The 71,586-nt window shown below is 45.1% G+C and overlaps 2 protein-coding genes across 2 annotated transcripts; one reads left to right on the top strand and one right to left on the bottom strand.

Moving 5' to 3' along the window:
- Positions 1-37,756: 37,756 nt before the first annotated feature.
- On the top strand, positions 37,757-55,343 carry Zkscan2 (zinc finger with KRAB and SCAN domains 2). The gene is made up of 7 exons (XM_048332653.1): positions 37,757-38,942; positions 40,800-40,986; positions 43,433-43,524; positions 43,847-43,970; positions 46,393-47,073; positions 49,245-49,736; positions 53,118-55,343. Exons 1-7 carry the CDS (start codon positions 38,538-38,540, stop codon positions 54,035-54,037), a joined length of 2,901 nt encoding a protein of 966 aa, XP_048188610.1. The 5' UTR covers positions 37,757-38,537; the 3' UTR covers positions 54,038-55,343.
- A 4,128-nt stretch (positions 55,344-59,471) lies between these two features.
- Positions 59,472-65,172, bottom strand: Aqp8 (aquaporin 8). Its single transcript, XM_048332686.1, has 6 exons — positions 65,069-65,172; positions 64,687-64,934; positions 63,234-63,360; positions 61,260-61,474; positions 60,518-60,652; positions 59,472-60,007 (listed from the first exon to the last, which is right to left on the bottom strand). Exons 1-6 carry the CDS (start codon positions 65,078-65,080, stop codon positions 59,959-59,961), a joined length of 786 nt encoding a protein of 261 aa, XP_048188643.1. The 5' UTR covers positions 65,081-65,172; the 3' UTR covers positions 59,472-59,958.
- Between the last annotated feature and the right edge of the window lie 6,414 nt (positions 65,173-71,586).

The following is a 71,586-nucleotide window of genomic DNA, read 5'->3' as shown; positions in this document are numbered from 1 at the left end:
GACTACACACACGGCGACCACATGGAGAGGCAACACGGAGTCCTGAGTCCCTAAGTGAGTTATTTCAATAGGTACTAGTACTAAACATAGATGGGGAAATTGTGAGAATCTGTCTGTACCAGCAATTCAAGGTCAAACAAACACAATAAGAATTAATGAGGAGAGAATGCTCAATGAAAGCCCAGTAGGTACGTAATTGCTTCGAGAGGATTCATTTAGATTATACATGGGACTTTGGGGTAGGTCCAAGGACTTGTTTCTTGGCCGCAGCTTCATAAATCTGAAAGATGTTGCCTTCCAAGTTCAACATGTGCTATCAAGCAATAATATGTTCAAAAACCTCCTTTAAGTCCTACTCTTCTGGGGCCAACTTTATAGCCTAGAGTCTGAAATGGTGTTTTTCAATGCATTCTTTATTAAACTTGCTTCTTGACTTATGACCTGTCAACGAAGTGAGTTGTTGTCTCCTAAAACATAGATCCAGCTTTTCTAAGGCCCACACCTTGACTGGGCACTGCTTTAAGAAAGGTTTCTCCTTTGATAGATATGTTTTCTGCAGAAATTGACCATCCATTCTTTCAGTCTGTGTTCCTGTCAGGCCTGAAGCAGTTAGCCTTACTTAAACCTTTCATTATAATCAGCAGCCCTTAGCTTTCTATTCTCTGAAAGAGCTTTACCTCAATCACACATGCATTAGAACAATTGCCCTTTTTATCTATGGATCAAGTTATCTTTGGGGTGCCCTATGTAAATGAGAATACTTCAAGATGCTAATTTGTAATAAGCCAAAAGTTGATTGACAGTAATAACGAGACTACTATGAGTGGACTGTTGAGAAGGTTAAATGAATAGACTGAAGAAAAGTAAGGCTAGGAAAAAGCAGCAAATGGACCTGAAGCATCAACAGGGGGGAAAAAAAGCAAACTACAGGAGAAAGAGAAGACAGGCTGGTAATGGCTATGAGTAAGAGTAGTCCTACGAGGCTAGAAAAGAACAAAAACAGAACTAATTTTTTTGCTTATTTACTTTTTGTTACTGTCCTGACAGCTGTGTAACAGAGAACAATATAAAAGCAGAAGTCTCGAGGGTATAAAGCAAATTTGATTAGAGTCACTGATACAAGGAGGCTCCTGGAAAACTTGTATCTATGAGGAGAAAGCCAAGCAGTACAAAGAAAAAGAAAAGGAGAGCTGAATGCCAGCGGCTGTAATCATAATTACTCAGGAGGCTGAGATCCAGAGGATCATGGTTCAAAGCCAGCCTCGAGTAGAAAAGAAAAAAAAAATAACTCATGAAACTTTGTATCCCAAAGTGATCAGCAAAAAAGCTGAGCTAGAGGGGTGGCTCAAGGGGCAGAGCATCAACCAAACAAGTTTGAGGCTCTGAGTTAAAGAAGAAGTAAAACAAAGGGAGATGCTAACTAAAAGCCACACCGAAAATTCTGTCATGAGAATGATGGAAATTCCTAAGAAACATAATCTATTTCTGTGACAGTATTTTTTTTTGCTAATGATATAGTCACCATCCTATTAGAAGGATGGGAGGTAGGAAGAATAAAGCAGAGCCACCAGGCATTATTTTGGGATGTGAGTAGACCCTATCGACAGGTGATGCATTGAGTACATTACATCACCGTGCACTCTCTATGGCCACAAACATCCAGGCCCTGGAAATGAAGCAAATAATTTCATAATGAATGGGTTACATCTGTTATAAAAGTAAAGACAGAGTTATGTAAGAGCATGTAACACTGTGGGAAGGGGAAGGTGGAAGAAAGAGAGGAGGGGAGAAAATGTACATAACTATTCTTTATTCTTGAACAAAGATAAAGGAGTTATAGGGAGCTGAAAAGTATTTCTTCTAATGCTTCTCTATCTTTTCCAAATTGTGTTTTTGCTTTTTCTTAGAAGAAGAACAGAAAAGGCGATGAGTCAAGATCTACAGTATCTGAAAAGGACATTTTCACTAAATTGGTGATGCTATGAAAACACAATTACATATATCTTTTAAAAATCAATTTCATTTATTTTTTCATTATGTGGTACTGAGGAATTGAACCTAGGACTTCATACATGCTAGGTAAGCACTCGACCACTAAGCCACATTCCCAGCCCCACACCTATCTTCTTACTATTTGTATATGTCAGAGGATTTACAGCACAATAAAATGTTAATTAAAATAATGGCAAGAATTACATAATTCATGATGATGTCGTAGATAGAAGACTGTGTGTTCAATTCTCTATTTATCCATGGAATAAAATGTTATCAACTGCTTTCTTTATATCACATGCAAAGAAAAGAAACAGATAAGGAAAATTATTGTGATATTTTTTTAAATATCAAAGCATTTTAAACAACAGCTCCTCCAGAGAGCAGGAAAGGAGGGGGAACTTCTGTTCTGGCACTTTTCATTATAAAGGTCTTTGGTGCTGTTTCATTTTCCTTTTTAATTGGCATAGGACTTAGTGTCAAAATTTTACCAAGCATCTGCCCCACACCAAGTATTTTATACGCCTGATTGAATTTAAATCACTAAATAATAATGACAGAAACATGGCTCTCATGCTTACAATGTGCAGATAACTGTTCTAAGCATTTAATCTTTCCAACAAATTTATGAAGTACTTAGTCTTAATTGGCCCATGTAACAGATGAGGAAGCTGAGACACAGGAATGACTAGATCATGCAGCTGAGAGACCTGAGCCTGCAGCCTCTGGCTCTGTGATGCTTACTGACAAAGCCAAGGTGTCACTTTAACATGTCATCCTCAAAGAACAAGAATCACAAAGACTTAAAACTCAACTGTAAGCCAGATGAGATGGCGCACGTCTGTACTTCTAGATACTCCGAGGAGTCTGAGATCAAGAGAATCGTGGTTCAAGGCCAGCCCAGATCATGTTTTGAGACTCCATCTCAAACATTATAAAACTGGGCATGGTAGTGCACACCTGTCTTCCAAGCTATGTGGAGAATCACCCACGCAAAAAAAAAAAAAAGAAGAAGAAGAAGAAGAACCCCTACTTGAAAAATAATGAGGGAGAAAATGAGCTGAGACTGTGACTCAAGCAGTTGAGTAACTGCCTGGTATGCACAAAGCCCTGAGTTCAATCCTCAGTACAGAAAGAAAGAAAGAAAAAGAGAGGAAAGAAGAGAGGGAGGGAGGGAGGGAAGGAGGGAGGGAGGGAGGGAGGGAGGGAGGGAGGGAGGCAGGGAGGGAGGAAGGAAGGAAGGAAGGAAGGAAGGAAGGAAGGAAGGAAGGAAGGAAGGAAGGAAGGAAGGAAGGAAGGAAGGAAGGAAGGAAAGATCCTCCAACACTGAAAATAATCACACATAATCCAATAGATGCACTGAAGATGGTGGTAAGTAAACACGTGAAAAGAGCAAGATGAAAGGGGATTAATATCTTCCCACAAGATGTCCATGTGTGAAGACAGCATAGGTATCTCACTAAATTGTTGAACTACAGGGGTAGGGGAGGGAGTTGGGAAGAGAGAGAGCAATAGATAGAATGAGTCAGATTAAAATCTAATACATGCATGTGCAAAATACTATGGTAAAAGCCTTGGTACAATTAAAACAGACTACAAAAAAAACATGAAGAAAAGGAGAGTGAAATAAGCTATTTTAGGAGCTAGGGACTTACAAAGGGGGGAGAGGGAATGAAGAGGGTAAAGAGGGAATATAATTAACATATTTTATATGCACTACGAAAATGGAACACTGAAACCTGTTGACATTGTATTAAGAATAAAGAGGGAGGGGCTGGGGATATAGCCTAGTGGCAAGAGTGCCTGCCTCGGATACACGAGGCCCTAGGTTCGATTCCCCAGCACCACATATACAGAAAACGGCCAGAAGCGGCGCTGTGGCTCAAGTGGCAGAGTGCTAGCCTTGAGCGGGAAGAAGCCAGGGACAGTGCTCAGGCCCTGAGTCCAAGGCCCAGGACTGGCCAAAAAAAAAAAAAAAAAAAGAATAAAGAGGGAGAAATAAAAGAGTGATGGAGGAAGGGAGTTTGATGGGGTGACATTGTATGAAAATATCACAAATAAAATCTCCCTGGTGCAACTAATATACACTAATAAAAAGAAATCTTGAAGGAGGAGGAAAAGGAGGACAAGTAGCAACTACCAACAGGTGGTGGGTCCCAGTGGCTCCTGTCTGTCATCCTAGCTAATCAGGAGGCTGAAATCTGAGGATTGTGGTTCAAAGCCAGCCTGAGTAGGCAAATCTGAAAGACTTGTATCTCCAATTTACTACCAAAAGCCAAAGTGTAAGTGTGGCTCAAGTGGTAGAACACCAGTCTTGAATGAAAAAGCTAAAGGGCAGTGCCTGGCCCCTAAATTTAAGCTCTAGTACAAGCACACACACACACACACACACACACACACACACACACACACACACACACACACACACATACACACACACAATCAATCAATCAATCAACAGTCCTGGAGAGAGAAAATAGTGGTGACTTTCTAAGACAATAGGATGAAATAGGCATAGATGAATTTTAGAAGTATGATCAGCAGGATCAGATGGAAGAATACAGATGCTATTTGCTAAGATGGTAAAGCTCATGAGAAAATTTTCTTAGCAGAGGAAGAGGGGCTTTGCTGAGAAGTCAAGCTCCCCATGTTGGATGTATTAAGATTGGAATTCCAATCAAGCAAATGGCAATGCCAGGTAGGCTGCAGCCCACCTACAGCCAAAGGAGAGTCTGGGATGGAGGCCAAAAATGTAGTCATGCGCACATAGATCAATGACTCTAACTACATGAATTACCTAAGGAGCTGTGGGAAAGGGCTGATGCCCAGGCCCCGCCACCAAATCAAATAAACCAGACTTGGGACTTGGAATACAGGCATCAGGCCTTCTAAGGAACACTGGGAGACCAGAGAAAGGACAGTCCAGTGAAAGATGATTGAAAAGTGAGTGACCACTGAGATCCAAAAGGAGATGTAGCTCCTGGAAGCTGAAAGATCCTCCTACAGAAAGGAATTAAGATGACTGAGGGGAAGGGAGATATCATAAGAACCAAGTGAAAGGGTGCAGATGGAAGCACAAGTCAGTGGTCAGTTGATGACCAAATACTCAATGAAGGATTGTCATCATCCACAGGGAAAATCTTTCTCCTTCTGCTGGTACTGTACAACATTCCTAACCTGTGCCCACCAAAAAGGAACTTAGAGGGGGCTGGGAGGGAGGCGTACCCATTCAACCTCTTCCTCAAGGAGAAAGCAACGATCCTTACAGTTAGGAGGAGTAAGTGCCATGCTTGGTACATCTTCATCATTCTGGCCAGCAGCAGCACAGCTGCTTAGCACTTCCCATGCATCACACAGATCTAAGTACTCTGTATCTATTCATTGAGCATTCAGTGCATTAGTTACTGTTGTTTGCTTGACTGTTATTAATTCCTGGTGGTCTGGCTTCCCCAGGGGGCACTAAAGAAGGACTGAGATCTTAGAAGAAGCATTCAAATCATTCACAACTCTGTCTTTGTCTCTGTCTCTCTGTCTCTCTGACTCTCCTCTCCACCCCCCTCTCTTGTTACCTCCCTCCTTTCCTCTCTCAGAATCTACCTAGCTTCCTGAGTGGGTTTCTGAGAGCCTGTAAATCCCCTCATATTATAAGTGAAATTTTGTATTTATGACTATTTTTTTCCTGAAGAACCAGCCCGTGATTTTTATCAGGTTCTCAGAGAGGTCAATGTTCCAACAGAAGATTAAAATTCAAGGAAAAGTATTTTTACCGAGGATACACACAAGCTTTGATACAGTTTCCTCCGTCTATCATGCCTGGAGAGTCGGAGTTATTTCTTATCAGAAGAAAAAAATAAAAATAAAAGAGAGAAAGCTCCCACTAGCCCTGTGCCCTGGGAGGAAACGCTCTGCCTTAGGAAACGCAAACATCTCCATTGTTCCTGGCCCTCCAGGCCTCCCATCCATCATTCCAGGCAAGCTCTAGGCAGCAACCATCAGCTTCCCATCCTGCCATTCAAGACGCTCTCCATCAGATGTCTGGGGCTGGCTGGGCCCAGCTTGTAGGCGATCAGGAAGATTTTCCTAACCTAGATTTTGCAACATCAGAGTCCAATCCCCAGCAAAATCACAGAACATCGGGACAGACACATCAGAGGATGTCCAAACCCACACAGGTCCAGGCACTGCTATGGGGGCTCCCCAAGGGCCAGCAACCCTAGGCTCTAATTAGCTTCATCTGCAATCTAGATTTGTAGTCCCCCCCCAACACCCCGCAGGGATGCTCTGGGGAAAACAGTGCTGCAGGAGCCACCATTGTATACACCTGGGGTCAGCTAAGGACGAGCCAGTCAGTTCTGCCCATATGCCTGGTTGTTGCTTAGCTGTCAGCTTGTCTAAACTGTCTTCTGCCAGGTGACTGGGTGGCTTCAACTCTGCTTCAAGGGTCTCTCACTCTCCAGCCCACTCATCAATGGCAGAAGTCTCTGAGGCAGCAAGCATCAGTCTAAAAACCTATGTTCAGCCTCGATGTATATCACTTGTGCTGATAGGCCATTAGCCAAACCAAGTCCCAGGGCCCATCCAACAGCCAGGGCAAGGGGGCCGCTCTGGGAAACAAGGTATGGCAAACCACATGAGCTTCACAGCTTTAGCCTTTTAAATTCTCTGAGCATGCAAGATACTACTTTTTACCTTCCTGATTAGTAAAGATTGTGTGTGGGTGTGTGTGGGTGTCTGTGTATCTGTGTTGGTACTGGGACTTGAACTCCAGGCCTAGGTGCTATCCCTTAGCTGTTCTGTCCAAGGTTGGTACTCTACCACTTAAACCAAAGATCCGCTTCCAGCTTTTTGCTGGTTAATTGGAGATAAGAGTCTCATGGACTATATTGCCTAGCTTCAAACCTCAATCCATAGATCTCAGCTTCCTGAGTAGCTAGGACTACAAGCATGAGCCACCAGTGCTCAGTTAAAGATTATTTTGAATGTCATCCACAGCTCATGGCACAGAAAAGAAATCAGCATCTCTATGGTTTGAGTATCTCCCCAGGGCACATAAGTTGGGGGCTTAGTACCAGGTTTGGAGGCACTGCAAGGAGCTGTGCAACTTTAAGAGTTAGGGCCCAGGGGGAATTCTTGGGTTCTCATAAAAAGATGTTATGACAGCAGCAAAAATTCGTCCTCTCTCTTTCTCTCTCTCTCTCACTCTCTCTCTCTCTCTCTCTCACACACACACACACACACACACACACACACACACACACACACACACACACATTTCCTCCCTCCTACTTCCTCGTTCCCACTTCTTGTCTGGCAGTATGGTGCTTCTTACTCCCAGTCCTACTATGGTGTGATGTCACCTATGGTGTGATGTCATCACCCTCTAGGCTCCCAGAGGCTGAACCTATCCATTGGCCCTGCTCAATCTTGGACTCTGAACTGACAAAACTGTGAGCTAAATCAACCTTTGTTCTTCATAAGCTAGATGGCTTAGGAATTTTGTTGTAGTATAATAAAGATGATTCATATGGCACCTAAATATGCTGTTGGTGAAATTCATGATCTCTGTGTGTGTACGTGTGTGTGTGTGCATGCTGGTCCTGGGGCTTGAACTCAGGGCCTGGGTGCTGTCCCTGAGCTTCTTTTACTCAAGGCTTATGCTCTACCATTTGAGCAACAGCACTATTTCTGGCTTTTTCTCAGTAGTTTATTGGAGATAAAGAGTCTCACAGACTTTCCTACCAGGGCTGGCTTCTAACTGTGATCATCAGATCTCAGCCTCCTGAGTAGCAAGGATTACAGGAGTAATCCACCAATGCCCAGCAATTTAATGATCTTAAAGAGCAGTTCAATCTTATTTACTGTGGTATGTTGCCAAAATGGCCTGAAATTCTTCTGGTTCTTGTATGCAGTCCCTTTTACTATGTAATTAGCTGCTCGTGCCCCCAAGAGTCTGAGTTTATCACAGGACTGAGGCAAACTGTGTGATAGCCAAGGTGACACAGGCAGCATTAGCACTACTAGGGCATCTGGAGCTTCCTCTTGTGCTATTCTTGGAAGACGGAGGCCACTGTGGAAACAAGGCCAGCCATATAAAGGATAAGAGGCCCACATGAAAGAAAACCAAAGTCCTTCAGCCAGCATAGCCGATAACCATAGAGATCAGCCAAGTAAACCTAGACCAGATGTGCCACCCAGCAGAGTCCAATCCAAATTTTGCCAAATCCCAGAATTATGAGCTAATGTACTATACCAGTCCATTTCATTACCAACAAATAAAGGTCAACATCTTACATGAGTGGGGAGCTGTGATGTAGCCTCAGACCACAAATGTTTATTGCATCCCTACCATTAGCTGCTAGACTTCTTCTAGGCAGTGGTGATCTAGAATGGAGAAAATGCTGGAAACTGTTTCTACCCTCATGACATTTATGCTCTAGGGTAAGAGACTACTTGTCCAAATTATGGCGTGTAACCGGTAGTCTGAGCAAGAAAGATAAGCACTCTGGAGAAAGGTATGGTGCTATGTCCCTGGTGCCTTTGAAATGCAGGTAGGGAGCATGGACAGATTGGAATCTTCTATGAGAAAGTCAGACAGGGCCACTGTGAGAAAGAAGACATCAAAATCAAGACTGAAAGATGGGGAGGGGCTGAATATCACCTGACATCTGAGGAAACTCTTACAAGGTGAAAGAATCTCAAAGTTCCCAGGGGTGGATGGAACTGGCAGAGAGCGTAAAATTTAAAGTCAGAGAAACAAAGGGAAGGGTCAGATTGTAGGGGGTCTTGTGGCCCCTGTAAGGAATCTTCCATCATTCTTGTGCCATTCTAAGTGCTCACTCTGTGTGCACAAGCATCTGCACATGTGTTCTTTCAAAGGGGATCATTTAAAGTCAATACACAGATCAAATGCACCCAGTAATCCTATGTACGACTTTGGATTCCAATGCTGATGGAGGCCCTGGGCACTTAGGTGGATTTCATATCTTGGGTGTTGGAAATCACACTGCTGCAGGTGGCTCTGTCATAACCATGTCATTTCCTTTGGGTGAACACTCACTAGCTGGATTTCTGGATTGTATGGTAGTTTTACTTTTAATTTGCTGAGGAATCTCCACGCTGCTTTCCATGTTTATATTAATTTACATTAGACTGCCTTCTTCCCTATCTTGTAATAGAGTTAAAATAGCGCCTGGCCACTGCCTCCGCTAAGCCTGCCCGAGACTGCAGGAGAACTCTGCTATTTTTGGACACAGGCTGCTCTCTGCTGTTCATTTTTGGATTAGCAGCTACCAGGCAAGATTACGGTGCCAGTAGAAAGCAGGTGACCAGCTAGCCAGATGTATTTCTCACTGGGACATTTCACTGTCTCCAGAAACCTCAGGAGGACACGTGCCAAGCCTTCACACATTTACTTCCATCTGTGTTACTCTTTTGTAAATTTTTAAGGATCATTATTATTACAGCAGGCTCACAGTGAAATAGAGAGGAAGGTTCAGAGATTTCCCATAAACCCCCTCTCCAAACACATGCACAGTCATCAACACATCCACTGGGGTGGTGCAATTGTCACAACTGATAACCCACATTGAACCACCGTTATCAAGAGTCTATCACTTACATTAGGGTTCATACTTGGTTCATACCATGGGTTGAGCCAACATATCATGTCATACCTACCATTACAGTATCATTCAGAGTAATTCCCCACCATAAAAACACTCCATCTGCTGGCCACTCATGGCTCACGCCTGTAATCCTAGCTACTCAGGAGGCTGATATCTGTGAATCGAGGTTCAAAGCCAACCTGTGCGGGAAAGTCTATGAGACTCTTATCCCCAATTAATGACCAGAAAATGGGAAGTGGCGCTGTGGCTCAAGTGGTAGAGTGCTGGCCTTGAGCTGAAGAGCTCAGGAACAGTGCCCAGGCCCAGAGTTCAAGCCCCATGACCGACAAAAAAAAAACAAACAAAAAAACTCCATGTTCCATCCCAACCCACCCTACTTCCAACCCCTGGAAACCACCACTACAAGTCCAGGAGTTACTTTGAAGGAAGACTGCTTTGAAGTTGTGCACCATATTGGAGCACTGAGTAAAATGCTCCATTGCTTCCTATGTCAGTCTGCTTCTTTCTGCTGCTGTAACAGAACACCTGAGATCACCAGCTCACAGGAGGAAAGGCTTGCTGTGGCTCACCATCCAAGGTTTCAGTCCATGGTAGCTTGACTTGCTGTTCTGGGGCTGGTGGAGAGGCAGCATGTCACAGATGGAGCATGTGGTAGAAGGAGCAGGCCACCACACATCCAGGAAGCAGAGAGAGGTAAAAGAGGGCCCAGATTCCCAATATCCCCTTCAAAGACACCTCCCCTCAGTGACCTGATGCCTTGACGCTGGGCTTGAGGTACACCTTTCTCACAGGGGTGCTGGTAGACCCTCTGCTACTCCCTTATAAAACCCTCCCATAAGACCTATACGTGTCTGACACCTATAATCCTAGCTACTCAAGAGGCTGAGATCTGGACAGTCACAGTTCAAAGCTAGCCCAGGAAGAAAAGTCTGCTAGACTCCATTTCCAAAATAACCAGCAAAACACTGGGCTAGAAGTGTGGCTCAAGTGGTAAAATGCCACTGGTAGAAACATGATGCTGAGTTCAAACCTCAGTAAAGCATCTCTTCTGTCACAAATGTTCAGGGAAGTGTGTTTCCTTTTTCAGGAGATGTGTAGAAATAACAAGTTCTGTTTTAACTCTATCACAAGATAGGAAAGAAGAGTGCAATCTAATGAAAATTAATATAATTAATATAAACATAGAAAGCAGTGTGGAGATTCCTCAGCAAACTAAAAGCAGAACTAACATATAATCCAGAAATCCAGCTAGTGAGTTTGCACCCAAAGGAAATGACATGATTATGACAGAGCCATCTATAGCAGTGCTGTTTCCAACACCCAAGATACGAAATCCACCTAAGTGCCCATCAGCACACACAGGTGTGACACATATACAAAATAGAGTACTATTCTGCCCTTAAAAAGAATGAAATACTGTCATTTGGGACAACATGGTTGAATCTAGAGGACATTCTATGAAGCCAAGTAAGCCAGGCATAGAGAGACAAACACTGGATGACCCCACTCATATTGGGAGTCCAAATCATCTGATCTCATAGAAACACCGAATAAAATAGTGATTAGCAATGGGAGAGAGAGAGAGAGAGAGAGAGAGAGAGAGAGAGAGAGAGAGAGAGAAACAGAGAGACAGAGACAGAGAGAAAGAGAGAGAGAGAACGATTGGAAACTGAGTATAAATTACATTTGGACATGGGGAATAAGTTTTGGTGTTCTATAACAAAGTAACTATAGTTAACAGTACTATGCTCTATGTTTCAAAATAATTAGAAGAATGTTGCTTGCTCTCACCATACACACACACACACACACACACACACACACACACACACATACATACATGTTCTGAGGTGAGAGACAGATGGCAAATGATCATGTAATTGACTTCATTGTGTTGTGCTGGGCTTGAACTCAGGGCCTCACACTCTGACTAAGCTTTTTTGCTCAAGGATGGTACTCTAACACTTGAGCTACATCTCAGCTTCCGGCTTTTTGCTGGTTACTTGGAGACGAGGGTCTTCCAGATTTGTCTGCCCAGACAGGCTTCACGCTGAGCTCCTCAGATTCAGCCTCCTGATCACAGGAATGAGTGTGTCATTAGTGTCCAGCTTGACTTCAGCATTTTTGGTTGAACAGTATTCCATTGTGTATATATAATTAATATCCTGATTTGATCATTACACAATATAAACATGTGTTAAAATGTCACACTTACACAATACATTGTACATTGAACAAAAGAAGCTTAAAAAATGTAGACAGGGGGCTGGGGATATAGCCTAGTGGCAAGAGTGCCTGCCTCGGATACACGAGGCCCTAGGTTCGATTCCCCAGCACCACATATACAGAAAAAACGGCCAGAAGCGGCGCTGTGGCTCACGTGGCAGAGTGCTGGCCTTGAGCGGGAAGAAGCCAGGGACAGTGCTCAGGCCCTGAGTCCAAGGCCCAGGACTGGCCAAAAAAAAAAAAAATGTAGACAGGGGCTGGGGATATGGCCTAGTGGCAAGAGTGCCTGCCTCATATACATGAGGCCCTGGGTTCGATTCCCCAGCACCACATATACAGAAAATGGCCAGAAGGGGCGCTGTGGCTCAAGTGGCAGAGTGCTAGCCTTGAGCAAGAAGAAGCCAGGGACAGTGCTCAGGCCCTGAGTCCAGTCCCCAGGACTGGCCAAAAAAAAAAAAAAAATGTAGACAATTCACAGGAAGAAACTAGACAGCTTAATATAACGTCCTTTGCCTTAGAAAGTCCAAAGTACCAAAACTTAACAACCTTATTTAAAAAATAAAATATCATCTGATAAATATGGTAAAAGCTATTCTAAAACTACAAATGACTAACTACCTACTTGAGAAATTGAGGAAAATTTCAGAAGATGAAATGGCTGTTTGGAAAGTGGAGAAGAAAAGACAAAACAGTTCCGTCCTGGCTAAAAGAAACCACCCCAAACTGTCACATCCCTCTTGGATGTTTAGACAACAGGGTGGAAGAGGGCACAAAGAGGGAAGACATGGAGGCTGGAGAAGAGGAAGCAATGAAGAAGTACTGTGTGTGTGTGTGTGTGTGTGTGTGTACATGTGCAAAATACATATATAACAGATACACACACACACACTCGGGGAGCCACATTATTGTGAAACTAGCTGTCAAATAAGAGAAAAAAAACAGCTGGGGTGTAATTCAGTGGTAGAACCCTTACCTAGGACTGTAAGGCTCTGGGTTCCATCCCCAGTATTGTAAAAGAAGAAAGGAAGAGGAGAAGTATGAAGGAGGAAGTGAAGGAAGAGGAGGAGGAGAAAAACAAAGAGGATGGAAGAAGGAGGAAGAGGAAGAGAAAAGGGTGAGAAAGAAGAAAAACATTTTCCTGGTGCCAGCTGCTCATGCCTGTAATCCCAGCTACTCAGGAGGCTGAGATCTAAGGACTGAGGTTCAAAGCCAGCACAGGCAGTAAAGTCCATGAGACTCTTATTTCCAATTAACCACCAGAAACCTGGAAATGAAGCTATGGTTCAAAGTGGTAGAGTGCTAGCCTTGAGTGGAAAAAGCTCAGGGACAGTGCCCAGGCCCTGAGTTCAAGCCCCACAACTGACCAAAAAGAAGATAAAAATCTCCAATACAAGAGGAGGATTTTTTTTTATCATGATGGCAAAGGTATAATCTAAATGAAGAATTAACCATTGCAGTTGTGTATATACAAACCTTCAACACACAATGGCAAAAAAAGAAAACAAGAAGTACATAAACACAGCAGTAGTGCACAGCCATTTTATTTTCTCATCTCCTGAGAGATCAGGGAGATAAATGTGAGTAAGCATACAAAGGATATATAAATAAAGCAATTAATGAAGTTGAGATCACACATGTAAAGATTCCATCCAGAAATGTTTGCTGAGCACCTACCATCCACCTGCCATTACTGGAGAAGGATCACTGCCTCACAGAAGTGAATAAGATAAATAGATCTGAGGCTTTGGGGTTTACATTACAGACTGTGACCCTCGGACTAAAATAGTATCTGCGGGGTTCTCCTATGTAAAGCCTGCCCCGTTCCCTCTTGTAAATATATGTTTATATTTCTTTTCCTTGGGAGATCCTCTGAGATTATGGAAATGTACTGCTTCTTATCATATATTTACTTACCAGCATCAACTATCATTGATGGTTCTTGCCTGAAACAGTGGTTACTATGGTGATGCCAAGTGGCAGTTTTCTAATTCCTTCATGGCTTCTGCAGTTAGTAATTAGAATTCTACCTCAAGCACAATGTCCCCCTCCTTCCCACTTGTTTCTCTTAAGCCACAGATCTACTGAAATCTGTATGGATTTGGGGATTCTTGGCTTGTTCTAGAGATTATAACTCAATACTATCATTATTTATTCTGATGGTAGCCAATGGCATGGGGGGAAGGCAGGGGCTATCCAGCTCTGGAATGGCTGATATTATGCCATCATGAAGCATTTCCTGTCTTTTAAGGAAGAGATTTTCCAGATTCACAGTGCCCTCCCTACCCTAGCTCTGCAACCACTCATTTCTCCAAGAAATCCTGACTCCTTCCATTGGGCAGGTGGTATTTAGACACAAGAGATGATAAACTAGGTGTTTTCATGGTTGAAGGGATGTCATTGCTTGCGAGCCATTGCAGAGGACAGAGCAAGAGACAGAATGAAAGGCATAGAGTGAAAGAGAGACAGGGAGAACACACATCTACACATACATTTATTTGTTTATGTCCTCCACTGTCTTCCTATCCCCAGGCTAGTCCAACATCCTTGCCTTTGCACTGAACTTTTCCTTTCTTCACATTTTCCTCTTTTTAGCAGTGAGAACCTTGTCTCTCATTATCCTCCAATATATTTTATTATACAATATATAGTTTCAGAATTGTTCATTTTTTAAGAAAACATTTTGAAGAGCTCAGTTTCTTTAAAGGTCATAGACTAGTCATTTTGATTGAGAGAGAGCAAAGCAAACCAGGTACTGGTGGCTAACGACTGTAATCCTAGTTACTCAGGAGGCTGAGGATCATAGTTCAAAGCCAGTCTGGACAGGAAAGTCTGTGAGACTCTTATTTCCAACCAACTAGCAAAAAGCTGAGAGTAGAGCTGTGGCTCAAGTGGTACAGTGCCAACCTTGAGAGAAAAAGGCAAGTGAAAGGCTGGGAATATGGCCTAGTGGCAAGAGCGCTTGCCTCCTACACATGAAGCTCTTGGTTTGATTCCCCAGCACCACATATATGGAAAACGGCCAGAGGGGGCGCTGTGGCTCAGGTGGCAGCGTGCTAGCCTTGAGTGGGAAGAAGCCAGGGATGGTGCTCAGGCCCTGAGTCCAAGGCCCAGGACTGGCCTAAAAAGAAAAGAAAAAGGCAAGTGAAAGCACCTTAGCTCTGAGTTCAAGCCCCATTAATGGCATAAAAACGAGAGGATAGAGGAAGAAAAGTATAGCTTGACATCGGCATAGAGGAAGGGTTCCACAGGTACCAAAACATAGCTTTTCAATAAGCAAGCAAGAAAAAACGCTGTGCCCAGATCACAAATACAAAAGGCAAATTGTGAATCTCTCAACTGAATGCTGGTTTAACCAACACAAAATGCTAACTTCAAAACTAGTTTATTTTACAAATTTGAAAACACTGGGTAAATTGTCTTCTGTGTGCTTCTACACATATCCTCCATATTTCTTAATGTTTTCCTCATAATTTTTTTTTATTTTCCTTTTCTCTCCTGCCTTTTTTCTTGTTCATGTTGGGACAAACCAACATAGATTTTCTTTTCAGTGACTTAATCTGTCTTCAGTTCTTTATATCAGTGTGCACATTTTAAGGTCGCTAATGGTTCTTTTTCATGTAGCCAATAAAAATTTTAAATGTTTTTGTTATTTCCTATCTAATAATTCCTTTTTAAATGGTGCTAGCATTTAACTCAGGGACTCATGCATGCTGTCCGCATGCACTCTATCATTAAGCTACATGCCCAGTTCTCCCATAATTCTTAAAATATGTTATGCTTATTTTAAACTAGTTTTTTTCCAACTCTGTGGCTTTCCTGTTTCCATATGTATTAGTTTTGTTTGTATAGCATTTTAATAATATTACCTCAAAAAAACATGGTGACCCTTGAAGGTGTACTTATGTTTCAACCACTGAAAGAAAAAGCTAGAAGACCTAAGCCACAAAACATGTAAAGTTGGTGATCTGTGGAGAAAAAAAATCACTTCATGACACTTCTCAGCAACACTGACAGAGGAAATGGCCCACGTGAAAGCCTTATGAGATGCTGACTTCCAATGCCAGAGTTGTAACGCCAGCTTATTCTGTGGAGAAAAAACAATGCCCTCAGAGAAGAGCAGCAAGTTTGTGAAGACAAAACTGCAGTTAGATAATTGCAGTTACCTGAGGAAGCAGCATAAGTTATAGTCTGATACATTCCATAGGAATCACATGAATAGAAGCAATGCTAAGAAAAATAACTACTTAGGCTGGGAATGTAGCTTAGAGGTAGAGTGCTTGCCTAGCATCCATGAAGCTGTGGGTTCAATTCCTAAGTACCACATAAACAGAAAAATCTGGAAGTGGCACTATGGCTCAAGTGGTAGACTGCTAACCTTGAGCAAAAGAAGCTCAGGGACAGTGCCCAGGCCCTGAGTTCAAGCCCTAGGACTGGCAAAAAGAAAGAAAGAGAGACTATTTAGAAACTTTAAGGAAAAGAATTTTTCTTATCAAACTGCAGGAAATTAAGAAAATGCAATATTTACAATCACTAGAGAGTAAATCAAGGGGACAGATTATTCTTAACCTGAATAGAGATAATTGGAAGGATTAACACTACATAGACTGAGTTGGGATTATACAAAAACATACAAACCAGGTCTGGGGATGTGGCTTAGTGGTTGAGCGCCTGCCTAGCATGCATGAAGCCCTGGGTTCCTTAGTACTTTAGTACCACATAAGCAACAAAAGCCAGAAGTACTACTGGGGCTCAAGTGGTAGAGTGCTAGCCTTGAGCAAAAGAAGCCAGAGACAATGCTTAAGCACTGAATCCCAAGCCCCAGAATTGGCAAAAAAAAAAATAATAATAATAACATACAAACCAAATCCTTCACCCATCCTTACAATCTTTATTAACTAAGCTATCTTGTTCAAACTACTTTAATTTTCTTGGGATTTTTTTTTTTTTTGCTAGTCCTGGGTACTGGACTCAGGGCCTGAGCACTGTCCCTGGCTTCTTTTTGCTCAAGGCTAGTACTCTGCCACTTGAGCCACAGCACCACTTCTGGCCTTTTCTTTTTCTTTTTTTAATTTTTATTGTCAAACTGATGTACAGAGAGGTTACAGTTTCATACATTAGGCATTGGATACATTTCTTATACTGTTTGTTACCTCCTCCCTCATTCCCTCCTCCACCCTTCCCCTCTCCCTTTCCCCCCATGAGTTGTTCAGTTGATTTACACCAGTTTTGCAAGTATTGCTTTTGTAGTCGTTTGTCTTTCTACCCTGTGTCTCTTGATTTTGGTATTCCCTTTCAGTTTCCTAGTTCTAATACCAGTATACGCGGTTTCCAATGTACTCAGATAAGATACAGAGATAGTGCAGGTACAACCACAGGAAGGGGATACAAGAGGGTCATCAATAATGGAAGCTATGGTTGCACATCACATGTTGAAAGTGATTACAACAGTGATGTAACAGTCGTTTCCATAACATGGAGTTCATTTCACTTAGCATCATCTTATGTGTTCATAAGGGTATAGCTATTGGGCTCTTGTGATCCTCTGCTGTGCCTAGCCTAAACCTGTGCTAATTATTCCCTATGAGGAAGACCATAGAGTCTGTGTTTCTTTGGGTCGGGCTCACTTCACTTAGTATAATTTTTCCCAAGTCCTTCCATTTCCTTACGAATGGGGCAATGTCATTCTTTCTGACAGAAGCATAAAATTCCATTGTGTATATGTACCACATTTTCCTGATCCATTCATCTACTGAGGGGCATCTGGGTTGGTTCCATATTCTAGCTATGACAAATTGTGCTGTGATGAACATTGTTGTGCTAGTGGCCTTAGTGTGTTCTTGTTTGTGGTCGTTTGGGTAGATGCCCAAAAGTGAGGATGCTGGGTCATAGGGGAGCTCTATGTTTAGCCTTATGAGGAATCTCCATACCGCTTTCCAGAGTGGCTGAAACAGTTTATATTCCCACCAACAATGAAATAGGGTCCCTTTTTGCTGGCCTTTTCTATATATATGGAACTGAGGAATCGAACCCAGGGCTTCACTTATACCAGACAAGCACTCTTGCTACTAGGCCATATTCCCAGACTTCTCATGGGATTTTTTTTTTACTTTCATTTTCTGTGGATTTTTTAAAAATATTTTTTGTTGATCATGGGGCTTGAACCTTGGGCCTGGGTGCTGTCCCTGAGCTCTTCAGCTCAAAGCCAGTGCTCTACCACTTGAGCCACAGTGCCACTTCCTACTCTCATTTTCTTAGTCTATTATTTTTACAAAGTTGATCTTTATAATAATCTATTTATTAGAACTTAAATCTTAACTACAGTCCATAGTAATACAAGATTTCACGTTGGGGTTGTTTCAAAACTATTCTTCTTTTAACAAATCCTTTCTCTTAAAAAAAAGAATAAATTTTAAAAGTATGTTCACTACCATTTAATAGACAATCTCAACATATTGACAGTACCACAGAATGGATCTGATTGAGAGATCAAGCTGAGAAATCCCCAGAATAAATCACACAAAAAAAGAATGAAATGTCTAAGGAAAGATTCAGAGAAACAGCATAAACTTGAAGTTTCCACCACAGACCTATTAGCAGCTTCAGAAAAAGAGAAGAATGAAGGGAATCAAATAATGAAAGAAATAACTGGATGATTTTCTCTGAGACAAAGGAATAGAAATCTATAAATAGCTAAACTATGTGTCATATATAGTAAGATTTTTTTCTGACATTTAAAGATTAGGAAATTTGGCTTTTCATGCTCTCATTCTTTAAACAAGAAAGTAAAAAATAAAAGTATGGGACTGGGAATATGGCTGAGTGCTGGAATGCTTGCCTAGCAAGCATGAAACCCGGGGTTCAATTCCTCAGCACCACATAAACAGAAAAAGCTGGAAGTGGTGCTATGGCTCAAGAGGTAGAGTGCTAGCCTTGAGCAAAAAGGAGCCAGGGACAGTGCTCAGGCCCTGAGTTCAAGCCCCAGGACCGGCAAAAAAAATAAAATAATAAAAGTATAAGATCTGATGATACTGTAACCTCTCTGTACGTCAGTTTGATAATAAAAATTTGAAAAAAAAAAAGAAAAAAAAAGAAAAAAGTATAAGATCTGAGATACAATGTGTGTAACCTAGGAATATAAAGAAGAGAGACCTAGAGTATTTGGAACTCTATACATAAGCAGAAAGACAGGGCTGTGAGTCAGATGTGTTGAAAAGAAAAACAGAAGCATGAAAGTTAGACACTTGTATGCTTATTATAGAACTGTGCTCTATAGTTAAGAAATAGAATCAACCTAGAGAAGGGAAAGAAAAACAGGGCATAAGATATCACAAGAAATGTACACACTGCCCTACTATGTAACAGTATCCTTTTTGCACAACACCTTGTCAAAAAAATTTGTGTTCATTTAATAAATAAATTAAATTTAAAAAAAGAAATAGAATCAACTCAGGGGCCCATCAATGGATAAAGAAAACACAATATACATACAAACAAATTGAAATATTACTCAGCCACAAAGAAGAATAAAATACTGTCATTTACAGCATACGGGGTGGAAGTAGAGGACAAGGTATGAAGTGACAGACACAGAAAGACAAGTACAAAGGTGCTTTATTATGTGTGGAAGTTAAAAAATTATCAACCTGATTCAGGCACCAGGGACTTACGCCTGAAATCCCAGCTAGTCAGAAAGGTGAGATCTGGAAGATTGAGGTTCAAGGCCAGCCTGAACAGAAAAGTTCACTAGACTCCAAAACAGACAGCTACTGGCAATGTGGCTCAAGTGGTAGAGCACCAGCTTAGCAAGCATGAGGCTCTGAATTCGAACTCTAGTACAAATAAATAAATAAAGGCAGGCTGGGAATGTGGCTTAGTGGTAGAGTGCTTGCCTAGCATGCATAAAGCCTTGGGTTTGATTCCTCAGTCCCACATACACAGAAAAGGCCGGAAGTGGCGCTGTGGCTCAAGTGGAGAAGGAATGTATTGTGATGTTATTGCGACTAGAGCGCATACCTATTATATACGTGACAGTATCAAACATAAAGAAATGCTAAGGAGAGAGAAATGCTAATTACAAGGGCACACTAAATGTTTTGAAATATCACATTGAACCACATTAATATGTACAAGTAATTAATATTAATAAAAATAAAACTTAAAAGAAATACAGTCAATCTCACGTAAATCATGAAGAGATGCATCTTAGGTTAGGACAAAGATAAAAATAAAAGAAGGGTAACACAAAGTCCCAGAACAACAGCAACAAGAAAAAAAAAAGCTCTGTAATAAAGTTAGGCTCCAAATGTGAAACCAACTGAAGTGAGGGGTGACTTTGAGAGCAATTGATGGGAGTCTGAAAAAGGAAATTTAGCTCACTTTGATACCCCAAAACATTTAATTCTCTGCACACTGGCTTGGGAATGTAGATTAAATTTTATTCTCTACAAATCCCATCATATTTCTTGACTCTGCAAAGGAAGCTATTTGTATTACCATAATATTTTCTGTGGTGTTTATTCATTTTCAGTTTCCATTTTAAACCTATTAACATAATCTACATGTTATCAACACTGCAATGTATACAAGCTGGAAGCTAAGAGAACACAGGAACAATAAACAGCAAAAACACATAGAAGCCATCATTTCCCATTTTTCACAGGTCTAGAAACATCAAGAGAGATCACTTAAAGATAATGAACAAGAAATAAATGTTTCAAGTTCCTATTTAATGTTTAAGAATAATTGCTTGAAGAACCACAAATAACAGGATCACTATCAGAGCTTCAGGGCTGGGATTCAAACCAAAACATTCTCTAATCTTCTAAACAGAGCATCCATAAATTTGTTATATAGAGCACCAATTTAAAAAGTGAGAGTTTAATAGAAATATTATTTAAGTTGGGGGGCAACAAATAACCAGAACCATGAAAAAGAGAAATGGTTAAAAAGTGGGCTACTTGGAAGAGTTAAATGAGAGGATAGGAAGAATTTTACTTTTCGTGTTATGCCTTTCTATATTGCTTACTTTTTTTTTCCCTCTCCCAATGTTTGTGCTCTAATTTAGTAATGATTTTTTAATGTGTTAAAATATTAGAGCAACCACTAGAGAATAGAATAAGATCTGTAACTTCCAAAACCCCAATAAGAAAAAAAATGAAGCAAAGAAACTCGATCAATGCAACAATACGCAGGAGAATGGGAGGAAAGGATGGGGGACAAGGGAAGGGTGACGAATAGAGAACAGAAAATATAATGGAAAAAATATAGAACTCAAACAGATTAAGAAGTAAATCTACTGTACTGAAGAAGAGAAACATATTAAAAAAAACAGACTTACAAGAATTTAGCTATATTATATTACAAGGGTTTAGCTATATTATGTATATTCATGCTAATAGCAATAAAATTAACTTGTGAATTTAGCACGACCTTGAGAGAAAAAGAGACTGGAGAGAAGGATATGACAGAGAGAGAGAGAGAGAGAAAGACTTCACATCTGGATCTGCAGGGGCAGGGTGAGCTCAAAGCAGAGCTGGAACCCAGCCAGGTACCACAGAGAGCCCACCTGACTGAACAGAGCCAGGACCTTGATGGCCATTCCATTATAGGGTATTGTGGGCTGAATATAGAAACCAACCCACAAGGCTTAAAAGTCAGGGGTTGGAATGTCCCTGAGTTGTTTTGTGCAAGGTTAGTGCTCTACCACTTTGAACCACAGGCTCCATTCTGGTTTTTTGATGGTTAATTGGAGGTAAGTCTCACAGCCAGGCCCCCGTGGCTCATGACTATAGTCCTAGGTACTTAGGAGGCTGAGATCTGAGGATCACAGTTCCAAAGCCAGCCCAGGCAGCAAAGTTTGTGAGACTCTTATCTCCAATGAACCACCAGAAACAGAGATGGTGCTGTGGCTCAGAGACAGAGTGCTAACCTTGAGTGGAAAAAGCTCAGGGACAGCACCTAATCCCTGAGTCCAAGCTCCATAACCAACCCCCCAAAAAACAGTCTCACAGACTTTCCTGCCCAAGCTGGCTTTGAAGTGTAATCCTCAGATCTCAGCCTCTTGAGTAGTTGGGATTACAGGTGTGAGCCACCAGTGCCCAGCTAATTATTACAGCTTTTACCAGTACTAGGGTTTGAACTCAGGACCTCACACTTGCTTGGTTTGCTTGCTCAGACGGAGCTCTACCAATTAAGGCATGCCTCAGGACTGACATTTTGCTGGCTAACTAGAGTCTCTTAGAAGTTTTCTTTTTTTTTTTTTGCCAGTTGTGGGCCTTGGACTCAGGGCCTGAGCACTGTTCCTGGCTTCTTTTTGCTCAAGGCTAGCACTCTGCCACTTGAGCCACAGCGCCACTTCTGGCTGTTTACTGTATATGTGGTGCTGGGGAATTGAACCCAGGGCTTCATGTATAAGAGGCAAGCACTCTTGCCACTAGGACATATCCCCAGCCCAGTCTCTTAGAATTTTATGCCTCAGCTGGCTTCAAACCTTGATCCTCTAGGCTTCAGCATCCTGAGTAACTAGGATAATAGGTCTGAGCCCCCTGTGCCTAGCATTTCCCCCTCCGCCTTGTTCTTATGTTGAAGTCTTAACCCCCGAGTACCTCAAAATGGGACTGCATTTGGAGAAAAGTCTTCAAAGAGGAAATTTGGTTACAACGAGGCCACAGGTATGGCCTCAGGTATGTCCAGGGGAATACTGTATACCAGTCAACTCTCCATCACTGTGATAAAATACCTGTGATAACTAACTTGAAAGATTATCTTGGCTCAGAGTTTCAGAAGTTTCAGATTATGGTCCCTTGATTCCATTATTTTGGGGTCTCTGATGTGGCCAAGAAACAGAGAGGAAGGGGCAAGGGTTCCCATATCCCCTTCAAGGGCATGCCTCCAATGCCCTCACTTCCTCCCACTAGACCCCACCCCTAAAGGTTCCACCACGTCCCAACAGTGCCACAGTCTGGAAATCAAAGCTTTATTTACCCTGGAAGCTTTACCCATAATACCATGTGACAAGTCAGACCACCTTTACAAGTCAAGGAGGAAACCAACCCTGTCAAAACCTTGATCTTCAACACAGAGCCTCCAGCAGTGCAAGCAAATAAATTTAGTTAAGCCATGTGTTATGTGGCCATGTGTTATAGCTACAGCAGGCTAACACAGAGGGTCTTTATTAGAAAAGCAAGTGAAGGAGCAGCTCAAAAGGACAACAGGAAGTGCAATGTAGGGTCTCAACCAGTTTTACCTTAGCACAAACTCTAAGGGGGCTGTAGTGTGGGAAGTGTTTGAACAGTGGGCAGAGTATGAGAAATGGACTTGGAGTACAAACTCAAGGTACTGAGTTGAAAGTTGGAGCACATAGGAAAGTGTGACTACTGCAGCCTGACCCCATCTTTCTCTGGGATGGCCACAATTTATGGAGAAAATGATTATTAAATCACTGTTACCTTACTCTTTGACTTGGCAACCTCTGATTAGTGAAAGGAATGAGAACACGGGAAGCTGGATCTGCAGATTGGATTCCTAGCTGCCAGACAGCTCTCTGCCTTGTTTGCTTTTCTTATCCCTTGCTGTTGCTGAAAAAGATTGGGCCACTCAAAGAAATTAGGATAAGTAGAAAGAGCCAACAAAGTACGTCGATAATCTCCAATTACACGACAAAGACTTCAAACAAGGATAGGCAAATAGATCAATGAAACAGAATAGAGTGTAAGAGTCAATTCTGCGCACATATTCAGTCTGCCTAGTTCCAACAAATGTACCAAGTCAATGCAAAGGAGAAAGAGAAGATTTTTTTTAACAAAAGACTCTGCAACTCTACAATATCCATATAGGAAAGAAATATAAAAAGGAATTTCCCTCTCAGCAGGCACAGTAGCACATAACTGTAATCCCAGTGGTAGACTGAAGAAGGATAGTGAGTTTAAGGTCAACCCAGGCAACATAGCAAGCCCTAGCATAAACAAAATAAGATTAATTACATCACATCAAAAAATAATTACATCACACCATACACAAAATCACACCATACACAAAAAAATAATCTGAAATGAATGATAAGCCAAGCTACAAAAAACACTAAGCCCCATTATTATTAGAAAGAACAAAACTCTTGAATAGAAACTTCCTTCACCAATAGGTACATGAAAAGGTGTTTGATGGTGTTAGTCATCAGGGAAATGCAAAGGGCAGAGATTTCATTTGTCTGTTTGCTTGCTTGCTTTGTTTTAACCCTGCTGTCCAACTATGGAATATAAAAGACCTACTTAAAATAACTCCCAAAATATGTAAAATAACAGCTGTACAAAACAAGTGATTCTATTCACTTGTTTAAAGATGTAAATTGAGGGCTGAGGATATAGCCTAGTGGCAAGAATGCCTGCCTCGGATACACGAGGCCCTAGGTTCAATTCCCCAGTACCACATATACAGAAAACGGCCAGAAGCGGCGCTGTGGTTCAAGTGGCAGAGTGCTAGCCTTGAGCGGGAAGAGGTGCTCGGGCCCTGAGCCCAAGGCCCAGGACTGGCCAAAAAAAAAAAAAAAAAAGATGTAAATTGAGGGCTGGGGATATGGCCTAGTGGCAAGAGTGCTTGCCTCGTATACATGAAGCCCTGGGTTCAAGTCCCCAGCACCACATATACAGAAAACAGCCAGAAGTGGCACTGTGGCTCAAGTGGCAGAGTGCTAGCCTTGAGCAAAAAAAGAAGCCAGGGACAGTGCTCAAAAAAAAAACCCAAAACCATAAAGATGTAAATTGCAAGCTGGTGTACAATGGTTCACACCTGTAATCCCAGCCTTTCAGGAAGCAAAGATCAGGAGGCTCAAATTTTGAGGTCACTCCAGGCAAAAAAGGTAATAACAACCCCATTTCAACCCAATTTTTTAAAGCCTGGCATGGTGGTACACACCTGTCATTCTAGCTGTATGGGGAGGGTAAATAGGAAGATCATAGTCCAGGCCAGACCAGGCATAAATGTGACTGTATTTTTTTTTTTTTTTGGCCAGTACTGGAGCTTGGACTCAGGGCCTGAACAATGTCCCTGGTTTCTTTTTGCTCAAGGCTAGCACTCTGCCACTTGAGCCATAGTGCCATTTCTGGCCATTTTCCATATATGTGCTGCTGGGGAATTGAACCCAGGGCTTCATGTATATGAGGCAAGCATTCTTGCCACTAGGCCATATCTCCAGCCCCAATGTGACTGTATTTGAAAAATAAGGCATGCAAAATAAAATAAGGCCTAGCAAAATAAAAGCACAAAATAAAGCTCAAGACCCTGAGTTCAAACCCCAGTACCACCAAAAAGAGAAATAAACATTGGCATCACATTTTTTGGAGAGCAGTCAGAACTTAGTATCATTTTATATGCAATAAAATGTTACCCATAAATGGAAATATTAGGAATAACCTAAAGGAAAACTGACTCATGTGCACAAAGATTTATATACAAAAGGGTCCACTGCAAATTTATTTGGAAAAATCCCTCAAGTGCCCACAAGTGTGGAGAGCAATTAAATACTCTAGGGTCCATCCATTATGCATGTAAAAGATGCAGCTCTTAGGAAATGACCAGGTGGACTTTTATTTATTGGTATAGAGTAATGTCTGAGGTAAAGAGCTATTATCATTAGGTAAAAAGAAGGCAGTCACTTAACAATGTAAACAACCCTCTTTATGTTATTCAAGACTCAACTGCATATGCACACTTTCGTAAATAAAGGTAAGCAGTAAGTTCTTGGGAGGATTCGCATGAGAACTCAGCACTGTTAACTCAGTCTTGAGAAGCACAGAAGCCACATTTTGAGAGGTCGAATTGGGAGTCTTTATCAGAAAGCCAGCATCTACGAGTGGACCCTTGTCACAAAGACCTGAAGTCCCTCAAATACTCTTGACACTCTTAGAAAACTGGGTCATGACAGTAGTAAAGCAGAGAAAGGGCAGAAAAACAATACCAATAAACCAGATCAACTCCAACAGAGAGCTGAAGTGGACGCCATGGTGACCACAGGAGAGACAGGAGACACAAGGCATGGCATAATGGCACCTGAGCTGGTCCAGGCCTAAATAGGGTCAACATCAGGAGGCAGGGTCACAGGAAACTTGAGAGAGTCTCACAAATTTAAAGCACAGGCACAGGTTATGGGACAGGTCCCATAACCTATCATCCAGGTCCCCACCTCTACCTCTAGAACTCAGGCACGCCCATTACCCGGGGATGGAACTTCCCTGCCTCTACCATGAAGACAAGATGGAGCCAGTTAAACTCAATTTCATTTCATCTACCACATGGCCAAAATGGTACCAGTTAGACCCAGTCTCCTTATTTCAGCTCAAGGCAAGAGGAATTCCTTCCATGCTCTTTGTTCTATGTTCTTCAAATTGCTGATAACTGGAATGAATTCACTTGTTGCCTTTGTAATTAAAAGAACATAAAACTGGGGCTGGGAATATGGCCTAGTAGTAAAGTGCTCGCCTCATATATATGAAGCCCTGGGTTCGATTCCTCAGCATCACATATATAGAAAAAGCTGGAAGTGGCACTGTGGCTCAAGTGGTAGAGTGCTAGCCTTGAGCAAAAAGAAACCAGGGACAGTGCTCAGGCCCTGCGTTCAAGCCCCAGGACTGGCAAAAACAAAACAAATCAAAACAAAAGAACATAAAACTGCTTTCATAAGGTCACACCCCACACTCTTCCCAAAAGCCTATATACAACATTTCATAATTCCAACAAGATAGACACTTAGATTACCTGGGAAGGCAACACTTAAACAAAGGTAACTTAGTGGGTCTGAATGGCATAGTAAAGTCATCTAGGGAGCTTTTGGGTTGGGAGTTTGCTAATATTTTTTATTATCTTTAAGTAGTTATACAAAGGGGCTTCAAATCCACATCTATTTATGAGTACAAATCATCTTGGCCATCATTCTCCCTCATCTCTCCCAACCCCACCCATCCTCTCAAGTCACCTGGTTCCATTTTCTTTTATTATTATTATTATTATTATTATTATTATTATTATGTAGTTGTACAAAGAGGCTTTAACTCTTTAAGTCAAGTTATGAGTACAGTGCATCTAGCTCAGTGACATCTCTTCTATCATTCTACCCCATCTCTCCCAACCCACCCATCCCCTCAGCTTATCCAGTTCTGAAAGATGGATACTGGGTCTAACTGGTGCCATACTGGCATCTTGGTGGATGATAGGGGCTTTCCAAAAACTCTTAAGAGGTAAAATTCACTTCCCCACAACACCTACCCCCGGGGGTACCTAAAGTCCTAGAAGCAGGGGTGAGGACTTGGACATAGATTCCCAGACCTACCAGACATCTACCATGAACTCATGGGACTTCGAACTCTCCAGGACCCTGCCCCCAACCATGACCTACTTAGGCCCCTTGACCTCTGCCACCATTGTGCCATGCCTCCTGTCTCTTGGCTCTCCTCAGGTCACCATGGTGCCCCTGCTTCAACTCTCCATTAGAGCTGACTTGGTTTGTTGAGATTGTTTGTCTGCTCTTTATTGCTCTCATGGCTCAGTTTTCTAAAAGTATTGTCACTGGAGCTCAAAAGTTTTTGGGGACATGTGCCTGTTCACAGTCACCAACTTTCTAATAAATACTCCTGATTCAGCCTCTCAAAATGTGGCTTCTCCTCTACTACAAGGCCATCATAACAAAAACAGCATGGTATTAGTATAAAAACAGATCAGAAGACCAATGGATTAGAATTGAAGACCCAGAAATAAAACCGCACTCTTACAGCCAACTGATATTCAACAAAGGAGCTAAGGACATACAATGGAATAAACATAGCCTCTTCAACTACTGGTGCTGGGAGAACTGGGCAGCCATATGCAGAAAATTCAAAGTAGACCCAAGCCTATCACCACGCACCAAGATCAACTCAAAATGGATCAAGGACCTCAATATCAGACCTGAATCCTTGAAACTACTGAAGGACAGAGTAGGAAAGACGCTAGAACTTATAGGCACAGGAAGGAACTTCCTGAATAGAGTCCCAGGGGCACAACAAATAGGGGAAAGACTCGACAAATGGGACTACTACAAATTAAAAAGTTTCTGCACAGCTAAGGACATAGCCATCAAAATAGAAAGACAGCCAACGATATGGGAAAGGATATTTACCAGCACAGCAACAGACAAAGGCCTGATATCTGTCATCTACAGAGAACTCAAAAAACTAAGCCCCTCCAAGCCCAATAAACCTATTAGGAAATGGGCAAAGGAGCTAAAGAGAGACTTCACAGAAAAGATATAAAAATGGTAAAAAAAAAAAAAAAAAAAAAAAAAACACAGGAGGAAATGCTCAACATCCCTGGTGGTAAAGGAAATGCAAATAAAAACAACCCTGAGATACCACCTCACCCCAGTTAGAATGGCCTATACTCTGAACTCAGGAAACAACAAATGCTGGAGGGGCTGCGGGGAAAGAGGAACCCTTCTCCATTGTTGGTGGGAGTGCAAATTAGTACAACCACTTTGGAGAACAGTATGGAGGATTCTCAAAAAGCTCAATATAGACCTACCCTATGACCCGGCCATACCACTCCTAGGCATCTATCCTAAACAGCAAACCCCAAGATATCAAAAAGACATTTGTACTTCCATGTTTATCGCGGCACAATTCACAATAGCCAAAATATGGAAACAACCCAGATGCCCCTCCACAGATGAATGGATCCAAAAAATATGGTACTTATACACAATGGAATACTACATAGCAATTAGGAATAGTGAAATATTGTTATTCGCAGGGAGGTGGTCAGAACTCGAACAAATAATGTTGAGCGAGACAAGCCTAGAACACAGAAAACAAAGGGGCATGATCTCCCTGATATATGACTGTTAACAAAGGGAGACGGAGAGACAGTAGAGACCAAGTCTGTGAATACTGTATATGTTCTTGATACATTGTATATTGTATATATGTCTACCTGACCTAGAGAAGGGATAGAAAAACAGGACGTAAGATATCACAAGAAATGTACACACTGCCCTACTATGTAACTGTACCCTTTTTGCACAACACCTTGTAAAAAAATTTGTGTTCAATTAATAAACAAAAAAAATAAAAATGTGGCTTCTCTGTATCTTGAGATCAATTTCCCATACAACAGTTCCATGTTCACGTATGTAGTTTCTATATACAAGATTGTATTCACTCATCCTTTTCCTCTCCATTTGTCTGCTTTGTTTTAACAAAACATACAAATTTAAAAAAAATCTCCTTATTGGGTGGGCCCTCAACCTAAAAATACAGAATCAGAATCTCTAGGTGTTTTCTGAGTTGTATATTTTGTAAAAGATCCCAGTGTGGCTAACGTGTTGCCAAGGCTGGGAACCAATGGTTCCAGGTGGTTCTCCTTGTAAGGTCACATGGCTAGCAAATGGAATTCAAGTCCTGAAACCAGGTGAGTAATACAGATAAAAAGGTCTGTCACATGGTTCTGGAGGCTGGGAAATCCAAGACATGCTGCCCATCTGCTGGGCATCTGGGGAGGGCCTCCGGCTGCACCATGATGTGGCAGGGATGACCCAGAGCAAAGAAGCCAGCTCAGGTCCTCTTCCTCTCCTTACAAAGCCACTCATGGGGGCTCTACTCTTGTGACCCCATCTAATCCTAATAGGAGGCCTTACCTCCAATACCATTGGCTGAAGATTTGAGGAAGGGGGTTGTTGTTTTGTTTGGGGGGGGGTCTTCTTTTAAGAGTCATGCTGACTTTCCTACTCAGACTGGCTTCAAACCCGGATCCTTGGGTCTCAGCCACATAACATAGGTAGGATTACAGGCATAAGCCACTGGTACTCAGCTAAAGGTCATGTGTATTTTTTAAAGGTTGCTCTACGATGGTCTGTCAGGCAACTATTTCATGCATCCAGTCCAGGGCTGCTTTGTGTGTGGGGAAGGAAAAGGCAGATGCTGGCATTTATAAGCAATCAATACAGGGTGGCCCCCGCTGGCTTGCTGTGTGCTCAGGAGCCCCAATCACTCCCAGCACCCCATGTCTGACACTTCAATGGTTCTTGCCACATTTGCATCCTGAAGTGGAAACTCTAGTTGTATCCTAGTTTCCAAGATGCTAATTGCCACCTGCCGATTTCCTGTAAACACTGTACTTCACACATGTGATTAATCAGAGAGCTGTGGACTGTTCCGAGAATGTGTGTGTGTGTGTGTGTGTGTGTGTGATTACTGTGGCAGGTTTAAATCAACAGGCAGTGTTTGCTCACAACACTGCATTAGTGAAATGCCAGGGAAAACAAAATTAGGAATTACTATCAATAGCAACTCAAGTCAGCCTGACAACTCACTAGCTAAATTCTGAAGCCAAGCTACAAGGAGACATCATTGCTGAAAGAATACTGAATCACAGATGTTTGCGCTTCTTGAAGAAACTACAGCTCAGAACACTTTCAGAAGCTTCTGGCAAAGTATGTTCTCCTTTAGATTACTGATAAGCCTTGTGCCCAATCTTCGCCCTTCCATGAACTTCCTGGGTGCTGGTGGCTCACGCCTGTAATCCTAGCTACTCAGGAGGCTGAGATCTGAAAACCGAGGGTCAAAGCCAGCCTCAGCAGACAAATCCATGAGATTCTTATTTCCAGTTAACCAGCAAAAAATCCACAAGTTGAGATCTGGCTCACATAACAGAGTACTAGTTTGTTTACCTGTTTGTTTGCCAGTCCTGGGGCTTGAACTCAGGGCCTGGGCTCTGTCCCTTCCTTTGCCCAAGGCTAGCACTCTACCACTTGAGCCACAGTGCCACTTCTGGCTTTTTCTGTTTGTGTGGTGCTAAGGAATCAAACCCAGGGCTTCCTTCATGCATGCTAGACAAGCACTCTACTGCTAAGCCATATTCCCAGCCAGACAGTACTAGTTTTGAGGGGGAAAACTTAGGGACAGCTCCAAGACCCTAATATCAAGCCTCAGGACCAACACAACACACACACACACACACACACACACACACACACACACACACACACACACACACACACACACACTGAGATATTTATTGGCTCAAGAAGAAAAAAGCCATGGTTCTAGATTAGGGTGCAAATGGGTCAAATGACTTGAGAACTCCATGGCTCCTGTCCACATTTTGGTCCTGATCACTTCTGGGCCACATTCTCAGCCAGACTCTACTAATGACAAACTCACAGACTAGCCCACAGCTCCAGCAGGGACCACATCTTCTCAGCAACCAAAGAGAGTTAGGAAATGACATCCCCCGCCCCAAGCCTGTTCTCTCAACATCTAGGGTGAACAGGGTTAAGTGGTTATTTGCAGAGACCTACCCAAACTCCAGGTGTATCTATATAATCAGCCACATGCATGAAAACAGAGCTGGACCTCTGAGGCCCTCCCTGCAAACCAAGCAAGTCAACCTGGCCCACCATGGCATTTGGGGGTTCTAAGAGCAGGATCTGAACCCCAGGTTTGGAAATCAACCTTTCTTATAAGCTAATGTACTGACTAGCAAGGTAAAGAGAAATTTGCTCAATTTAGAAGGAGCTGGGTTATCCCTACAAGCACTGAAAAACATGTCAATGCTGGAACCTCAAACTTAAACCTAGTCACACAGTACCAAGGCCATCTTTTGTCACTGTTTCTAAGACTCCATTTCTCACAGAACATCCTCACCTTGGAGTCAGGGTCTTGAACATGACTACCTTGCTCTACTTAATCAGATAAATCCCTTTATTCCAACTCCCTGGGCAAGATCCTTCTCTCCACCCACCTTATTTCTACTGTCTCTGTTCCCCAACTTCTCTCCTGGTTATAGGGGTCTTTTATTAGCTACTAGATTAGTCTTCAAGAATTGATCAACATTAGCCATAAAGGGCTGGTGGTCTTTAGGTACCTTCTTCTAAAGAATTGAGTGCAATAAAGACAGATTTAAAAAGCCACACTAGCCAGGCACTGGTGGCTCATGCCTGTAATCCTAGCTACTCGGGAGGCTAAGATCTGAGGATCACAGTTCCAAGACAGCCCAGGCAGAAAAGTCAGTGTGACTATCTCCAGTTAACCACCAAAAAGCAGGAAGTGGAGCTGTGGCTCAAGTGGTAGAATGTCAGTCTTGAGTGAAAAAATCTAAGGGACAGTTTCAAGGCCCAGAGTTCAAGCCCCATGACTGACCAAAAAAGCCACATTCCCCTTCCATATTTGGCCTCACTACAGACTCAAAAAATAATGAAGCCAAAGATTTAAACCTCTGAAACCAGCAGCCAAAATAAACAGGTCTTCTTATTATGGTATTTATACCAGAGAAGTAAATCTGGTCCCAAAAGTGTGGTCAGCGCTGTGACTAAACATGACCTTATGGTTTGGGCCTATGAAACTGGCTGGCGAAAGAATTTAGAAGAGGTTAGAAGACAGAAAAGCTCTAAAATGCTGCAAACTATGTAATTCTGGTGGAAGCTTAGCAGTCTATTAGAAATGCTGACAGTTGACAAGGTTTCCAGGAGGGAATAAAGTCTTCCAGGAATTAGACTGGAGCCCATTTGTGTTCCATGTGGCAAATGACTTGCCTTTCTTTGCCCACGTCGGAAGACTCTGGAGCAGGGGCTAGCTTAAAGATGACATACTAATTAAGTGGATAGGAAACCTCCCATGGCAGCCCAGCAGTCTGTGGCACATACCTTCAATCTAGAGGTTTTATAGTGGAAATTTTTAGCCAGGTTTACAGTGAAAAGTAGGAGCAGAACAGATGGATTTGATAAGCTCCCCCCCCCAAAAAAAAAAGTGTATACAAAGGTGGGGCCAAAAAAAGTGTAGTTGCTAAAGACATTAGCCAGACTAAGAAGAAGTCACAGACAAAAAAAAAAAAGAAATTAAGTCATGTACTTTGCTCGAGGATCATAGGAAAGATACCCTGATGACATCTCAGGAGTGGGTCAGGCCCTGCCTATCAAGGTCTGAAAGGTGCAAAGGAGTAAAAACAGTTGGCTTTGCTTTGTGAAGACTGCTTTGTGCCCTGCTTCGGTGGGGCCACCAAGAAGCCCTTCCCCTAGCTCAGCCACCCAGGTGCTCAGAGACCACAGCAAGCTGTGGTACAAGGGGACTGGCCTCCCACTCAAGCTGGCAGGCAAGCTCGGGTCATTGCCCATGTGATTCTATTTTTGCAGGACACTCCAAGAGTTGTGGAGTCATGGAGACTTCCACAGGCCTGGGAGGCCAAGGCAATGTGTGATAGGGTCAGGACCCCTGAAGACAGCCCCAGACGACAATGCATAGTGCTGTGAGAGTGAAGCTGAGGAGGCGTGGACTGCAGGCTATCAGAAACATCTGCCAAAGGGAAGACCCAGGCAATGGCCAGAGCCAATCCTAAAGGCAGAGCGTGTATGCTACAACAAGCAAGGCCACAGGGAGAGGGCAGCCCAAGCCACTGAGTGCTCCTTCTTCTACACCATCATGTGCCCCGGATGCCGAACACGCATCTATAGCAGTTACTGTTTGCTGGATTTCATTCTTCTTGTGGTTCTTTCTCTTCTTTCTACGCCCCCATTCCTCCCTTCTGGAGGAATTTACTCTGTACAATATTTTTTTAACTGTGTCTTTTTTGTATTTGCTTTTTTAGGTTCTGGGGATCGAACCCAGGACATTGCACTTGCTAGGCAAGCTCTTTGCTACTGAGCTACATCCCAGCCCCTCCATACAATGAGATGTTGGAACTGTGTAAACTGGGCTTTATGTTTATAGGATCTCGCCGCTGAGATCTTCCTTCAGTCTCAGAGGAACTTTGCACTGGAAATTTTGAGTGATGCTGGAATGGTTAAGACTTTGGGGACTCTTGAGATGGACTAAGCACATTTTACATTACCAAGTAGCCGGGACGCTTTGCAGGCCAGAAGTAGAGTGTTATGTAACAGGCTGAATGCTTGATCCCTGCTTGCAGTGCTAAGGGAGGAGCAGGAAATTTAGGAGGTGGGCCTACCTTAAGTATGTGAGCCACAGTGGGTATGTTTTGGAGGCTCTATCTTGCTCTATCTTCTTAGTTTCTGTGTTTGTGTGCAGCTGTATGTCTGTCTGTTTCTAGCTCCCCACCAAGTCTTCCATGAGGTGAGCAGCCTCTGCCATGTGCTACCACCTCCCAAGATGTGCTGGGTAGGACATTTCACAAAGAAGATACATCAATAATTGCTGACTACTGGGGGCATAACGAGGATGGACAAGGCCCTGGGTTCAATCTCTAGCACCATTTATACCAAAAAGGAAGGAAGTGGGAAGGAGGCAGGGAAAGAGGCAGAGAAGGAGGGAGGGAGAGAAGAAAGAAGAAGAGGAGGGAAGGGAGGGAAAGATTGAGGGAAGGGAGGGGAAAGAGACAAGAAACAATGGAGCATTTTTCATTATTGTCTTGTTCAGTAGAGACAAAAATGGGATATTTAAGTTGTTGTGAATTATGTCTTTAGTTTTAAAAAGGTAATTTTTGTGAAAGATAGTTCAACTAGTTATATCTTAGTTTGAAATAACAATTGTATTTTAAAATATTAATACTTTGCCTGAAACAAATTTACATATGTCCAAACTTCTCACTTTCGCTTCTCTTAAAATCAAAAACAAAAACAGGGTATTATTGCTACATAGCCCATGTTGCTCCTGAACTTACAATCCTCCTGCTGTGGCTTCCCAAGTACTAGGCTTACATGTATTTACCGCCAAGGCCAGCTTCACTTTTCAATTACCAAATGGATTAGATTTTCAGGGCATTAAAGAAATAAGAGGCATGGTATTACTAGATTTTCTAGTTTGGAATTGGGGCCTTGGTTTTATTTTTAACTTGGCACAGGCATAAATGGCACTCCTTGCAACTGTTTGCTATCTATTTAACATCTTCTTTCATTCACATAACCCCACATTAAATCCCAAACACAAAACCACGTTACAGTACTTCAGGCTGGTGACCAGAGCTGGTGGGTCAGCACCATGGACAGAAGAATGCTACCCAATCTTCTCACCCTCAGACTGCTGTCAACTGACAGCTGTGGTAACAGATGTTCCTACAAAGAAACACTGGAGTGCATGTTCTTCCTGGGCCCATGGGGAAAGAGTGCCTCTGGGCTTGAATCAACTCAGAGGACAAGGGCCTTAAACGACTCCTCCAAGATGCCTCTGAGCTGCACGACCTGCTGTGCACAGACCTATGTCTGGATTCAATTCTTTGTTGATCTGCTTACTCTCTAGGTACAGACTTTCAAGCTGAACTAAACATAAACACCGAGCTAGCAAAATGAAGAGGACATCTGTTCTTTTTATCTGCCCAGAGCCTATGACCCTTGGTCTTTTGCAAACTATCCTTCAAGGCTGGCTGTTTAAATGATATTCGGTAACTGTTGATGTAATTGGAGTTTATGATGACAGTGAAGTTCTGTTCAAAACCAGAGTCACTGTCTTTCCATCTTACATGGATTCTACTACAAGTAATACAAAATGTCACTTGGGGTTTGCCGCTAAATAATCCAGGATCAGGGACGTGTGTAGAGGCATAGGGAAGGCAAAACTGGCCATGAGTGGCTAATTGTTAAGGCTGGAGGGCAGAAGCATGAGTGAACCTACTTGCTGATACTTGTAAAATTTAAAATACTCCTTTAAAAATACAGAGATGTGTATATGTGCTACTGAGAGGCCACCAAAACACAACAGTAGCTCCCAAAGATCTCATGATACAACACCTAAAACTAATGAAGAAAATTGTTCCAAGCAGAACCTCATTGAAGTGAGGAGTTTATAACTTCCTCCAAGGAGATTTGAGATTTCTGCAGACTTAAAAACTCCCACTTAAGCACTTAAAACCAGATGATGAAGTAAGAGGTTCAGATGTCCAGAGATGATCTTTTTTTATTTTTTCTTACTCTTTTTGGGGGGTGTCTCAGGAGAGCAATTTCTTTGCAGGAATTAAAGAAAAGGAAAGGGGAGGGAAAGACGAAAGGAGGTGAGGAAAGAAAGGAGATTTTGGCTATACTCAGTGCCTGGCTAGTGTAGTGTATACACACACACATACACACACATACACGAGGGATGTGCTAGAAGGGTGTGATATAGTCAGAAAGTCTGGTAAGATTTCCTTAAAGAAGGATTGCTAGGGATCCAAAGCAAAGACTAGCCCTCACAGAAATCCTGTAATACAGGTTACCTCCGTTTTAGAATTGAGTGTTGAGATTTCAGCAGGGTGATATGATGAATCAATGTTACAGCAAGGGATTCAGATAAAATAGGTCACTTTGTTGTTTTTTCAGGAGATAATATCCCAGCAGTTTGAGGACATTAGGAAGAGGGAGGGGTCACAAACCTGGAAACCAGCAGGGCTCAGGTAGGTTAACATGACCTGAGTGAAGCAGGCAGAGAACACCATTAAGAGAATGGTAATCAGTGAACTGGAGGCCACCTTTCCTGCTGAAGGAATCAGCCTTAGCTGAGCCACCTTAAGCCCCCTGAAGAGTCCCCAGGAAATAGGTACATCTTCCTTTTGTATCTTTCCATGCTCTCCTTTTGTACTCCTCATATTTTGGTTCCTCTTCATCCCAGAGGACTTGGAAAGTGTCTTGGTTCCCTTTACTCAGCTACCCGGTTTGTAATTGAACAGTGAGTGCTGTTTGTTACTGTTTTGGTTCTGACCTAGAACTTGAGTGCATTGACCCTGGAAGGCTCCCGCATCTTGTCTGCCACACCTGAGAAGCCTGGGGCATATCTTCCAAGTTGTCTATTTTTTCGTGTATCTGTGTTCCTACTGAGGCTTGAGCAAAGGGCTTGGGAACTGTTTCTTAGCCTCCCTGCTCAAGGCTTGAGCTCTACCACTTGAACCACAGCTCTACTTCTAGCTTTTAGGGTGGTTAATGCGAGATCAACTTTCCTGCCCGGGCTGGCTTTGAACCACTACACTCAGACTTTCTTGGTAATACTCAAGACTTACCATTATTTTGTGATACTGAAAACTCAGAAATGGCGCAAGGTCCTGGCTTTTTGCTCACCACTTATCACTACAACGGGCATGATAATAAATACCGTAGAAGTACTATTTTAAAAAGAAATACAAGAATCTCTGTGTGCATTACAGTGACGCACCCCCCTTGCCTATATTAGGTGACCCTCCCTCACCTCGCACCTGTGTGTACAACCTACTCAGAGCTTACTTGCACGCTAAAATGTGCACGTCGGGCGTTCAAACTACAGCTAAGAAATAAAAGTCTGCTGCTGCCAACAGGTTACTCACTCTCTAGAACAAGGGTTTCTGTAATGCACGCGGATGCACGCGAAGTGCCCGCGGGGATGGGGAGCTTTCTAGGTGTTCGGTCTTGCTGCACTTGCAGGAACCGCCGGGAGAGCGCAGTCTCTCCCCGAAGCCGCTTCCATCCCGGCCGAGCCCGGGAAAAGGCGGGCCGCCGCGATCCCTCCGCAGTGCACGCGAGGTGTGGAAAACACAAGGTGTCCCTCCGCCAGACCCAACGAGTCCCGCGTCCCGCTGCACGCCCCGCCCGGCCACCACTCAAGTACCGCGCAAAGGACTTTGCGCCGCCTCAGCGACGTCCCTCCCACTCCCCCGAAAGCCAGAGGCGGGGCTCCGACCCCTTTCGCGTGCTATGTCATCCTCTCTGGAGACTCGGTCTCTCGGGCGCTCCCAGCGTCCCTCCGCGGCAGAAAACGTCCATCCTCTCACCCTCTCATTCCTAAAGTCCCCGAGGCGAGACGCCGCGCGCTCTCGCGAGACTACACCACACAGACACACACACACACACACACACGCGCGCACACACACACACACACACACACCCCTTCCCCGCCCCCGTCTCGCCTGTGAGGAATCTTCGCACCAACCCCGCGCTGGGCGCTGAGCGCGGCGCGAAGGGCGCATGCGTGGACACTGCTTCCCAGCACCCCCCGCGCTCCCCGCGGGGCCTTGAGCCAGAAGCCGGTCGTCGCCCCCCACGTCGTGAGGCCCCGTTTCTGTGCCGCATCTGTTTAATCCCTCCGGGGAGGAGCCGCCGCTCGAGAGCCTTTGCCCGACGCGCAGAGGTTTCCTCGCGAGGACGGCCGGAAAAGCTCCGCGTCTGGTCTCGGGTACCGCCCGCACCCCCACACTGGACACCTGCCGCGGCCTGGGCGCGGCGCCCGGAACCGAGGGCCGGGCGGGCCTGCACATCCGGTCCCACCCACCCGGGGGCACTGCCTCGCGAGCCCGACAGACAGACCCGGGGTTCGGGGACACACACCCCTCCTGGCGCCGGGGCCCCGAGCCGAACAGAGGGCCGGGCGGGGCCTGCACGCCCGGCCCCACCCACCGGGGGTTTGCCTGGCGAGCCAGACCGACCCGGGGTTCGCGGACACACCCCCCTCCAGGCCGCCCCAACTCTGCCCATTCCTTCCCCAGTCCCTCTGCTGCTCGGTTTTCGACCTTGCACGGAAAGGGGATGCACCCCAGAAAACCATATTGCAGGGACATACCTTGTTTGGAGAAGAGGCCAGGTTTGAGGACTTTAGGGGTACACTTGTTATCGGGATCCTTGCGCAGGTTTGATTCATCGGCCTGACACACCTGGTGCCTGCTGACACCCCACCTCTACCTTCCCACACTTCCCATCAACATTAAATAGGGAGTCCCCCGAGGCTTCCTTGAGCCCTGGCTTTGAGCTAGACATAAGGTTGGCCCAACACACAAAGCACAGTCCAGAGCTGGAACATGACTGCAGCGCTGAGTCCTCAGATCGACGAGCCCCTAGAGATTGAGGGGTGCCTAATAATGAAAGTGGAAAAGGACCCCGAATGGGCATCGGAGCCCATTCTGGAAGGATCAGCTAGCACTGAGTGTGAGACCTTCCGCAAATGCTTCAGGCAATTCTGTTATGAGGATGTGAGGGGACCTCATGAAGCTTTTAGTAAACTCTGGGAACTTTGCTGCCGGTGGTTGAAGCCAGAAATGCGTTCCAAGGAGCAGATCCTTGAGTTGCTGGTGGTCGAACAGTTTCTCACCATTTTACCGGAGAAGATTCAGGCTTGGGCACAGAAGCAGTGTCCTGAGAGTGGAGAGGAGGCGGTGGCCCTGGTCATCCATTTGGAAAAAGAGACAGGAAGCCTGAGACCACAGGTGAGAAAGAATTTTACGACTTTTTATACTTCAGGAAAATGAAGGTGGGAAAGGCAGGTGGGTGGGGATGCATTGCAGGAACAAGTGGAAAGATGAATAATACTGATTTTTTTTAAGCCCTTAAGCAACCCACTTAAAAAAGCAGACTCGAATTTCCTATTGAATGGGAAAGGGAAAATGTGGCTTGAAAAATCTTGCAAATGAAAGTGTGGCACCTGTCATCATAACTACACAGGAGACTGTGAGGTGAAGGGTCTCTGTTCCAAGCCAGTCCTGGCAGACAAATCCCTGAGACTCTTATTTCCAATTAACCAGCCTAAACCCAAAAGTGGAGGTGTGGCTCAATGATAGAGTACTAGTCTGAAGCAAAAGTGACAGGCAAGAAAAAAACAAAGAACCTTGCATATGAAACTAAACATTGTTTACCTAAATACTTGTTTTAAGCCTTAGGATAATGTGTTCAGCAAAATTATATTAGAGAACAATATCATTGTACTTCACAGGATTAGACTCTGAATAGATTTTTTTTAAGGCTTCATCAGTTATCCCAGAATCCCCTTTAATCCTTTACTATCTGCAATGTCCTCTGAAGTGCTCTTGGTGCCTTGATCCTTGGTACTCTTGACTAGTACCTCTACCAGAACCTCATTTCCCAGTGGTTTTACAAGCTTGTCTAGTTGCCTTTCGGGACCCTCATTAACCTCAGGGAATCCTGCAGCCTTTGCCAGGTTTGCAGCTGCCCCTAGCTCAAGATTTTCACTCTGTAAAGAGCTATCAGCAGGATGCTGTGTTGGTTAGGAACAGAAAAAATCAATGAGCAGGTTAATTTTGTAAGTTTCCAGTTCCCCGGTGAATATATTTGTGTTCTGCTAACCCTCTCCTCTGTGAACCTAATAGACATGACCGTTCAGTATCTATTAAGAAAGAGGCCCTGAGCCTGGTACCAGTTGCTCACACCTGTAAAATCCTAGCTACTCAGGAGGCTAAAATTTAAGGATCGAGGTTCGAAGCCAGCCAGAAAGTCCTTGAGACTCATCTCCAACTAACAACCAAAAAGCCAGAAGTGGAACAGTGGCTGAAGTTGTAGAGCACAAGACTTAAGAGAAAAAAAAATTCAAGGATTGCACCCAGGCCAGGTTGTTTTGTTTTGTTTTTGCCAGTCCTGGGGCTTGATCTCAAGACCTGGGTGCTGTCCCTGAGCTTCTTTGGCTCAAGGCAAGAGCTCTACTACTTGAGCCACAGCACAACTTTCAGCTTTTTTCTGAGTAGTTTTCAGAGTTTTTTGGAGTCCCACAGACTTTCCTGCCAGGGCTGGCTTTGAACCGTAGTCATCAGATCTCATCCTCCTGAGTGGCTAGGATTACAGGCGTGAGCCATCGAGCCCTGTTTCCAGGCTGAATTTAAGCCCTAGTACTGGCTCAGGAGAAGACTAAGAAAGATGCTCTATACTTCACCCCTAACCGATTTCTCCCACCTTATTAGCAATAAAGAGTACTCTCCATGGAAGTAGAGGTGTGGTTCAAGTGGTAGAGTGCCAGCCTTCAGCAGAAAAAGCCAAGTGAGAATGCAAAACTCTGAGTTCAAGCACCAGTACCCTCCTCTCTCTGTGTCTCTGTGTGTGTCTCTGTGTGTGTCTCTGTCTCTCTCTGTCTGTGTCTCTCTCTCTCTCCTTTATTCCCTTGCCAGACTTCCAGACAGTACTGTAAGCCAACCATCTTCAGAGGCTCTACTGGGAATAGGGAAAACTTCATTCTTTCTCAAATCTTGTCCTCTTTTTATATCTTTCTTGGAGGAATTTAGCCTTGATTTGGATCTCTTTTTCACTCTTTCCATTATGGCTTTGTTTTCACTTCCCAGGTCAATGGTCCTCTGCACTCAGAGAAGCAAGCCCCACGTGGAACTGTGTGGGAGATAGCAGAATTCCAGCCAGAACAGGTAGAGCCCCAACCCAGAGTGGTGTCTCTGGAAGAAGCTAGAAACCTCCACTCAGGATACCAGGAACAGCTGGCCCGAAAGAGAGTGCATCAGCCCTTACCCAAGAATGGTGAGAAGACCTTAGAAGTACATTCAGTGCAGAAACCAAAGCAGATTTGTATCATGTCCTTAGCACTGTTATTCAGAGTTGTTTTTTTAAATCTCTGTTACCAGCTTAGAGAATTTTATTTCTCTACACGTCCATATGTTTTTGGCAGACTGCAGGCAACTTGAAAAACTAAAAATAGAAATAAGATATTTATGTCCCAAATTTGAGACACATTAAGAGGCATTCTAGAGAGATAAACAGTGGATCTTTAATGAGAAGGGACAGTGCTATATAAGTGCCCTAGACATGAGTGAAACAAATCAACCCAAGAAAATGACCCACCCTGACCTTCCCAGTCCATTGATGTTTCCTCTCCTAAGGTGTGGCTCCATAGAGGGGCAGATTCCACCCAGAGGGGCAAGCAGACTGCATTCAGGAGGGTCTGGCTTGTTTCACACAAACCAATCACCATCAGTCAAATTGCCAAAAAGGAGGGGGAAAAAGATGGGGAGGAGCAATACAACCAGACCATGTGGTGGATAACGGGTTTCCAGGTTGTGCTGCTCACTCTACTGAGTGGCCTTTACTTTCTCTTTACACGGGGAGGGGGATAGGAGAGGGGGGGAAGAAGGACAGAAACATCACTGGACCTACAGTTAGAAGACTCACCTACATCTTGTGTCTGGCCCCTACCTGTAGGATCTTGGACAAATAATATGAAGAGGAACATTATTGCATGGAGGCTGCAAAGGCAGAAAGAACTGGGTTCAAGACCCAGCTCTTCCTTAAAAAAAAAAGTGTGCCATTGTTCAGGTTATTTCTCAAACTTTATATTCCCTCGTCTATGAAAGGGAAATGACAAGGCTGATTTAACACAGGATTCTAAAGGGCCTTTTTCCCATAGTGCAAAAAAATATATTTTGTGTTTTTATTTTATTTTTTTGCCAGTCCTGGGGCTTGGACTCAGGGCCTGAGCACTGTCCCTAGCTTCCTTTCTGCTCAAAGATAGCACTCTACCACTTGCGCCACTTCTGGCTTTTTCTGTTTATGTGTTGCTGAGGGATCGAACCCAGGGCTTCATGCATGCAAGGCAAGCACTCTACCGCTAAGCCATATTCCCAGCCCCCAAAATATATTTTTTGGTGCTGATCCTAGGGCTTGAACTCAGGGTCTGGGTGCTGTCTCTGAGCTATTTTACTCAAAGCTAGCACACAGCTCCACCTCTGACCTTTTTGGATGGTTAATTGAACATGAGAGTATCACAGACTTTCCTTCCCAAGCTGGCTTCACACTGCAATCCTCAGATCTCAACCTCCTGAGTAACTAGGATTACACGTGTGAGCCACCAACACTCCACTGCAAAATTATTTTTAAACCTCAACTCTAATTTATGCAAGGTTTTGTCAAGAGGTAAGATCCACTGCCATACCCTACTTGTATGTCCCTCTCCAATTTCAATTTGTACATGATAGAGTACATTACACACATTGATGAATGTGTTCATTAATGTGGACACTCCTTTGATCTGCAGATTACATGGATCCAGTGACTAGATGATAAATTTAATCCAGTAAGTGCCTATTTGCCACCTAGCATAATAATACATTCTGAAAGTAGAAGTTTGTTTTGTTAAGGTGCTGACTGGAGTGTGGAAAGCAAAAGTCTGAGGGATTGGAAGGTAATGTCATTCTAAAGGAAGAGATTATTTCAGCTGTGTGGGAATATGTTTCCAAGGAGATGATTTGTTATGATTCTGTAGACAGCGGTAGAGCAATTTTTCCCCAGTACATTCCAGGGATAAAGTTAGACTACAGATATTGCTATATAAAATTCATATACAAGGTTAAGTTTTTTTTTTTAAGTTTACATGTAAGCTGTCTTCCTTCCACCTGTAGAAGGGTTTCTTTTCCCTGCAGTGTCTACTACTATGTATCTGTTTGCTAAGTTCCCAGGACAATTTTTATCCATACAGTCTTAACTTAGACTAAAAATCATCAACTGACCATTTGTACACCGAGTCACATTTACTTTATTTCACTTACAAGGAGTTTTCTTGTTGTTGTTGTTGTTTTGAAGTGGGAGATTGTTGTTTACTTTTATTTTTCAAGATTTGAGATTTTTTAAAAAGTCTGGATTTCTGACTTATCTTGAAAAATAAAATAAAATTGAAGCTACAACAGCTGAAGCTCATGGCCACAGCCCTTGGCTGTGCCCTTTCAATGGGATGTATGCACTCCAATCCCCATCCCCATCCCCAACCGCAGCCTAACCTCTCCCATCACACACTTTACCTGCTTACTCCCTGGAAGCACCAAGTTTGTGAACCCCAGATTGAGGGTAGTGTAGTTTTAGGCATTGCTCTAAACTCACTGAATAGGTGACCATTTTATATCTGTTTCATACACACTCCTTAACAGGAGAGGCTAAGTGAATTAAAGAATACTAATTGTTTCTTCTCTTTTTACAGCTCAGTCTTCCCCCTGGGTTCCTGCTTCTGCTAATGAGTGGAGCACTATAAATGAGGAGGTGACAACAACACATCTTCCTGTCAGGTCCCAGGTGAGTGGTAATTATCCTCCCTGGCCTTCCTTCCTAGAGTGTTCAGCCACAATTACTTCCTGTGCCTTTACTGCCTTCAAATTGTTATACTCCCTCCAAAAGATACCCACCACGTTTTTTTTTCTAGAAAAGATTGGACCAGTCCTATGAGTAATGAAATGCTTCTCTTATGCTATGACCCCTTATTACCTTTTTGACACACAATACACAGATGGCGCTTTAATTCTAATTCCTCAGAGCCCTCCTCTGCTTCATCCTTGATCTTGAACCTTTGAAGACCCAGCACTTACCTCGGTAGTCATTGGTGTTGGTGTTGTTACAGGAACCCCCAAGAGATACCCACACAAGAGGGGTTTCCTTCCGAAGGAGAGTACACCCAATTCCTGCTCACAGAGGCCTCTGCCAGGATGTCAGGAAGGAGAGTGCTGGGAACATGGTCTCCCTGGGTAAGAGTTCTTCCCTTTACAGGAATAAGTGATTTCCCCTGTATTCCTTCCTGCTGGCGATTAAGCATTCACAGGGAAATGTTAATGCTCAAAGGATCTCCATAGTTCTCTAGTACAATCACACATCTCACTTCCAATGAGGAAAACAACGTAGTAACTTAGGAATTGAAACATTGGAAACGAGTTAGTGGAAAAAATACTGTCAAGTTATGGGAAATATAATCTTATACACATTCACTCCATTAAAATGTTCCATGAAGTCACAAAATCTTTTTTTTGATTCATTGTTATCAATAAAAACCCGACTGCTTGAACAGAGCTACCTAATGTATAAATTGGGGCTTATTGGATGACTGGATGGAAATCTTAAAAATAATTAAAGAGAGCAATTAATTTAAATTCTAAAACCTCCATAGCATATTGTGAATCATTTAAATGGCACAAATTTACATGCACACATGACCACTACTATTTTTGAAAGATTTGCCTTATGTGCTTTAAGAGAAAGGAGGAGTCATAGGCCAAAATGTACTAATATCAATATGTAACTCACATAAAGTATGTATCTGATGCCACTAACCACAAGTTTATTACATTAATTAAATAAAACTTAAATGTTAGTTCCTCAGTGTCAGTAGCTATAGATCAGTACCCAGTAACTGCATTGACAGCACTGTTGCAGAACATTTTTAGAATCACAGAAAGTTCTGTTAGACATACATACACTAAATAAAGTAGAAATTATAAAATGAGCCATATAAAACTAAATGGACAAAGGTAAATTAACAGTGTCTATTTTTAGGAAGCAATTAAAGAAGTTTAAAGAAAAAAACAATTGTAAATGGTGTACTCTTGAAAAACAGCATGCCACCTTGAGGCAAGCTCCTGTTGTGCACACAAAACATGCTTCACACCATTGCCTTGGACCACACAGTATCAGGTCCTGGCAACATGTTAACTTAGCGTTCCTAGTAATAAAACCTGCCTCAAGTAGCAAGTAAAGAGACTCTGAGAACTCAGATTAGAATTCAGGTAGCTAGGTCACATGGAAGTTATATTGTTCATTTGTACCCAGAAATGGTGTAGCTGTCCTCATGGTGGGTCCTGGTTGTATTTTTAATTAGCGGGAACCTCTAGATAAATAATGCTGTTTCCCACAATAGCTGTACCAGTTTGTGTCCACACCAATCCTACAGTGTTGTTTTCCTCACTTCCTCTCCAGCACTTGTACTTTTTTGCTTTGATGCTAGTAGCCATTCTAACAGGTGTGAAGTGGAGCTCTTGGTGGATCCTGATTACTGAGGCTGTGAGTACCTTTCTTTGAATCTGTTAGCCATTGTATATCTTATCAGGTCTTCTGCCCTTTCTTAATCAAATTATTTTGGTTTTGGGTTGTATGATTCCTTCTGTAATTTAGATTTTAAAGTGTTATCAGATATATATTTTACTAATCTTATTTCCATTCTGTTGGTTCTCTCTTTGTTTGACTCTCCTTTGCTACACAGAAGTTTGTTAGTTTAATGTAGTCCAAGTTTATTTTTGCCTTTGTTGACTGTGCTTTGAATGGTATATCAAATAAACACACATACATATGGATTTTATGGTTTCCAGTTTTACATTTTTATGAGTAGTAAAGTAAAGGTCTAGTTTCACTCTCTTGAATGTGGATATTCAGTTTTCCCAGCAGCAGTTTTTTTGTTTTGTTTTGTTTTTTGTTTTTTTTTTTTTTTTGCCAGTCCTGGGCCTTGGACTCAGGGCCTGAGCACTGTCCCTGGCTTGTTCCCGCTCAAGGCTAGCACTCTGCCACTTGAGCCACAGCGCAACTTCTGGCCGTTTTCTGTATATGTGGTGCTGGGGAATCGAACCTAGGGCCTCCTGTATCTGAGGCAGGCACTCTTGCCACTAGGCTATATCCCCAGCCCCTCAGCAGCAGTTTTTTAATAGACTTTCCCTTATCAAAGGTGAGTTGACTGTAGATGGATGGATTTATTTATGTCCCTGTTTTGTGTTGGTACCAATTAGTATAACTTTATAATAGTTGGACAAAAAAAATCTTTACATCTCTCAGAGTCTTATGTGTGTTTGTTGAGGTAGACAAGGAGAGGATAGATATAGGGTACAGCAAAAATCACAAAGTATTTTGTAACAATTATATATCTGGAGCATACTCTGAACCTTACACAATGTCAGCTCCTAGTTGATAATCAATAGTAACATGTGCCTTACCCTTAAAGGTATTCCTGACAGAACTAGCAAGGAAAAGAAGTGGTGCATAAATCATGAAAGCAATACCACAGCATTGTAGATGGCATGTGGGCAAAGGCACGTGTGGTCATGGCTCAGGAAAGCTTTGGCATGAGAGGTGGGTCCCGCAGAAGACTGAGGCACACAGTAACAACACAAAATGTTTCTTTCTCTATAGGGGGTGCAGTGTCTTCATCTAACAAGACAGCCCAGTTGGAACAAAGAAAGGAGCCTTGGACTGTAGGCCTACATTCCTTGAATAAGAGGAGCATTCTGCAGAGCAGTTATGTCAAGGAAAAGGCAGTGCATGCTGTCCAGATCCCTGCCAGGAGTGTCGGGAAAGCATGGAGGGAGCAGCAGCAGTGGGGTTTAGAAGATGAAAAGATAGCAGGTGTGCACTGGAGCTATGAAGAAACTAAGACTTTCCTTGCAATTCTCAAGGAGTCTCGCTTTTATGAAACACTCCAGGCTTGTCCCCGAAATAGCCAGGTGTACGGTGCTGTGGCTGAGTGGTTGCGGGAATGTGGCTTCCTCCGAACACCAGAGCAGTGTCGGACCAAGTTCAAAAGTCTTCAGAAAAGCTATCGAAAAGTGAGGAATGGCCACGTGCTAGAACCCTGTGCCTTCTTTGAGGACATGGATGCCTTGCTGAACCCTGCAGCCCATGCGTCATCTGCTGACAAGCCAAAGCAGGTGATCTCCCTTCCCCGACTGAAGAGAATCGCTGTCTGCACTAGAGAACAGGTCAGTTTGGTGGAGGAGGAAGCTGCCGAAGAATCTGATGGTGATGAAATGGGCGTTGAATTTATCCGCAAATCTGAAGTTCGTGGTGCCCCTGTCTTGTTTCAAAACCTGAGTGGTAAGGATTGTCATGTGTTCCTGATCTGAAAACAGAGGTGTGGTCTTGGGGAAAAGGAGATGAGACACCACCAAGGAAGGGCTTGTCATAAACCCTGCAGCCTTCACTGCGGGATGACCTCATCACTGAAAGTACTCCTAGGTGTGTCTCCCTGGCCCCAGGAGCTCCAGGTGACCTGGAGGGTCTGCTTTCAGTTTAGAGCAGAGCATTGGATTCTGAACATTTGGAACCTTCTGGAAGGAAGACAAAGGAACTGAATGGTTCTGAGGCGCTAGTATTATTTGAGAGTTGGTATAAAGTGATCAGTTGTACTCGCTTATAATAAGTGAAAGATGTATGTTTATACCGCTTGGGATACCCAGTAAAAAAACAGGTTGAAAGAGTGAAAAAATGAAATGTAATTTTTTGTCGAGTATAAAAGAGAACTAGTAGAAATGAGAGAGAAAGAAACACAAAATAGGGCTGGGAATGTGGCTTAGTGGTAGAGTGCTTGCTTAGCGTACATGAAGCCCTGGATTCAATTCCTCAATACTACATAAACAGAAAAGGCCAGAAGTAGCACTGTGACTCAAATGGTAGAGTGCTAGCCTTGAGAAAAAAAAAAAAAAAAAAAGCTCAGGGACAGTGCCCAGGCCCTAAGTTCAAGCCCCAGGACTGGTGAAAGAAAGAAAGAAGGAAGGAGAGAGGGAGGGGAGGGGTCACATAGGAAAACAACAATACAAAAGTAGTACATCATTAATTACAAATAGGAATAAGATGGCCACACATGTGAAAATCATCTGCATGCTAGGCCCCAATGGTTTATGCCTGAAATCAAATTCTTAGAGGGCTCTGGGCAGAAAGGCCAGCATGAGCAGAAAAGTTCACTAGAATCCATCTCTAAAATAACCAGCAAAAAGTTAAGCTGGAGGCATGGTTCAGATAGAAGAGTGTCAGCCTAGCAAGCTTGAGTCCCTAATGTCAAACCTCAGTATCACCAAAAAACAACTCATCTACACATTTCTTACAAGAGATGCATTTTAAATATAGAAATGCAGATATATTAAAAGGCTACCCCTGTGCAAAAGAAAGCTAGCACTGAGAATTTGGGGACTGGATTACAGAATTAACCTGCCTAGCAAACTCTGACATAGAAGCACTGCCTAAGGACACCAGGTCTCTGTTTCCTCCTGTGTAATAAGTGACTAACTTGTGAGGGTCATTAGCTCGTCAGTGCTGAACGGAATATAGATGAAGGAGTTCTGAAAATGCTGAAATGCAACATTACCTGGCACTTCATGTTGTCAGCAATGTCTTCTCTCCTCCAATCATTAGAAAATGACAGCTTCTTAGAATGGAAAATAAATGGGTCTAGGAGAGCATGGATACACTCATGACTACACCTGCTCAGAACAGATAGATCTGCCACAAAGGTGGGAAGATTCCTTATGCAGATGTAGGTATGTACCCATCTGAGAGACCATAGACATTGGAGTGGGGCTATTGGGGGTGTCAGGGTGGAAGAGACTACCAAGTAACTACAGACAGAGGCTGGAAGTCACTGTTCCCATAATGCACAAAAGCACATAAAACAAATTACCACTCACCTGCTCTGAAGCGCATTGCTCTGCTCCCCACACTGAACACCTGCTGGTCATGCAGATAACATGCATTCAGGGCAAAGCATTCGGTAAGTGTTGAGGGTTCAGACCTTGTACTCTGCACAGGGTTTTGCTCCTCAGGAAGGACTGGGTAAAGAAGTGATAGGAACTCCTGTGAGGTGTTCTAGTCCTTTCCGAGCTATTTGGAAGAAACCCTGTGGACACCTGAGTCCTTTAGTTGGTCCCACAGCAGTGGGAAGTTTGGGTGAGCATACTGTAAACCTAGGTCAGTTCATCCATCCTAGTATAAAAGCCCTATTTGGATTTTGCCTTTATGGATTTGTTTAAGAACTAATGGCCATACAACTTTTGTCTACCAATCGAGAAACAGTGCCTCACTTTTGCTCTAGTTCTTTTGTCATTTTAATATAGATCCTCTCATTTCTTACAAAGAGTATTCGTCTGTGTATGTGTATTGTATCCCTTTTGCCACTGTGAATGGGATTTTTGCCCTTACATTTTGTAAGGGATATACTATAGAAGCACCAGGCTCCTGTTCTTACATCTTTGAACTGTATCTTTGAATGGCAGGTGTGCATTGGGGCTATGAAGAAACCAAGACCTTTCTTGACATCCTTCATGAGACTCGATTTTATGAAGCTCTTCAGGCCTGTCATCGGAAGAGCAAGTTGTATGGGGCCGTGGCAGAACAACTTCGAGAATGTGGCTTCCTCCGGACACCAGAACAGTGCCGAACCAAGTTTAAAAGCCTTCAGAAGAGCTACCGCAAGGTGAAGAGTGGCCATGTGCTAGAGACATGTGCGTTCTACAAGGAGATGGATGCCCTAATTAACTCTCGAGCCCCTGCCCCCTCCACCAACACTCCAGAAGAAATACCTCCACCCCCAAGACAAGAAAGGGTGCATATTGAGGTTGAACCCCAGGAATCTACAGGCTGGGAAGCTGAGGAGAGTTCACAGGAGGCAATAATAGACGATTGTGGAAGTGACAGGATGAGCGAGGACGAAACTGTACAAGAGCCAGAATTCCAGGGACCTCCAGGTCTACTGCAAAGCCCACATGGTAAGGTGTTTCAGATGGAAACGAGATGGTGTCTTGGGTCTTGTATGTTTATCCAGTCCCTGTGTTTGTGCCAGATGCTACTTGAGGGACAAGAAATAGCAATTTTGACTAAAACAAGCCTCTCCTCATGGTGCTTCCATTCAAAGGAGGAACTCATTCACATTGGGCCTTGGGGATCTCAGCCTTGGTTTTTGTCTCTATGGGCCAGGCAATGTTTTGCATCTCTTGGAAGTACTGTAGGGAGAAACGTGGATGAAGGAGTGGGTCAGTAAGCTCAAATCAGAAATATCTCACAGATAGGTGTGGTATGCATGAGAAAAAAGAAAGCAAAGACAAAATGAGAGATGGGATTCTGGCCCCGAGCTCCACCAGCAGACATATGCCGGCCGCTAACTGCTGGATGTCCCCGGGACATCTCACCAGCCACTCAGACTTTTAAATGTTGAACGAGTCACCATCTTCCTTCCTGCACCATGGCTTTTCTTGGTTCTCCATCCCACAGTTCATCCAAACTCATAACTTTACAGGTGATTTTAGTTCTGCCTCACCTGGCATTTCTGTTCAGGCAGATGACACCATCATCAGCCACCATAGAGCCACATCTTGCCTGTCCCCTCTTCAGTTGCCACAGCCACTACCTAGTTCTGCCTTTCTCTGTTTCTTGGCCAGACTGTTGTAAAGGTCATAAAAGTCTCCAGACCCATCAGTGCTCTAAAGCTTTGCTGTCATCCTTAATCTGAGCCCACCTTTTGCCGCAGGCCTTGCATATTGGCATTTTCTTTTTATACCCTATGCATATTTGAAACAGAACTATTTCCCACCTGTTGCTTCTTAAGCTCTCACATCAAAACCTTAGCTCACGGTCTTTCCTCCACCTTGAACATCCCTGACTGCATTTCCACAATCATATTGTCTCAGCTCCCTTCCTTTTATTTTATATGCCCTAAGACCTCCCAGTAAGTGGTGAGCTCGTGAAGGCCCTTTGTGTAGGCTCCGGATGCTCCACAGAAGAGAATGTATGAAGTAGTGCAGACAGATTTCTTGAAACAAGGAACTCTAATTTTCTTGAATTGGAGTATCCAAGGCATCCACCTCAGAGAAGGGGATTTGTACATTTGTTCTCTAGTAGTGTTTTTATCTGAAATTGATAGTACAAAGGTTAATTCCTAACCCTGGAAACAAAGTCTTTGTGAATCTTATTCTTTAGGTGACCTTCAGACCTACCATCAAATTATCAAATTTTCTCTGGGTCAACTACTGGGCTGTGACTTCCTCTGAAGCCCAGAACAATATCAGACCCAGGGACAAAGCCTTAAAGGACTTCTTTAGAAGCAGTGACATTGAATTGACTGCTAGCTTTCCTCTCTCCCATTGATGGCTACACCTTTCTCCCCATCTCATGCCATAGCCACCTCACCTGATGTGGAAGAGAATATTGAATGCCTGCTTGTAAGGCCAGGGCAGGTAGCACACACTCAACAGCAAGGGCTTGGGAATCAAACAGGACTGGTCTGGGCACAACTTACTCAGCTTATAAAACATGTATTAGCAGTATCCTGTATCTTCTAGATTGTGGGGGAATAGAGATGAGATGGGACTAGCTATGAGGAGAACACTGTTGAAGCTAAGAGGCTCCTGGGAGTCCATTTTATATGCATTATTCATACCATGCTTGGATTTCCCGTGATTAAATGGAAGTACAGAAATAAGTGGCCAAGATGGTGTCCAGACCAGAGTGTGATTCCAAAGCTTATCTCTTCACCATGCCATGTTCTCTGTCCAGAAGAACTCCAAAGAAAAGCTGGCTCCAGGATGTGTCTTGTGGTAAGTGTAGAATGTAGGTGAGAAAGGAAAAAAGTGTAAGTTGGTGTGGCCTGCAGGACAGCCAGAAAAACCAGCGACAAGAGCATATGAGAGTAAAGAAATACTCTTGGATAGGACACAATTGACTATTGGTGAATGTTTACATGAGGAATTTGGAATTGGTCATTAAAATGTACACTGAAGACTGATGCAGTATATTGATTATACTGTGCTGTATCTTAGTATAGATGTGAAAGAATGACAACAAAATGAACTGGAACTTCAGAGATATAAACCAAGTGCTTCCGTATTGATTATGATATAGAGAATAATGACTTGAATTATGGTTTAATTTTAAAATATTTCTCCTGGCTCCTCAAGGAGCTGAGAACCAAAGGCTTAAGGTTTGAAGCCATCATGGGCAAAAAAGTCTGTGAGACTGCAAAATTATGAGCAGAAAGAAAAGTCATGGTTCAAGGGATAGAACACCATCTGAGGAAGTAAGCCAAATGATCACAGGGTCCTTAATTCAAATCCCAGTATTGCCCTCCCTAAAAAAATGCATCTCTTAGCTTATTCAATCCTGTTACTGGCTGGTTTATAGAACTTTTTTTTTTTTTTTTTTGGTCAGTCATAAGGCTTGAACTCAAGGCCTGCACGCTGTCCCTGAGCTCTTTTTGCTCAAGGCTAGTGCTCTATCACTTTGAGCCACGGTGATTTTCTGGTGGTTAATTGGAAATAGGAGGCTCACAGACCTTCTTGCTGACTTTGAATAGCAATCCTCATATTTCAGCCTCTTGAGTAGCTAGGGAAACTTTTTTTTTTTTGGCCAGTCCTGGGCCTTGGACTCAGGGCCTGAGCACTGTCCCTGGCTTCTTCCCGCTCAAGGCTAGCACTCTGCCACTTGAGCCACAGCGCCGCTTCTGGCCGTTTTCTGTATATTGGTGCTAGGGAATCAAACCTAGGGCCTCGTGTATCCGAGGCAGGCACTCTTGCCACTAGGCTATATCCCCAGCCCTAGGGAAACTTTTTTGTAATTTATGTAATTTTGTTGTCCTTATTAAGGTGTACACAAAGGGATTAAGTCAGGTAATAATGAGTACAGTTGTTTTTGGAGAATGTAACCCCTTCCTTCACTTTCCTTATTTTCCCCCTCCCCTCCCTGCCCACAAGTTGTGGTTGATGGAACTTTTTTTTTTTTTTTTTTTTTGGCCAGTCCTGGGCCTTGGACTCAGGGCCTGAGCACTGTCCCTGGCTTCTTCCCGCTCAAGGCTAGCACTCTGCCACTTGAGCCACAGCGCCGCTTCTGGCCGTTTTCTGTATATGTGGTGCTGGGGAATCGAACCTAGGGCCTCGTGTATCCGAGGCAGGCACTCTTGCCACTAGGCTATATCCCCAGCCCTTGATGGAACTTTTGAAAAAGGAGATAGCATAATAAATCAGAAGAGGCACAGGATTCATAGCCCATGAAGTATAGAGGGTCCATAATGTGCCATGCCTTGCAGGCCAGGTTAATTGGTAATGCTAAAATATCATAAACAGTTGTGTGAATTTTTCTTGTCTCCCCCCACCTCCCAGATTTTGAAATTGTAAGTACGATCAAGGAGGACCCGGCTCATGTACTGTATAAAGACACAGATCCACGTCAGGCATTCCTAGAAAAGCCTAAAAGAACGGTTTCCCAGAGTGCTGATCCCAGCAAGTATGGAAAAAGAGAATGCATCTCAGGAAGACAGTGGGCAAACTTTCAAGCGGTGAGACAAGGGAAGCTGACAGCTCAGCCAAGAGACCTGGGGAGAGCTGTTGTGCATCCCAGGCCTTTCGTGGGGAAGAGACCCTCCAGACTCCTCAGGTATGGAGAGAGCTTTGGAAAGAATGCCCGGCTTGTGGGCCGGATGTCCCACCAGAAAGAGAACCCCTACAAGTGCGGTGTCTGCGGCAAGGGCTTCGGTAGGAGCCGGAGCCTGATGAGACACCAAAGAATCCACACGGGAGAGAAGCCTTTCAAATGCCTGGACTGTGGGAAAAGTTTTAATGACTCCTCAAATTTTGGAGCCCACCAGAGAGTGCACACGGGCGAGAAGCCGTACCGATGTGGAGAGTGTGGGAAGTGCTTCAGTCAGAGCTCGAGTCTGGTCATCCACCAGAGGACTCACACGGGCGAGAAGCCCTACCAGTGCGGGCAGTGCGGGAAGAGCTTCACCAACAGTTCACACTTCAGCGCCCACCGCAGAGTCCACACTGGGGAGAATCCCTACAAGTGCGGGGACTGTGAGAAAAGCTTCAGTAACTGCACCCGATTTCGAGAACACCGGCGAATCCACACAGGGGAGAAGCCCTATGGATGCGGCCAGTGTGGCAAGCGTTTCAGTAAGAGTTCCATCCTCACCAAGCACCGGGAGGTCCATGGGAGAGACAAGCTCCTGCCACACCCTGCCTCGCTCTACTCCCCAGAGATGCTGCCCAAGGGGAAGAGTGAAGAGTTCAGGAAAACTTGATGATGGGCTCTCCTCGTCTTCCTCTATGCCCTTTTAGTCATCTGACCCCAGCCTGGCTCTCCAAGCAAGGCAAAAAAAAAAAATGTAGTTGACAATGTAAATAATCTAGGCCTTCACCCTGTCTCACCTCCTCCTCTAAATCCATCTCCAGTGCATCACTTCTCCTCCACTCAAGTGGTAAGGAGAGATGGTCTCAGTGGAGACTAAAATGTGCAGTGTGCGGAGGCCAGCGACCTGCAAGGTCCTGTCCTGTGGGTGAGCGTTGATGTCCAGGAGATGAATGCCCAAAGGTTTGTGGTGCTGGCTGTCTACCACCGGAGATGCTAGGTGACACTTGACAAAGGATTGTCACCTTTGGGTAGAACTTTCTGGAATCAATCCAATCCAAATTCCCTCAGACCCATCTCTTTTTGGAAGATACTCACAAAAGAAAAGATTCTGTCACCTCCTTCAGGAGTCTGTGTGTTGAGAAGCTGATCCAAATATCTGGGGCTGACTTGGTCTGTCGTCACTGAAGTCACGTGATGAGGCCTCACCTTCCATGAGGGGAGCAGTTGATTGTCCATCCATCCTTCTCTGTACCTGAATGCTGTGCCTGCTGCCTCGCCAGCCTTCCAGTAATCCGGGCTCCTTCTGCTGTTTTACACAAGTCCCACACTTACCTCTGGATTCCTCTGGGTGCTCTTACCCGACTCCTCAGGACTGTCCTGTTCCACGTCGATAGCAGAGGATGCATGCTCATGGGGTCTTGTTAAAGTAGCATTTCAGACATGTTCAAGGTCTTCCCCAACTTCTCTTACCCAGAACATGACTGCTGTGTTGGCATATTTATACCTCCCACCCCACTGTGGTACTACACAATAGTGAAACCGTTAGTGGACTTCTCAGGCCTGGGTTAGATCAGAGAGGCGCCACGGTGCACACCAGCAGCTCCCAGAGGACTGGCTGTTAGAGAGGCCGGCCTCTGTGCAGCTTTGTTCACAGGATCCTGAACCCACCCGTAGAGCCCTGAGTAGCTATAGAACGTCATAGCTGATGCAGTGAAGGTGGAAATACTGATAGAAACTTTCAGTCCAGCACTCAGATTTTATTTTCTTCAGTTACTGTTTTGTCTGAAAAAAAAAAATCTCTTTGGAAATCCCCAGCAACTATGGGCAGAACAGTTCAGGTTGGGGAACAGACCATCCATCTGTGGCGTCACAGCTGAAAAGGGGAAAATCTGGTCTCCTGAAGCCAGTTGCTTCCCAGTGAGGCCTGTGGCACTGTACCCTAAGGCCCAGGTGGCCCAGGGTGGCTTTGCCACAGGGGGTGGCAAGTCACCAAGCTGCCTGGAACAATAGCCAGTGTTAGGGGTTTGCATCATTTCTTCTTTAGCTCTTCCCCTGCCCCCCCCCCCATGCTTTCTCCTTTAAAGATGTCTAGAGTTCGGATGTTTCAGCAAAGTCCCAAGAAAGGCGGGCCCCGCAGGGAGGCACCACTCACAGTGCCTGGGGTGGGGGGGCGGGGGGCTCGGAAAGCCCCTGGCACATGGCTATCCCAACAGCTGCCTTCCGCCTTTTCCAAGTCAGACAAGCGTGATGGCGTGCACTGTCACCACGCCTGGCGCGGGGTGGAGGGCACGGCGCCTGGCTGTACAGCGCCAGCTCCAGAGGAGGCTCGTGGACATCAGCCACCCGGGGGCACTGGCCGTGAACGGGAAGCTCGACGCGGACGTCTCCGTGGCCGCGCTCCAGCTGTGGCGGCATGTACCTCCCAGCATGGCAGCGGTGGTCACGCCAGTCCCACCCGGTCCCCCCTCTCTACCTCCCTCGTCTCCCGTGGCTCTCTCACGCTGCCTGTGCTCCTGGCCCGCGCCCAGGCCCCTGGCCGCTGTCCATGCTCTCCCAGTGGGTGGACCAGGTCCCCCGTGAGGACCTGGAAGCCCTGAACCCCCATCCTAGTCCAAGGCCGCTTCTTTCCCTGAATTTCACTTTTTTTTTGTTTGTTTTTTTGCTGAGACAAAGTGAAAATGAATAATGTGCTGAGTAACATCACATAACATTGCTTTTTTGAAGATTATAAGAAAGGAAAGAGGTGATTTGTTTTTCCCTATGTCCCAGCACCAGGGAATGATCTGATCCTAGGTTTGTTTGTTTTTTTTTTAAAAAAAAAAAAAAGGCTTTTAATCTCACAAGCACTGTGATCTGTAAAATGTATTGCTTTTCCTTCTTTGTTCTGACTGTTGGAAAGTTCAAGAAAACGCTCCACCTCAACTAGCTAACTAAACCTATACTTATTTCCATGCTTATTTTTGGTGGTACTGGGGTTTCAACTCAGGGCCTTTTGCTTGCTAGACAGGTACTCTACTACTTGACCCAAACCCCTGTTCTTTTTTTATTTTGTGTGGGGGGGGTATTTTGTTTTGCTTTGCTTTGCTTTTAGTTATTTTTAAGAGAGGGACTTGGGACTGGCCTGAAGCACAATCCCTCTGCTATGCCTTTGGCATAGCTGGTATGACAGGCATGCCACCACACCTGGTTTATTTGTTGAGATGGATCTCAGTGACTTTTTGCCTGGCTGACCTCAAGCGTGATCCTCCTGAACTCTGTGTCCCAAACACCTGGTTTTAGAGGGACAAGCAACCGTACCTGGCCTGTATTTATGTAAACACTCTTTCTTTGGGGGATTGTGTCACATCTTATCTTTAAATGGTGTAAACTAATGGGCATTTTATTTTCTGGTGTCTTAACCAAGGCATTTGAGAATCTGCACCTGTACTTCCTGTCCACACTTGCATCAACTCCCACAAATACCTCTACCTCGATAAGGATTTGTTAGTTCTTCCTGGAAAGACCTCAGTCTTCTTAAAAATGAAAACTGCATTAAGTTGTACCTAACCAGCTCAGGACAGCCTGCCACTGTGAGGTCCTCATTAGACCAGAAACCAAAAAGAAGTGAGCTCTAGTTTGTCCTCGCCGCTTTCTGAGAACACGTCCCAGCTTTCCTCTTCTTGAGAAGTTGAATGTGAGTGCCAAAAATGACTCGGGCATTCAGGTTTCTGAGGCTGTTGAGTGTGGTAGAGGCGAGACACAGTCTCTGGTCTAAAAGCAAACCCTAGTGGCTAATAAGTGTGAATCCCCCTCCTATTTCAGGGCCCCTGAGACAAGAATACAACTCAGGAGCCTGCTCAGTAAGGATTCAAAGGACAAGCCACTCGAGTTTGGCAAGAGGCAACTCCTCCCCAGACACCCTGACAGCCAGAGGCAGGTAGCAGCAGCAAAGAGAGTGCTTTATAAGGCCGAGACAGACCAGACTACCATGAGGAAGCCCGGGACGACCTGAGCGGAAGGCATGTGGGATTAACTCCTGTGACCACAATGGCCTCGGCCTGAATGCATTCCAATACCACATGGACGACTGTCCATCCTGCTGGATTAATGTCCCCTCACCTGTCTTCCTGATACACGTGTGTGAAACTGTGTCTACAATAAATGCTCCCCTTGGTTCTGCCAGAATTGGAAGGGTGATGTCTTTCTGCTAAGGGAAAAGAAACTGCAAGAAGCTAAAAGTTAAGCCTTGTAATCAATAGGAAGAGAACTTCAGCCGCATACCACTCACACCTAGCAGGGAGGGTCTCCAGGGCCCTCTTGCGCTGCTGTCCTTAGCCTCACTGCCAACGGGCTCCAAGAGCCCTAAGGATTGCTCGCACATGTGAGCAGAGAGGTGAAGCCCGTGAGCATTGCAGGTGGGCTTGGCATGGGAGGTTGGAACTATCAGTGAAAGAGCCCACCTCCACAACACCTCAGCACCTGCCACGCATTTCCTCCCCATCAAGAGCACCTTGGAGTTGGCATGGGCGGCTCACACCTGTCATCCTAGCTACTCAGGAGGCTGAGATCTGAGGACTAGGGTTCAAAGCCAGCCCAAGCAGGAAGGTCCCTGAGACTCTTATCTCCAATTAAGCAGCAGGAAAAAAAGTGAAGCTGTGGCTCAAGTTTTAAAGTCACTAGGACCAGTGTCACCCAGAACCTCAGGGTATGGCCTTATTTAGAGATAGGACCTTGCTTGTTTCCATTAAGGGAAAGGCCAAGGTGAGATCATACATTAGGGAGGACTAAAAATGAGTCAATGACATGTGCACATAGTTCTTGACAACACCATTTGAAAACCAAGGCAGAAGCTGGGTGCTGGTGGCTCACACCTGTAATACTAGCCACTTAGGAGGCTGAGATCTGAGGGTTACAGTTCAAAGCCAGCCCTGGGCAAGAAAGTCTGTAAGAGACACGTGGTGCTGTGGCTCAAATGGTCGGGTGCTAACCTAGAGCAAAAGAAGCTCAGAAACAACACCCAAGCCTCAAGTTCCAAGCCTCAGGGCCAGAAAAAAAAAAGATATATAAAGGAAACAGAGGCAGAGGTTGTACAATATTGTCATTTGGAGCACCAGGAGGTACCAGGTGCTAGAGAAGATAAGGAGGGAACTTTGCTAACATTTTGCCCATCTCTGGCTCCTAAGTAGATTACAGGCATGAGCTCCTGGCTTCCTCTCCATTTAACTATGGTTGTCTTTGTTATACTCTGGTCCTCTGAGAAATTTTGGATGTTTGAGTGTGTGTGTGTGTGTGTGTGTGTGTGTGTGTGTCCATATTCTCAAAATTGTGTGTTACTGTATTGGTGATTTTTCTCCAGGAAACCTTTGTTCATTTTAGTTGTGTTCTCATCAAAATGGTGGGGTTTTATTTAGTGTTGATAATGGGTTTCCCTGCTAATTGTAGTATCCCAAGGGTCCTCTTTGTAAACAACCCATGGGTTCTGTTGTTGTTGTTGTTTTTCCAGTCCTGGGGCTTGAGCTCAGGGGCTCCACACTGCCCTGCACTTCTTTGTGCTCAAGGCTAGTGCTCTACCACTTGAGCCTCAGTGCCTCTTCTGACTTTTTCTGAGTAGTTCATGAGAGATCAGAGTCTCCTGGACGTTTCTGCCAGGGCTGGCTTTAAGCCATGATGCTCAGATCTCAGCTTCCTGAGTAGCTGGGATTACAGGTGTGAGCCACTGGCACCAACTGCTGCAGAGATAGCGCGTGCTCTCCTTGGGAGGGGTGAAGATGGAAGTGGGCTGGTGGGTCCCCCACCCAGGCCCTGTGGGTCTCCCAGCACTCCACACTAGACCTTCCGCAGGGCTCTGAATTGGGTCTGAATCATCTCCATGTGGTTCAGAGCGCCAGCCTGAGCTCCAGGACTGAGCGGAGGATGAGCTCTGACTTGGAAGGCACCCCACGTACTGACATCAGACCCAGGAAATGGGGCTCTCCTGGGTTTGCTAGACTCAGGACGCCTCAGGCCCCTCCATGAACGTTTACTTCCTCCACAGCAGAGCCCTTTCTTTTTTCCTCAAACAAAAGCCAAAGCCTCTAACACGGATGAAAACGTTGAACTATTTATTGCAAAGCGAAGGTGGCGGCTTGGGAAGCGAAGAAGTAGGGCCTTGGGAACCAAGATCAGGAGGAGAAAGAAAGAGGGTGGGCAGGGTTGGGGGTGCCTGGCTTAGTGCACAGCATCTGCCCAACTTGCGGAGGGGAACCCTGGCTTGATCCCCAGCACTGCAGTTTGTTGTTTTTTTTTTAAGAAAAGAAAGGGGGTGGGACATGAGCCAACGCCAACGCACACTATCAGCCACTTCCTCCTCTGGGTCTTCTCTGCTGGTCTTCCCTGTCAAGAACGTTCTGGTACTCTGCCATCCCCGCCTCCCTCTGTGCAGGGCTGGCTGCGCATGCTCCCTGTGGAGGTTCCAGATGAGCCCAGAGAAGTTCTGAGAACCCGAATGGTCCTCGGGACTTAGGAGCAGGCCATCCATCTGAGAAGCCTGCCCCAGACAGTGGCTCGCCCAGGCTCTGCTTAGGAAGCGTACGAAGCTGTCTTGTTGTGCAGCCTAAGGCAGGAAGTGGGGCCTCAGCGTCCTTTCAGGATTAAGCGGGTTTTTGAATCCCCGATGAAGAACCTGTAAAGACACAGCTCACTGTGACCATTTGGACGGAGTGCCCCCTCTGCAACCCAGGCAGGTCTAGAAGGACTCAATCCAGTGTCTGTCCGCCAGACAGACAGACACCTGCCCTGCAGCCAGCCTAAGCCACAGGCTTCAGGCTGAAGATTCTGCAACAATGCTTGCTTTACTTCCTGTGGATGTGTTAACTTGCTAGGAAAGAAGCAGAAAGCAGCCAAGGGATGTCTGGGCCTCCGTTAGAGACCCCCATCTTAACACAAAGCCCACCTAGAATAAAGAAGAGCCCAGGAGAATGTCCTGAATCCTAAGGCCCTTGGCACTCCTTGGGGCCAGCACTACCTGAAAGCTTCTCCATTGTGGGAGCCTACAAACCGCCCCTTTGGATGTGGATTTCTGTCACTTGCCACCCAAAGTTCTAGAGAGAGTCACCCTTCTCCAAGACCAGCCCCCCAGCTCTGGACACTCCAGGAGCTGTCACCAGGGGCCCTGTGACCCACACACTCCTACCTAATGAGCAGTCCTACAAACAGACCCGCCAGGAGTGGGCCCAGCCAGTAGATCCAATGGAAAGCCCAGTGGCCAGCAACGACAGCAGGTCCAAAAGCGCGAGCAGGGTTCATGCAGGCTCCAGAGATCATCCCCCTGCAAACACCCAGGCACTCAGTCACCGTGTCCCAGCCAGACCCTGCCCCACTCCTGTCCTGGTCCCAGCTGGGCCTAGCCCCGGCCCAGAACCCCTTCTTCCTCAGCTTCCCTATCAGGGGCTGCTGAGTCCATCCCAGAGGACAAGGGGCCGTCGGCACTGGGAAACCAAAGGCAAGGCACTTCCAAGATCTACAGTCTGACTTTCCCACACATGCATCCAGAAGGATGACCGGCCAAGAACACCCGCACGCTTGTTTTGTCTCTCTGTGTTTCCCCAGGGGTGAACGCACCCATCCTGGGGTATTTACCATGGAGAGTTAAAAGAACAGGTTTCTGAGTCGCTCAGGCCTTGGCTGTCAAAGCCACCCTAGCACCCCTGCCTCTCTGGTGTCTGCATCCTTTACCCTAGATCCCAGGCTGGGGCCCCAGTGCCCAGTGGGCCAAAGACTTGGAAGTAAACCAGTTGCCACAAGGGGGCAGCAACGTTCCGCCCGCCCGCCCCAGATGACAAGGGCCAAAGGCTGCGGCGCCTGACTCAGGGAAAGGCTAGACCTGGTCCTGAGTCCCCCAGAGTAGAGGTGAGATCTTCCTTCCCCTCACTCACCCGGCCAGGATGTCCACGGTGACCGAGAAGCCGATGGAGAACGGGGCCAGCGGGCCCCGCGTCCTCTCGTTGATGGCGCCCATGCACACGGCCAGTACCAGCAGGACGGTCATGATGATCTCCGCCCCCAGTGCTGCGGCCACCTGCCCCTGCTCCTGCACGGTCACGAAGGCCGCCCCCGACGCGTTCCAGAACCTCTCCTCGGGACTCACCGCCTGTGGAAGGAAGCAGACCAGCCTCCAGCCGGGAGCAGAGAGGATCGGGGAGCTGGGGGAGGTGGGGCGGAAACCAAGGCAGGTCTGCCCGCCCGGAGGGCCCGTCTGCAGGTGGACACGTCTGGGTGCCCACCCCGGCTCACCGGGTTTTACTGTGTGATTCTGTGGCAGCGAATGGGCCTCTCTGAGCCTCACTGTACGCATTTGGAAAATGGGCCTAACCCAGAGCATGAAGTTTATGTGACATAGATGACGCTCTTGGAAGAAAATAATATGAACATCCTGTGCCCTAAACCTCTAGAAACAGACGCAACCAGGAAAACACTAGGGTGGAACCCTCTGGGACCTGGGAAAGGCCGCAAGACTAAAGCTGAGTGAGCTGCCTAGTCATTAGACATTATTAGGGGGTGAGAGGGAGAGGAAGGGGAGGAAGAGGAGGAAGAGGAGGAAGAGGAAGAGAAAGAAGAGAGATGGACAGAGAGAAGGTGTTGTGTTAGGTGAAGAGCTATAGAAGTTTAGTGTCACATACCAGTGCCTCATACCTGTAATTCCAGCTATTCAGAAGGCTAAGCTCTAAGGATCACAATTCAAAGCCTAATGCTTAGCATGCATAAGGTCCTGGGATGGTCCTGGGTTCTACCCCTAGCACCACAAAAAAATATTAGTTAATAATTAACTCCTTTTGGGGCTGGGAATATGGCCTAGTGGCAAGAGTACCTGCCTCATATACATGAAGCCCTGGGTTTGATTCCCCAGCACCACATATATAGAAAACGGCCAGAAGTGGTGCTGTGGCCCAAGTGGCAGAGTGCTAGCCTTGAGCAAAAAGAAGCCAGGGACAGTGCTCAGGCCCTGAGTCCAAGTTTCAGGACTGGCAAAATAATAATAATAATAATTAACTGCTTTTAAAATACTGCAACAGGGCTGGGAATGTGGCTTAGTGGTAGAGTGCTTGCCTAGCATGCACAAAGCCCTGGGTTTGATTCCTCAGTACCACATAAGCAGAAAAAGCTGGAAGTGGCTCTGTGGCTCAAGAGGTAGAGTGCTAGCCTCGAGCAAAAAGAATCCAGGGACAGTGCTCAGGCCCTGAGTCCAAGCCCCAGGACTGGCAAAAAAAAAAAAAAAAAATCTGCAACAGAGAGGAAGAAGTTGATTGGAAGGGGAGAATTTCAATTATAAATCAAGAGCCAACCCCCATGGAAGGTAATGCAATATAAAGGTGGGCAAACTGAAGAGTAAACAGAGGCATATTCCCAAGTTTCTCAGGAATAACCCAGTTCATTGAATGAGTGAATGAATGAATGAAGCAACTGGGAAGAAAATACTAAAACTCTGTAAACCCAAGCTGGGTGTGGTAGCACACACCTGTAATCCCAGCACTCGGGGATCTAAGGCAAGAGGATCATTTTAGGCAATCCTTGGCTTCATAGCAAGAGATCCTACAGAGATCCTGCCTCTGAAACAAAACTATCCAGTTCTACTCCAAAGCCAGAAGCGGATTCAGGAAGGGAAGTGACACACTCAGGATTGGCTCTGTGTTAGAGAAGGGCTGTGTCCAGACATGGGGGGAAATATGCTCATCTTGGGGTGGGGGAACTGAAGCTGTGGAGTGTTCTCCCACACCAGTAAAGGCCCCCTCGATCTCACTGGCAGAAACGAGCACAGAGTCAGCCTTTCCCCCCTGCCTCCTACCCCTGCACCCCTGCACCAGGCCACCACACCCAAAGCCACAAGTACAGCCTCCTTGGGGTTCACCCACCTTGGCTAGGGCAGCCCCGATCAGCCCCCCACACAGCTGCGAGACCCAGTAGGGAACAAGCATCACCACGTTGAGACCTCCAATCAGCATCGCGCCCAGCGACACGGCAGGGTTGAAATGGCCTCCGCTGTCCATAGAGAGAAAAGGAGATCATGAGGCCGACGACGTTCAGGGCTGCCCATGGTGGGCTGTTCTCCAAGAGGATTCGTTCCACCTCGGCTGGCACCAACCAATTCACCCTCATTTTCCCTGAGGCACCCTGCCATGGGCAGGGTGAAGGCCAGAGGGAGGCAGGGAAGGGAGGAATGGCCTCTAAGTCTAGACCACAGGAAGGCTCCAGAGGATCAAAAGCCTTAGAGCACTCTACAGGGAGTCAGAGGTGATCACATGTCCAATGGAGCAGCCAGGCTCAGAACCAGTGGCCCAAGAGAGATTTCAATGACATAATGAATGAGTGGGCAGACAGCACTCAGCATCGTCCATGTCATTAGAGCCGTGGCATATCAGCTACTGGCATCATCATGTCTACTCCCGTGACACCCAGACAGGCTCCTTGCCTTGCTCTGGTCACCCAGCTGAGAAGCGACCAAGTCCCACTCAACCCCAGACCCATCTTCATTTCACCCATAACCTCCCTTGGATTCAAGCCAGGTGTCCATGCCTCCCGCCTGTGATCCCAGCCACTCAGGAGCCTGAGATCTGAGGATCATGGATCCAAGCCTGCGTGCACAGGAAAGTCTTATCTCCAATTAACTACCAGAAAGCCAGAAGTGGCGTTATGGTTCAAAGTGGTAGAGTGCTAGCTTTGAGCTGAAGAGCTCAGGGACAGCGCCCAGGCCCAGAGTTCAAGCCCCAGGACTGGAAAAAAAAAAGAAAGAAAAAGAAATATCCTCATTACTTGACTTATGTAACTGTAATTCTTTTGGATGTCATCTTTATAATAACAATAAAAAATTTAAAAAAAGAAGATCCTGGGGCTGGGAATATGGCCTAGTGGCAAGAGTGCTTGCCTTGTATACATGAAACCCTATGTTCAATTCCATAGCGCCAGAAGTAGCGCTGTGGCTCAAGTAGTAGAGTGCTAGCCTTGAGCAAAAAGAAGCCAGGGACAGTGCTCAGGCCCTGAGTTCAAGCCCCAGGACTGGCAAAAAAAAAAAGGCAGAAGTAGAGCTGTGGCTCAAGGGGTACAGCGTTAGCCTGGAGCACAACCACTCAGAGACAGCACCAGCTCAAGCCCCAGGACTGGCATGATGATGATGATGATGATGATGATGATGATGATGATGATGTTAGGTGGGGGATCTGGAGGCTCAGAAAGTGCCTTATCCAAAGCCACAGAATTCCTAGGCTATGGAACTGAGAAATTACCCCAGAAAGACTAACTCCCCACTGTCCCCCAATCTTGAGGAGCGATCGGGGGTCCCTGCCAGCAGCCCCAACAGGCTGGTCTCACCTGATATTCCCCAGCATGGCGATGGTGAGTCCCAAGGCCAGCCCATGGGCTAAGGCCGGCTGCAGCCTCCCCGTGTCAGCCCCGTTCTCGATCACTGACAGACACCCGATGAAGATGAAGAGGGCCGAGCCCAGGAGCTCCACCAGGCAGGGCTGCAGGAACCGCTCATACCAGGACCCTCGGCTCCTGCTGCTCATGCCGGGCTCCTTCACCTTGCCGCTGCCCAGCTCCGTGTCACACATCCGTGCCTGCCAGAGAGAGGAGCAGAGAAGGAAGAGCACATCAGGGGAGCACCCAGACAGAAAGCCCCGAGCCTAGGCCTGGGAGACACCCACAGTGCTGGCCCTACCAGGCTGTCTGGACAGACACGCAGCGGGCTCACCTCCCCTGGCATGGCCGTCACCACAGCTGCCAGCCCCCAGCCGCTGCACCTGCTATCGGGCACACGCTCAGCTTATCTGGGATGGGGACAGATCCGCTACGGGCTCTGCCCTTTTAAAGGGCTGGAGGTGTCAAGGAAGCAGTAAAGCCTTGGTGGGAGGTGGCCCTGGGGCCCAGAAGAGGAAAACTTCTGTTTTAATTCCAACAGGGTGGGGGAGAGGGTCAAGGATTGCTGGGCTGGGTGCCAACCAGAGAAAGGCATGGGCCGGTTTGCATCATCAGGGCTGCACAAGGAGGCGTGGGAGGGCCTAGCTCCCAAGCTCCCCTATCCAATAATGACCAGCTGGGGGTGAGGCCCCACAAGTGGGAACTTTGCAGGTGACAGCAAAGTCATTTCCCATATTTTCCCATAATTCTCACCAACAGGGAAGCATCTGATTCCAGAACAATGTCAGGTGATGCCCCGCACTCCCCAACTGAGCTAGGGAGCAGAGACATTGTACCTTTATCCTCTCTGTCCTCCCATGGGAAAGTGTGTGTGTGTGTGTGTGTGTGTGTGTGTGTGTGTGTGTGTGTGTACGCACGCATGCTAGGGTTTAAATGCAAGGCCTCTCACTCTTTTAAAAAAATATTTTATTGTTATCATGAAGGTGATGTACAGAGGGGTTACAGTTACATAAGTTGGGTAAAGAGTATATTTCTTTTGGCCTCTGATACTTAGCTCTTTCATTCAAGGCTACCAAACTGTTAGATACTAAAGGTAGGATGGTGGTTCCTAGAGACTGGGGACGAGGGAGAGAAGAATGGATGGTGAATGGTAGATGGATGGATGATGGGTAGATAGATGGAATGGATAGGTAGATGGATGAATGGCAGATGGATGGATAGATGAATGATTTGATGGTGGGCGGATGGATGGTGGATGAGTGGATAAGTGGATGGATGGATGAATAGGTAGATAGATGGATGGGTAGATGAATAGATGGATGGATACTAGATGCTGGAGGGTGAATTAATGGATGGACGATGGATAGATTGGCGAGTAGGTAGATGGGTGGACACATGAATAGAAGGTAGAGAAAGAGAGAGAAAGGAATGATAGAAGGTAGAATGGGTTTCCTTATTTATTCATCCAACAAATATTTCAATAGCTATTGTGTGCCTATGGCTATAGCAACCTTTGGCTGGCGATAAAGCAGTAAACGAGCAAGGTAACAATGCTCAGGCCTCATAGCTGTTATCTTAGTATCCCTATGTCAAGAGGCAGATAGAGAAATCATGTTAGAGATACCAGCATTTTGCTGGTCATTTCTACATTTCAGCCCTCCCCGCACACATCCACTCCCACACTAGGGCTCTAGCACCACTCCCCACCCACCACAAGACAAGGTGGAACACTCATTAGCCCTCCTTCACATGATAAAGTTGAGACACACAGAAGATAAAGAACTTTCTCATGCTGGTGTAGATTAGACAGAAGGGCAGAAGGGGCTCTATTTGATGTGGGATTGGATAGGAGTGCTGTTGAATTTCCCACACATCAGAAGGCTGAGGGCCTGCCTTTGTGCAGTTATCTCAAGCCCCAAGCCCTCCCTTCCCCTCTGTGCAGCCTGGTACTCCATGTCCACCTTCCTTCCACGTCCCCATGGGCAGTAAGATAAGACAGACATTCGTCTCTCAGCCTCCTCCTCACCTTCATTCTTTGCACAATAACCCTTCCAGTGAGACTTTCAGAATAATCTTTTTCTGTTTCAACCAGGCCTCTGTGTGTCATGCCTTGCTTAAAAACAAACACAACGTCCCGGGCTGGTGGCTCACTCTTCTAACCCTGGCTACTCAGGAAGCTGAGATCTGAGGATCACAGTTCAAAACCAGCCTGGTGAGAAAAGTCCCAGTGAGACTCTTACCTCCAATTAACCACTCCAAAAAAACGGAAATAGAGCTGTGACTCAAGAGAGGTAGAGTGCAAGCCTAGAGCAGAAAATAGCTCAAGGACAGCGTCCAGGTCCTGAGTTCAAACTCACAACTAACCAAAACAGAAAACACTGATGAAAGTGAACTGTACAACTCATGGGTGGTGATGAGAGGGAGGGACTGGGAGAGAGGGAGGGAACAGAAGACACTGTACAAAAAGGGAAATGTACTCATTACCTGACTCATGTAACTGTAATCCTTCTGTACATCACCTTTATAATATCAATGAAGGAAATTAATTATAAAAATAAACAAGTAACTCTGGAGGCTCCACAAACACAAAAACAAAACCAGCCTCCCCTGTGCTATGCACCTGCCATTAGACCCTACATTGAACACCTGGGAGTCTTTCTTTCAATCAGTACTCCCAATAACTTGTCACTTCTCCCCTTTAATTATCTGGAGCCCCATGCTGCTTTATTTCTGTAATCCCCAAGCCCGCACCCAACTCTCATTCATTCCTTTCTATTGGCAGCCAGCAAGATGCAGTGCAGTACTTGTGACAGGATTTGGGGATCTGAATGCACTGTATCTCGCCTGCTAACAGAGCAGCCTCAGTTTCCGCATCTACAAAAGGATACTAAACGGTGGTGCCCATTGTCAGATGTGTGTTGTGTGTGAGAAAGTGCACTCCGCACAGAAACCATTTCAAAGCAAGACCCAGATAAAAAGTGGTCACTACAAAGCCAGGCGCTGGTGGCTCACACTTGTCATTCTAGCTATTCAGGAAGCTGAGATCTGAGGATGGCTGTATCAAAGCCAGCCCGGGTAGGAATGTTTGTGAGATTCTTCTTTCCAATGATCCACCAGAAAACCAGAAGTGGAGCTGTGGCTCAAGTGATAGAGCTTTGAGCAAAAAAAGCTCAGGGGCAGCACCCAGGCCTTGAGTTCAAGTCCTACAACCCAGGGAGAATAAAAGTTTAGTTATTTCCTGGTGCCAGTAGCTCATACCTATCATCCTAGCTACTCAGGAGGCTGAGATCAGAGCATCAAGGTTCAAAGCCAGCTCAAACAAGAAGTCCTTGAGACTCATATCTCTACCAAAGAGCCATAAGTGGAACTGTGGCTCAAGGGGTGGAACAAATCAGAAGGCTTAAGGCCTTCTGCCTTGAGCATAAAAGCTCAGGGACAGCACCCAGATCCTGAGTGCAAGCCCCAGGACACACACACACACACACACACACACACACACACACACACACACACACACACTAATTTATTGCCCCTCACTTAGAACCAGGTTGCTTCCATCTTGGACCATCAAGATTCTCAGAACTGGGCTGGGAATATGGCCTAGTGGCAAGAGTGCTTGCCTCCTACACATGAAGCTCTCGGTTCGGTTCCCCAGCACCACATATATAGAAAACGGCCAGAAGTGGCGCTGTGGCTCAGGTGGCAGAGTGCTAGCCTTGAGCAGGAAGAAGCCAGGGAAGGTGCTCAGGCCCTGAGTCCAAGGCCCAGGACTGGCCAAAAAAAAAAAAAAAAAGAAGATTCTCAGAACTTCCCCAGCCAAAGAGAATGTGGACGATCTACAGATGGTTGCTATAGGCCAGGAATGTGAATGGAAAGCTCCTCTTTCAGTCATTTTTATGGGCTTCCACCAGGTCACATGATTTCACATGATGGCAGAGGAGTTTGAGAACTGTGGACCAGCTATGTGCACAGAAGGGCTCGATTGTTTTATTTTGTTTTGTGCCAATCTGGGGGCTTGAACTCAGGGCCTATGCACTGTCCTTGACCCTTTTTGTGCTCAAAGCTAGTGCTCTACCACTTGAGCTACAGTGACATTTCCAACTTTTTTGAGTGGTTTATTGGAGATAAGAGTCTCACTAGGACTGTTCTGCCCCACCTGGCTTTGAACCATGATCCTCAGACCTCAGCCTCCTGAGTAGTGAGGATATAAGCATGAGCCACTGGTGCCCAGCTTTGTCCTTCAGCTTTTTCCCCCCCTCAAATCTAGTACTCTATCACTTGAGCCACATCCCTATTTCTGGCTTTTGGATGGTTTATTGGAAATGAGCAGCTCACAGACTTTCCTGCCTAGGGTGGCTTTGAACTCGTGACCCTCAGATCTCAGCCTCCTGAGTAGTTAGAGTGTCAGGCATGAGCCACGGGCACCTGGCCCACCTCTTCCATTTCTGAAACTGCGTCTGCACACTGGTAGAAAGTTCTGGGACTATTCTGGGGGTGCACTGGGAAGGAGGCTCATGTCCACAGACACCCACTCCAAGCCCAGGATTACATAAGACAGGAGCCACCAATGCCCTACTAACACATAATTATTTGGAACAGCTTTATTGAAACACAAGTAATAGACTGAATATAATATACTGAAGTGCCAGACTTTGAAGTCAGGCCCCACTTTACCATGTGAACCCCACTTTACCACGTGAACCTGAGATAAGCAGGCCCTGTGAGCAGACCCAGGGTAAGCCCATTAGGGCCCAGTCAGTCGGTCTAGAACTCTAACCACTGGGAATGCTTAACTCTGACCACCCCTAGAATGCCTCGAACCCTGAGCCAATCAGATTTGTACCTGTGTCCTAATCTTGCTTGCTTGAACACCTGATTGCTGTAACTTTGTTTTTTGCCTTTATAAGCCCTGTGTAATTGTAGCTCGAGGCTCCCTCCTAACCTCCGCTGTGTCGGTGAGTAGGACGAGGCCCGAGTTGCAGCTCGCTTAAATAAAGCCTTGCCTTGCTTTTGCATTTTGGAATGTCTGAGTCTCGGTGGTCTTCTTGGTGGTGGTCTCGCGACTTGGCACAACAATACGAGGCAAGTTTTTGTTTGTTTGTTTTTGCCAGTCCTGGGGCTTGAACTCAGGGCCTGGGCACTGTCCCTGGCTTCTTTTTGCTCAAGGATAGCATTCTACCTCTTGAGCCACAGCACCACTTCCAGCTTTTTCTATATATGTGGTGCTGAGGAATCGAACCCAGGGCTTCATGTACACGAGGCAAGCACTCTACCACATATTCCCAGCCCCTGAATATAACATAAAATAACATTTCATTTATTTATATTGGTTACAATAGTGTTAAGTTTTTTGTAGTGTTTGTGGGGTGGTGGTGGGGTGTGTGTGTGTGTGAGAGAGAGAGAGAGTCCTAGGGCTTGAACTCAGGGCCTGAGTTGGTGTCTCTTAGCTTTTCTGCATAAGGTTGGCATTCTACCATTTAAGTCACAGCTCTACTTCCAGCTTTTTGATGGAGATGAGAGTCTCACAGACTTTCTTATCTGGGCTGGCTTTGAACCATGATCCTCAGATCTCAGCCCCCTGAGTGGCTAGGATGACAGGCTAGGAGCCACCAGCACCTGGCCTTGACATGGGCTTGATTGCTTCATGGGTGTGTTTTCTGATTTGTGGAGCTCCTCCAAGTCCCGTGCCTTTCCGTGTCTATGTTACACATCAATAAAAAAAAGTTAAAAATAAAACCAGTCTGTTTTTAGAAACAGACTGTTTCTATTCTTGAGATCGTCTTCTGGAGATCATCGGAAGGGACTCTATAGAGAACGCTAAGGCACTGAGAAAGGTAGTTCTGAAGTTAGTGTTGAAGTCGTCATCTCTAATACTTCATTACTCTAAAACTTAAATGTTTTAAAAAAAATTCACAGTTAAAAATTCCCTTTAAACCAGGTACTGGTGGCTCATTGCTGTAATCCTAGTAACTCGGGAGACTGAGATCTGAGGATCATGGTTCAAAGCTATCCCAAGCAGGAAAGTCCATGAGGCTCTTATTTCCAATTAACTACTAAAAAGCCATAAGTGCAGGTGTACACAGTGGTAGAACACCAGACTTGAGTGGGAAAAGCCAAGTAAGGACGTGAGTACCTGAGTTCAAGCTCCAGTACTAGCTCTAAAGATTTCTAGCTATTGCTATTTTTATCAAAACAATAAAGGGGTGTGTGCTCGCACGAGCGTACACGTGCACCAGTCCTGGGGCTTGAACTCAGGATCTTGTGCTCTCCTTTGGCTTTTGTGCTCAAGGCTAGCACTCTACCACTTAGAACCACAACTCCCATCACAGCTTTTTGGTGGTTAATTGAAGATAAGAATCTTCCAGACTTTCTTTCCCAGGCTGGCTTTGAACTAAGATCCTAATATCTCAGCCTCCTAAGCAGCTAGGATTACAGGCATGAGCGACTGGTCCCCCAACTCACTCCCTGCTTTTAAATCTTTGTACTAACCAGCTTCTTCGTAGGTGAGCAGCCAGGATGGGGAGCTTCCAGCCATTGGGAGCCTGAGAAATCACTCCAATATGAAGGAAAGACGCGTGGATTTCTTCTGTGTCTTGTTGGCTTTCCCTCGGTTGGCTACCTGCATTAGTACTTTTGTATGGTCTATAATGATGTAATAAATATTCAAATGGCTCTTGGCAGAAAAAAATGTTCCCACCCTTGGTAGACTCCATAAATTTTAGATCCAAAGACTACCTCAAGCAGTTATTTTCCTATCAGTTGAATAAATCTTTCTGAAGGTGTTTCTTGAGTTCTTTCTATGAAATTTCTAGGCCCTTATATCATAAACTTAAAAACATACACTTATTTTTC

This window comes from Perognathus longimembris, chromosome 23 (genome assembly GCF_023159225.1).
Source record: "Perognathus longimembris pacificus isolate PPM17 chromosome 23, ASM2315922v1, whole genome shotgun sequence".
Classification (NCBI taxonomy): Eukaryota; Metazoa; Chordata; class Mammalia; order Rodentia; family Heteromyidae; genus Perognathus; species Perognathus longimembris.
Note: the sequence above shows the minus strand (reverse complement) of the source record. Positions and strands in the feature narration are given on the sequence as shown.

Excerpts from the sequence above, each read along its gene's own strand:
- Aqp8 (XM_048332686.1), bottom strand. Across the intron at positions 63,361-64,686 it reads GCCATGCTGGGGAATATCAG|CGGAGGCCATTTCAACCCTG; the intron begins GTGAGACCAGCC and ends CTCTATGGACAG. Across the intron at positions 60,008-60,517 it reads TTTGTAGGACTGCTCATTAG|GTTCTTCATCGGGGATTCAA; the intron begins GTAGGAGTGTGT and ends GTGTCTTTACAG.
- Zkscan2 (XM_048332653.1), top strand. The coding sequence starts at position 38,538 with ATGACTGCAGCGCTGAGTCCTCAGATCGACGAGCCCCTAGAGATTGAG. Across the intron at positions 38,943-40,799 it reads CAGGAAGCCTGAGACCACAG|GTCAATGGTCCTCTGCACTC; the intron begins GTGAGAAAGAAT and ends TTCACTTCCCAG. Across the intron at positions 40,987-43,432 it reads TCAGCCCTTACCCAAGAATG|CTCAGTCTTCCCCCTGGGTT; the intron begins GTGAGAAGACCT and ends CTCTTTTTACAG.